Source organism: Chelon labrosus (genome assembly GCF_963514085.1).
Source record: "Chelon labrosus genome assembly, chromosome: 10".
NCBI lineage: Eukaryota > Metazoa > Chordata > Actinopteri > Mugiliformes > Mugilidae > Chelon > Chelon labrosus.
The window spans coordinates 28,011,526-28,075,267 of record NC_140360.1 but is presented as its reverse complement, the minus strand read 5'-3'; the positions used below and the strand labels follow the sequence as shown (position 1 = coordinate 28,075,267).

Below are 63,742 nucleotides of genomic sequence, written 5' to 3'. Positions count from 1 at the left end.
CCACCAAGTGCAGGCAGCGAGGTGACCCCAACACAGGCCTGTAAATCTCTGAGCAAGGCCGTTTGACACGCAGCATGCTTACTGAGGATTAATAGCGTCCTCCCACCCGCGTATCATCCCTCTCTCTGGCTCATTATGGGAAACAGCACTGACTGGGGGATAACAGAGGGTTACGAGGGAGCCAATCATTCTCAATGAAACTGTAGCCTTCACTAGTGGGATCAGCATCAATCTCTGTGAGAAATGAAACAAGAATTCTACATGGAGTCTTTCCTCTCAGTCAAACAGTAAATTTGTATATATGTTATCAAGATAAAGTTAACTTAAGGGAAAAGTACAAATTGTTTTAGTTTGCTTGTCAAAACTCTTCAATAATTCTTAAGATTCTTCGTAAGATAATATGCAGAGGACTCAGAAAGCCATGGTAGATGTTGAAGACTTAACTTTAACATTAATAAACAATCAATGTTAAACCAAACTAAAAACACTGAATATTTATTTATTTATTTCTTAATATTCTAAATATGAATTTAAGACACAGGGAAAAATTTAAAGGAATTACCAAGGAATAGAACATATCGTCATTTATCAACAAAAAATAAAAATGCAACTTGGGTCTATATTATGAGTGTTTTCTGTGGATTATCCAGACTTACAAGGACACAGATTGTGGAAAAATTATGTCAACCTTTCTTTGTGTCTTCTCTTTTTCTTTTGTGAGCACCACAGATCTTCTCCTGGGAAAGAAGAAGATGTCCTGGATACTTTAAAGCTAAAATAGCATGCATGCATGGAGAGATGAGATGTGAAATACGTAACAACGTGAGAAGTGAGAAACATTTGACTTGTTGTTTTCAGTCAAAATATGCATAAATATGAAAAAAAGAAGCAGTTTGAGAATAAAAGTCTCCATTAGCAGTTTCCTAATAATCTTACTTACTAGGAGAGTGTCATCTGCGTAGAGTGTAACATGTAAAATGCCTCTATGATAGATGGGGATATAGATTCTGGTACAAATCCAATGCCAGATAAAAGGTTGGTTTATAGTTTTATCTCTGTCACATCCCAACATACAGAATGTGGCAAAACAAGCCATAATAACAATGAGCCATCCCTTTAAGTGCCTCTGACCTCATGACAAATGGAAGGAGAACAGAGAGCAGGCAGCAGCGCAGTGAGTGACTCTAAATGATGGGGACAATGTCGAAGAGCATGCAAATGTCACCATGGATCTTCTAGAAGTGTCACACTGCTGGACACATTGTTGAACGCCGGCCTAACTATAAGGGCTCGTCCCATGGGAGATGAGTGTCATAGAAAATCATGAATAAGTGAGGGAGGGAGGGAGGGAAAGACTTTCAGGGCACGTTCACATCAAACTTGGTTAGTTCAGTTAACTGCGCCTCATCGCAGAAGAAAAAGGATTAGAGATAAAACGAGGCAAAACTGAAAAGAAACTGATGGCATGTTCAAACGCTCAGACTCATTAGTCCCGAATCACTCACAGCATAAGCCCAGAGATAAGTTCAACACATCATAAATCGTGTTCTCTCGTCCCCTCCATATGATCAGCTCCCGTCTTTTATCAGGCAGCTGCTGGCTGGTAGCTGCAGCCCGATAACGTCCTGGACTGTTTACTGATCCTCGCAGGAAGCTCACGCTCACATTAAAGTGGCCCCGGGATTTTGTGAGTAAAGTCCATAGCTTATGTCTGAGCAAATGCGAGCGAATGCAGTTGGAGGGGGGTTATTTGCCTATCATGTGGAGGAATGTAAATTGTCAAATGTAAGTTATGTCTACTTAAAGCATTTGTTTGGAAGCACTTCCTATGTTCTGTTATCATGAGACTGGACTTACACCACTCTTGTTTGCTCGTTTTCTCCCCTCTGTCCTAGTTTTGTACAGAGGTTATTTAAGCTTGATTTGATAAATTAGACTGTATTCCTTATAAAACAGTACACTATTCAGCCATAATGCAGCAAACAGTATGAAAACATCCTATTAAAACCTGGAACTTTCATCAAATTTCAACGTGACGTTTTTTAGATATTAGCTAGAATGATTATTCTTTTAACATTGTGTTTGGACTTGTATGTATACTCACCAAAGCAAATTCTACACAAGCTTTTGGTCCTTCAGAAACACCTTGTTAGCATTTCATCTGTCTCTCCATTTCAGAAACTCTTACGGTTTACAGTGTCAATATTTCTCCAATGTGTGTTTTTATTTACAGATTACGTTCAAGTGAATTTAAGACTTATTCACACGTCCACATTCATTCAACTTGCCAGTTCTTGGATCTTCATCTTCCAAAAGTTTTTACTTACAGAAGCCAAGTTTCATTAAGATTGAGTTGTATCAAAGTATGGAATAGTTTGTTCCATTTGGCAAAAAAAATAAAAAGTTCCTCTTTGAAATGTTACAAAATATGCTTCAACAAAGGATTTAACTGCTTTTCCTTGTGAACTTGTCCATATATCCATGTCTTATTTGCTTAATATGTTACAGGTGGAATGACTAACAAGATGTGCACTTTATTCTTAGACAGCAATCAGTTTTGTGTAGTTATATTATTGTCTAGATTAATTCTGTGTTCAGAAGTTGCACATCTTTTTAATGGCTGTCAATATGCTGCATTGTGTTAGGTTTCAGTTAGAGGTTGTGGACTCACCGCTGGTGGTGGGAGTCTTCTTGTCGTACAGAGTGTCCCAGCGTCTTCTCGCTTTGTTCAGCTTTCACTTTTTGTAATGATGACAGCAGCCCACGCTCTAATCTAACGCACACACACACACACACATGCAAACTCTAGCACAAAGTAAACAGAACCTTTCAAATGTGTGTGTTCTAGCTGGACATGTGGGAACCCGACCGAGGACCCTCTCTTCCTGTAAATCTAAAAACAAAACTGACAGCGAGGAGAAGATTCATGGACATTTTATCAGGAAGAATTGGAGAAATAGGAAAATAAACCAGGGAGACATGAGGATTTGAAGGTGACGTGTGTCTGTGTGCATCATAATTTGTAGAAAAATTTCCTTGTAATCTCCCATATGGGAGTTTTTTGGTTGCACTGGGGATTTGAACTGGCAACCAGAGTCACAAAGGGCCCCCCTCCCCTGCTCGTACAGAACTGGAATCATCTCATTAAGACATTCCCAGTATATAGTGTTTATAAACAGCCTCTTGTTCGTCCCTGGTGATGGATGGAGGCACCCTATCGCTGGCGCTTCCTGCTGACTCCCCAACCCTTAAGCTTAACAATCTCTCTGCCACTGTTTCACAACCACACACAGTAACACCCCCCAATACACACGCACACTTACTGGACCCTTGATATTTTTTGCTCTGACCTTACTCCCTCGGTGGGTGGGCCCTTACTGTTTTCAGTGTGCGTGACTGCGTTAGGTTTAATGGGGAGGGTGCGTGGGTGTTATGAGGGGAGGACGGTGCGACTGAGAGGCCAGTGTGAATCTGCTAATGAAGAAAAACAACATGGCTGTCAAGGCCTCCCAGGAGCAGGTCAAACGCAGTCCCTGCATGGTGAGGTCAGTGAAGGCAAAGGGTCAAAGGTCAGCATCAAGGCCAAGAACGGGCTGCAAAAAGTGGGAGGTGAAGAGAGTACACTGTTAGAGAGGGAGAGCTCGCAGGGAGGTTTTCTTGTCAAAAGGAGCAGTTCCAATAAAAATAATAAATTAGAGCAAGAAAAAAATATATATATTTACAGTATGAAATAAGTGAGATAATCCAGAGAACACTTTAATCTTTACAGAACACTGACCCACCACATATAGTTAACATTTCTACAGTACAAAACTTTGCATTAAAATGTGCAAAAACAACAAAGATGAAAATGAAAATGTGTGAATTAAACCAAGCTGTGAGTGTCTTTTATCACCAGTGCAATAGAAATTGGTCAATATGTACTGTAAAAAAACAGAATAAAACAATAAGACTACAATTAAAAAGATACCTAACATGCACAAAAAAGATACACGCAAATATTATTTGCTGATTATGGCACTGTGTGTAACTGTCAATTAAAAGAGACTAAATACAAATTTCGTCTTTTCCGAGGAGACACGTCATTTATGTATCAAAGAGCCCGAAGACAAAAGATTTGAGATACAGGACAAAATCCGAGACACTGCAATGAGATCAGACAGGGCTCTGTGCAGTGGTTAGCCAACAGACAAAGGGTTTGGCAACTTAAAATCATGGGAATACATTTGGAGGGAACTCTGTGTGGAATGATCACTCTCACTAGTCTGTACATAGATTGATATTAAACCGAGAGTCCAGGTAGACAGGAGCAGTTTCTACCCATGTTTGAAAAAAATAACTACAAACTGTCCCTTTAAAACTTCAAATTAAAAGCACTATAAATCAGCTGACCCAAAGAACTTCAACTTCATCTCTGTAATTTGCAGATAAACTGTAAACATTAATGTGGACAAGAGCACAATAAATAAAAAAAAACATAAAATTAAACTAACGTGTACAGCTTTTTCTTTTTATATCCTGATGTTGTGTTGGAAATGTGATTCGGAGCATTTCACATTAGGTGAGTGCTTCATTGAATCCCACCACTAGCAGACACTGTTGGTTTAGCTCCCCATCAACGGCGTTGCCTCGTCTCCGGTGCCAACGTCCAGCCGGATCGGAGCGTTACGGTATATGAGGAATTGCATTGAGATCTGACCCACAGTGTTAAGGTAAACTAAAAATATCCTGGAAAAGAGACCGTTTAAAGCAGAAGAACAAGACATTTGGTACTAGCTTTTTCAATTCTGAGTGCTTATGTAACGAAAATGTGGGAAACAGCTTGCTAGCATTGTACTTTATGGCCTAAACATGTGCATTTTACTGAGCAGCTGACAGGGACTCCTTTATATCTGCTGTACAACTGGAACCATAGAAACAGCATAAGTTCAGTGTAAGGCAATAGTATCAGTTCAAACTGAAATACAATGTCAGCTAAGGCTCATCCTGTACAACTGTCTACTCTTAGCCTGGTTAATGGGAAAGAAACCTGCATTTATTCAAGCTGCCAAAGCCATACTGTGCTGTCCATAGAAAATTTAAAAACCTTGAACACACTCTGTAATCTGCAAAGAAGTAAATATGAAACCCAGGTCAGGAAATAGTTATCTTAGCTTGAGGTGAAAACTGGGAAGCTAGTCCCTTCACCTCTTTTCTCATTTCTCTCTATACAAAAACAACACATTGTAGTTGTAAACTGTGAGTGTGTGTATTTGGTGTATTAGCATGTTTGGATGTAATCGACATGTTAATCAGTGGAGGCTGGTGGCTATGAAGAGGGCACTGATCAATATATTGGCTTCACTTCCTCTTTGGAAAAGGCTGACAGCAAGGTGCTGTGCACTGATAATATTCTAAATATAGCAAACACTTTAACATAGGTGACATAGCAGTTCTTTGCTTGACTTCCTGGTCTGTACTCCTGTCAGTCTGGTTTCTAAAGAGAAACCAAACCGTAGTATCTAACTTAGTTAGCTGTAGCTTCATATTTACTGTAGAGATATGACAGTGGAATCAATCTCCTCATTGAACTCTGCAAGAAAGCAAATTAGAGATTTTCCCAAAACACTGAGCTTTTTTTTTTGGAGGTGACAAGGTATGATACACTGACAGTAGGAGGAAATTTTCCCCCTGTGACCACATCTTAGGTTAATGTAAATATTTGCTAGTGCTGACTTCCAGTGACTGAGTTTGCCACATTTACAGTAGCAAACTGATCGTGTCATTTGTTCAGTAAAAGCGCTGTTCAGGCACTTTTGCAAGATAGCCTGGTGAAAAACTGCAACCCAACAGCGTCGTTTAGCCTCATGCTTCAACATTGTCCATATATTAATTAAAAGCAAAGCAGCATGCCACTTGATATGTTAGTCTAACACGTTTGCACAGTGCAAAGAACCTGGGAAGCTTTACAGCCCTGTATTTTTGGCAGCCAACTAATTCCCCTGTCAGTGCTTGGACCTTTGATACTGTATATCATGTTTCCACACACACACACACGCAGTAATTAGAGTCATAAGACCTAAACCCGTGAAGTGTTTTTTTTTTTTTCTTTCAGCTCAGCATTTTCTAAAATGTAGCACGTACATTAGATCACGGACAGTCCTGAGGCCCAGCAGCAGCTACCAGGTTTCTCTTTTAAAGGATACAATGAGGTCCAAGGTGAGGGTGCCGAGGCTGCCAATGAGCCAGGGCAGGTGATGGATCAGGTAGCTCCTCTCACCCTCATCCTTGTCAGGGTTCTTCAGTAGGACACTCGTCCCATAAAAAGTGTTTCCCACAATGATGAGTGCAAAAAGGAAGTAAGACACTCCCTGGGTGGACTTCCTCTTGAACTGCAGTGAGAAATTAGACAACAGGAGAAGAAGAGCGTAAAATTAAAATCTCCTTTAAAAAGAATGGACAGTGTTTTACACAGCTTCCACTTCTATCCTCTACATTGGTGTGATATGAGCACACTTAAGAAGAGAAAGAACACTTCGCTGAGTTATATTCACTTCCACTTTTTGTTAGCTCAGTTCTCAGGCACACTGAATCCTGCTTCTTTCACCCTGCTATACATTTCTTATCTTCATCTTATACAGAAAATTGAAAACACATAAGACGCTTGAAGACAGAGCTTTCACTGGGTTCATTTTCAATCTTTCATGAATGAACTTCTTTAAGATAATTTCCAAACCCCATTTGGATCTGCACGATTTCTATTCCCACCGACTATTAGGGTTTGTTAACTTGTTAACAACACAGACAGTAATATCCTCATTTGTTTCATATTATTTGACTCTCGTGTGATTTATTATTTTTCCCTAACTTTACTTTTTGTAGGTTACACCCTTAAAATTATTTCAACAAGGTCAAAGTTAAAAACAACAACTATACAACTCTGAAAGTCTGAATTATACCTTGATGCTTATTATCCATTATCATATGGATTAGTAACAACTGATGCGCAGCATAGAAATCTAAATGTGTTTTCTCATACTCACATTAGTGTACATCTGTGGAAGTCTGGAACAGAGGTAGAGCACCGATGACACTGACCCGATGGAGAAACCAATAATCTCTTTAGGGGTAAAAGGCTGAAGCGACATAGGGGCAGACGCAGCGTTAGAGTAGGATAAGATAAACAGACGTACATGGTTCACTTCCTTCAGATCAATAACAAATCAACAGGACTCACCTTGATATGATCAGAGGAGGCAAGCAACGAGCGACTTCTGAACCCTAAGGAAATAGTTTCCTGTTGGGTGTCCATGCTGGGGAGGTGGCAAAAGCTTGTGGTAAAGCCCAGGACGCAGACTACACCCAACACATGTAAAGCTCTCCTTCCTGGTGAAGAGACAACACATGGCTCCATCATCAATACAACGAAAGACACCTCTCCACATTCCATCGGGCAAAGGTTACCATGTCAAATGTCATCAATAAGGAGATAAAAACTACAGCAATAGGAAGGATGTGATGACGTCTTTTACTGAGAACACGCAATACCCTGTTCCTTTGAATACATTTATAGAACTGAAACTCCCTGCACAAAGCAAGACTTTTAGTTCTTTTAGAGGGGGTGTAATGAGTACTACAATGAAAATAAGACAAACCAGGAGCACTCACTTTCAGCCATTTTGTTCTGTAACTTGTAGTAAATGTACATGCCCAGCATCACCAAGTCAGCCAAAACATAATAAATTGCTGTGTATGTCTGGATGACAAGGAGAGAAAGACAAAAAACAAGACAGAGAATTAATGGAAAAATTTGATTTTCTTCTCACAAACCAAGTCATTATCATGTCTTTGATGACAGACAGGCGATCAATAAGAATCTGAATAGTCAGCCATCTCCTTGATCAAGAAACAAACAACAATGAGCTGCTAACAGCTTTAATAAACTTTAGAGATAACATCTGGTTCTTTCAAGTACTAATGAGCATTTAGCATTGATCTTCACATTTTGTAGGTCAAACATTAATCTAAAAAACACACAAAGACTAATAGATTCATTGATTTTAGCAATCATTATATCCATTTAGTCACCTGAAGAGGAAGCTGGTCTGCTAAAAAGGAGCCCACCAGATTGCACGAGTCCCCTCCCAACCACAGCAGCAGAAACCAAATAGAGAGGGCGCTGTCCATATTCCCTGTTTTACATGAACTGTAGTACTGCCTGTAATCAAAAAGAACTCACAGAATTGGACATGAAATTTAAGCACAATTGGCTTTTCCTCTAAGAGGCACAGAGGCACACACTTACGGAAGTGAAGACACCATGAAACAGAGGATGGACAGGAGGCCCAGGTAGACACTGGCCATGTCCCTCGCATCCTGAGCACATTCCCCGAGCCCGTCCCAGACCCATTTAGACCCATTAGGACACAAAGAAGTGAAATTTCCTTCAGTGGTCAATCCAACCGTTGTGCGAGTGAGGACTCCGTCTGTCCACATGTTCTGCACGAGAGAGAGAGAAAAAAGACTGTAAATACTGACTAACATCAAAATACACTGCATCCTCATTCGTTTCATCTAGATCCTTTCTGTCTCTACCTGGCCAGCTTCAAACTATCCTATCTTCTCACTATATCACCAGCTTCCAAGAGTTTCCAGACATCCATCGCCCATTCAAAAACAGGCATATAAATAATAATATTAAAAAACAAACAAAAAAAACATCACATCTAAATCAGAGATCTTAAAATACCTCAGAGGTTGCTAACAAGTTAAACCCATCATAGAAACATGATGTTTAGATCCTGCTGTTGTTCCGATGATTAGATCAAGGCAGCGGGGATTAAATGAAAAGTGACTATATGTGTAATTACATTCATACATGGCAGAAAACCAGGAAACATGTTTTGTTCACACAAAGCACTTAGCAGAAAAATTACCCAAACGACGCGGTAGCTACTGAGCAACAACAGCTACAGAATAAATGGCTGCTGGATCCTGTGTTTAGCTTGTACACGTAAAACGTCAATAAATCACCTCCAGAAGTAAATATTGAAAGATAATAATCTTGCCTGTGAGCCCATCGCAGAACAACAACCACTCAGAAACTGAGGAGATGACACAAAAGCAGGCGACAAACTGGTAAACAAGTTAGAACTGTGCCCGACTGATTGGTGGGTTAACGTCTAACGTCATCAGAATGCGCATCACGTGACTCGCTGCCAAAACAAACCGGAGGGCCTTCAAAATAAAAGTTTCATTTGTGTATGTGTACATTTAATCAGTGTATCAGTTTATGAAGGTAAAAATGTATATTATACATTGTGTAGACAATTAATTCATTTATATTTTAGACATTTACTTATTTTAGCACAATTTCGAGAGTAGATAGAAATCATTCTGATTCACAGATCAAGATTTACTTTATAACAGTATAATTCTCTGGTGGAGACTGTACAACTGTCAAACGTTTATTAAGACTGTGAAACAAGCCACTGGTATTTCTTCTTCATGTCTGTAGAAGAGGGGCGACTCGGCGATGCTCACAAATTTCACATACTCTCATCACATATCAACAAGCCTTGTTAAACTGGATTATTTCTCCCCACACGCTAATTCACTTATTAGTCCTGAGCCGTCTTTAGTAGCTACTGCGGCCCCCTGCATTCTTCAAGCCAACTTTGCATTTTAGTATGCAGTCGTGAGAAAATAAACTGCTGGTAGGCCTAAATTTACTCGAGTAATGTATGAGAACTTTGAGTTTTTCTTCATTTTAAACTACTTTCTACGCTAATATATTTCAAAGGGAGATATGCTCTACAAAAGTTGTTACAGAAAATTATACATACAGCATCACATTATAATGAATGACTTAAAAATAATGTGAACTCTTACAGTAATCTAAACCACTCAAGAGTACACAAAAAAAATTTGCTCCATCTCAGTAAACCAGTCACATCTGAAAACTGTTTGCAACAATACAACACTAAAAGACATGGATAGCTGTTTTACTGATGATACATTATTTTACTAAAGTACGATTACATAACTTAAAACTTAATGTAACCTATCGTTTTAAATTTGTGTATTGTCTCTGACTTGTATGCAAATAATCTGTGTTAACTTTGCGGCAGTAAGTTAGTAGAGGACGTACTTCTCGTTTCTTATATTGGACATGATGACATGAGACTGTCAGTTGTCGCTGTCACACTAAAACAAAGCTGGTCTCTTTATTTCTCGTTATGCGACTTATAGTTTTATCTTCATCTATGTTTGGCAATAGAATGTTCACTTTGCTGAAAGCGACACAACAATGTTTATATGAAAGGATCTCAAAGAGAAAACCCTACCGTGAAAAAGACCATTCAGTCCGACTCAGCAGGAAAAGAGAAGAATTGACATGCTAGTTCCGAATTTCTGAGGTGATGTAAAATAAACGTGTCAGCTGACGCTTAGTCAGACTGACGACTCAGCACCTCTCTTAACTTCCTGTCAGCTCGTGCGGTTTTATTTTCAGGATCAGAGATCACGTGATTCCCGTAGACGACCTGTTACCTCCAGAGTCTGATAAGCAGAATAAAGAGACAGAATTGAAGCATGCTTTAACCGTTCAGATGTTTATGTTGCTCACTTGGAACAAAGGGAAACTTTTTCGCATAATACACCTGGCATCTTTTCTGTCCAGTTTATTTAAGGTCATCTGTATTTCAGACATACAATATGGATGATGGTTGTTCAACATGTAGTTAAAAGCTTTATTTATTCACTGTGCAGTACCATGTCAGCTAAAATATCACTGCACCAATTACTGACACCTTCGCAACCGGCCTGTGACTTCACACCTTTCTTCACGGGAGATATTTTGAAAGTGTAAAAAATGACTTCCATTTAGCTGCTTCACCTGTGCTTTTCTCCCGACATCTTGGATGTTTTCCATTTTTATTGTTTTTAAAAATGCAATGCAACAGGTTAATATAATTTGACTTTTTTTGGCATGAATATCCAAAATAAATAAATAAATAAAATCTTTATTGTCAAAGTAAAAACAGATTTCTACAAATGAATGTCAATTTAAAAAAAAAAATAATATATATATATGATGTAAAGTAGTGATTTAGTATTTAGTAGATGCACTATTGGCTGCAGTCACAGGGCTGTATCTCAATTTTTTTCTTAATTATTTATATAAATACCCTACTCCTACCCTATCTGTGTGGATATGTGTCAATCAAACTTGCACATCTGGACACTGACATTTTACTCCACCCTTCTTTGCAAAATTGCTCAAGCTCTCTCAGCACAGGGAAGGAGTGTGAACAGGCCTTTTCAAGTTCAACCACAAATTCTCTTCGGGACTGAAGTCTGACTTGACTTGGTCACATGCCATTAAACCATGTCTGTGTAGGTCTGTGGACTGTCACAGGGAAGGGGACGCTATTTTTATAAAAAGAATTATATGACTATGAATGAAGAAATATTGTTTTATGAAACATCTTATAAAATTAACAATAATTATGCACATAGTGACATACCATCATGGGTATTTGAGAACATGTTTTTGTGTGTGTAGTTAACCATACAACATATTTTCTTTGCTATATTTCAACAGCATGTTTATTGATGACGCACATCTATACTGTAGGAATACCTTCATTGGCCTAGATTCTCTTCTTATTTACATGTTTCCACAAAGTCATACAAATACTCGATAGGCTTCATGTCAAAAAACAGATATAATACAATAAACAGAATGGAGGATATAATGTTTTAGAAAGCATTGTCACAACCAGTCTACAAATGAAAATGAATGATAGAAAAGAAATGACGAGTTGCTAGCTACTGCAAAACAAGTCCAACTTCAAAATCTGTACACGTCCATGAATGTCCATAAAATAAGGAGGGAATTCCGCTCTTCTCTCTGTCCTTGATTCTCAGGAAAGCAGACGTCTTGTGTAGTTGACAGCAATTTTTTCAAAGGCAAGGATGAAATAAACCAAGCAGTTCTTACAGAAAATCTCATCCTTTTTGATTGCGTCACAAAAAAAAAAATAATAATAATAATAATAAGTGTGGGATGTGTGGAAGACAGTTTTTCCCACTTCTTTCTTTTTGTATGTTCTCACTTGATGTGCACTGTTTTCTCATCTGTTTTCAACCGTTTCCGTCTGGGCTGTATGAAGTCCTCCTCAGAGTCTTCTGTGTCATTTTCCTCTTTTGCGTTTTCATCCAGGGACTCGGGTTCAGGTGTTTCAGGGAAGCTTTGGCCTGGAAACATCTCCTGCAGCTTCTCCTCAAAGTATAGGCTCACTGCCTTGCCAGATATCGCCATCTCTGACCCCACCTGTCAGAGGAGGAAGGGGTAGGAGAAGAAGGGTGTGAGGAGTGATATGGAGGAAGAAGGTGCGATTTAGCAGGAAGAAGGAATGGATAAAAGCGGGGAGAAGGAAGAGGAGATGAGGAGACAAATTAGATCTGGTTAAGACTCCTGGTGGCAGGGTGGCCCCGGCTCAACCTTGCTGTACAGAGCAGGGATATCCTACCGCCCTGTCCCACTTTGGCTCCATGAAGCATTTCCACAATTCAGATAAGTGTCAGCATCAATACATAGGGCTGGTTTCAAATACTTCTGATCAATGAATTAACCAATATGGCTGAAAGACAGTATCTGCATTTTCAAAGAATGTTGAAAACCTTTAATATCAACATGAACAGTCCTGAGTAGGTCGCCCAAGAACTACATACTGTCAAGGGCTTTGTTTTTTGTTTGCATCCGCTCCGACAATAGGATGACTACAACTTTACCTAGTCCTGTGTAACATACAACACCTCATAGAGGCTCAATAAAAGATGGACTTCACTGCCATTTCTTTGTTTTGTTCCAGTTTTCAAGGGCTCCTATTTGAAGGGAATACTTTTATTTTAATTATTTAATAGTGGTTTCCAATGCTGCATTTATGCTTTTGACCAATAATCTGTCAGCATACTCTAGGTCACTCCTGTATTAAGATCTACCCAGAAGAAGGAACTCCAACAGAACCTGAAAACTGAGTTCCAACAACTACAATTGTTCTCAGTTCCTGCAGTGTGGACACAAAGAAGGAAGTACATTTTCCAGCAGTTAAACAAGCTATGAAAACAGTTCTTCTGGTCTGAAACCACCTGTTGCTTGCTTGTTTTATGGTCGCTTTCAACTCTTGAAAATAAATCCTGAAGCAGATACAGGGCAGAAGTCTTATGTCCACAAGTTCCCTCAAATTAAGCTAGCAGTCCCCGGATTTTAGAAGGCTTCCAATATTAAACAGAAGTCCAACTCTAAAATGAACATATAAGCAATACTATGAGGGGCTGTGCAAGCCATAATTCAGTTTGTGCCTCCGACATGCATATACCATAATGTATGAGCGCTTACTTTCCTACACATGTACTTTCATTGTATTTGTTAACAAGTGAATAGTCCTGAAAGTGAAAACAGATGCATGTGAAATTGAAAGAGCATGCATTTTCACTTAAAATATAAAAAATGACAGCGAAAATAAATGAAAATGAAAGCAGATCAAATGTTTTACAGAACTGACTATGGTTTGTATAGCCCATTTTAAAACACTTCTATATTACATCGGGTTTTGCTGAATCAACTGTGGTGGCACCCAAACACTAAAAGGACTGATCTTTCAAGAACTCCTGGCACCCGGTTTCTTTAGATTAAAGGCAGAAAAATTTATTTCCATCCTTATCCATCCTGTAATTTAAAACCACATGAGTACCCAAAAACAAAAAAAACATCAACCATTTTGTAAATACTGTTAATAGTTCAAAACTATGCAAAACTGTCCCAAGTTTTCTACACAAGACTTTGCTGTAATAAGATGAAGGGTAAAAACACTTCTTGGAGCCTCAGTGGGAGGAGACAGGATTATCTGTGCTCTACTTAAAACGGCTTACCTGGTTATTAATCTGTTTCTCCTCATCATAAACCTGGATTATTCGAGACATCTAAAAGGGGCAATAACATTACAACAGTGAAGCAGCAGGGGGGGAAGAAAAGAGTTCACAGCACAGGCAGGTTAGATAATAACAGATCAGAAATCTGTTTATGGCCCACTGTGCTCCAATATAATGTGTGCATCACCAAGACGTTGCTGCAGAAATTAACAGCAAGTGAAGGTCACAGTTGGGGGACAACATATGATACGTTTATAAATCTGTCTTGTTTACTTTTCTGTGGTACTTTTTTTGTCACCATGCCTGTGTGCTGGTACGTACAGTATAAATAACAATCACATTTCACGTTTTACCAAATTTCTTCTCTCACAAGCCAATGTTTTATGTTTGTTTGCAACTAACTGAGGCTAATTCAAAGATTGCCAAAAGTGCGTAAAACTGTCATCAAAGCAAAAGGTGTAAAATATAAAAACATATTTTGGTTTCACACTTTCTGGTTACTATATAATTCCATATGTGTTCATACATAGTTTTGATATCTTAATCTACAATGTAAACAACACATTTAAGTAGTAAATTTCTGAAGTATTACTGTATTTTTAATCAGCATTTTACAGGACTAACATCTAGAAACAATGGGCTGTATAAAAAGTGGATGTAGCAACAGTGATGTCAAAAATTTGTTTGCTAGTTACTGTTCACATGCCTCGAGTTTGTCATTTTGGCTGTCTTCATGTTTTGGAGTCAGAAGTGATCATATTTAAATAAGAGGGGGGAGGAGGAGGAGGAAGGGGGAAGTGAATGTAGCATCACGTCAATCACAAGGCATAACAGACTGAGTTTTACAAAATGAACATGACGATTATATCATGAACACACTTTAAACTAGTCACTGAGACCATAAACTCAATTAGGACAATGAGATAACACATCTAGTGACAAGTCAGGTCATAGATTTTCATACAGGACATTAGGGAAGAAAAAATACAAGTTGACTATTCAGACTCAGAGGCTTTTTCCACTTATTTCATACAGTCTATAACAGAAAATTAGATTGGGATTTGGGGTGTGTATACAGTATGTCTTGGGAATGACTTTAACAAAAAGGTTGTCGTCCTGACACTGCTAAATTACACAGCCGACTCAGCTGTTTCAGGAATATGTTTGAGGACACTTCTAGCTGATTAATTAATTAACCTCTTTCACAGGTTTGTCACAGGGTTTCAGTCTATCTTGAATAGCTCAACCTCTACCTGTATGGCCATTGATGGTGTGCAGTGTTACCACCTTATCAAGCACTTACTAATGACTTTCAGTTGAGTTGTTTCACTATATTACAATAAAAAATAAATTCAAATTAGACTAACAATCACATGTATGTGTGTATGTATCATGTTATTGATAGGGCTGGTATCCTGATTCAGATTGATTCAATACTATTTCTATTAGTTATTCATAGATATGTCAGTTTTGAAACAATTTTACTGAAAACTAAAACTAATGTTGTCATTGTTTTCAGGGATCTGTGATATTTCCAAAATATTTTAGCTCTAGTTTCACATCTTGCACATGATTTTGCTTTTGTGCAGCTCTTCTCTGTTGTCATACTTTTTAAATCCAATCAGCTTTCCGGCTTAACAGTGTTCTCAGGGTTGTAGCTTCTGTCATGTTTTGAATTACCATCACACTAGGACAAATTTCGTTGCATCTTGCAATTGAAGATATTGGATCCTTAAAGTTTTAATCTGAAAAACTTTTTTTAGTCCTAGTTATTAGCAACATGAATTCCAAGTGAAGACCTTACTTGCTGTTAATTTAAGATGTATTATAATATGTGTGGTAAGGTTGTCTTGCTATACCAAGAGCCTCTACAATCGGCGTTACCCTAAGAAGTGATGCATTGTGGTGGCCCAGACTTTGCTCCCATGTGCTGCTGGAAGACACATCGTGCACTGTGTTGTAGAGCCAAATCAATAGTAAGTGAGGTGTATGTAACTGCGTTCCAGTACAGAACATAAGCCGTTTTACCCACACCAATGTGAAGATGTAACAAAAATAAATACATCAATTTTAATGCAAAATACATTCTAGCCACCAAAAAGACATCCATTAAAAACACACTTTAAGTTCATTATTGTGGTGCAGACAGTGTTAATAGGGTTCAGACAGGGTTCCTGCAGCCAGTGTGAAGAGAGCACAGTGACACCTTTATACTCCATCTTCCAACAGCCATTGTTAGTACAAGACTTTGCACACATTTCAGTGACCAAGTACCCCTTCCTTATCAGGATGTCTTAAGTATGAGGTTAGACTAATGGTTGGCCTTTTGTAGTCTGAGCACAGATATTGTCAAATTAAGTTTTTGAATCAGCTGCTGGCTCTTAAAACGTCAAATCACATCAGTCTACCCTGTGTCTGCATGCACACACACAAGCAGATGCCATTCCCTGAAGCAGACTCAGGACTCATGCTGCTCACCTCATTGTACTTTGCACAGTTTTTGAAGACCAGACGCATATCGGACACAAACTCCTGGGTGGACTGGTAGTACTGGGAGCTCCGTAACTGCAGCTTCTTCTTCACCTTCTTCAGGTCCATGGGCTGCTTGATAATCTTGTAGTAGTTGGGCACCTAGGTTTAACAAACGAGGTTAAAACAATATCTTGAAATATTTCCGAAGATTGCAAAATACTTTTTTTCTTCATTCAGTTCAGTTCATAGTGTGTCAGAGCAATTACGGTACTCTGAAATTAACTCCAAAGGCAGAGGGAAGGCTTTCCCAAAGGATTTTGGAAACTTGATTGCCATATGCTAGTATGAATTAGGCAGTAAGCATGACAAGGATTCTAGTACTCAGAGATTGACTGGTGACTAGTCAGACCAAAATGAGTAGCAGCTTATAAGAAAAACTCTTTCAAGCAACAACATGCCCCATCAACATCCACAATGAAAAGTCACTGAGTTGATTGTTCTGTCTGGTCAGTCAGATCAGGAGTTGTAGTTGTGGGGTACTTTACATCATTATACAACTGTGGACCACAATGAGTGACCCGTCTTGCAGTTCAATGTACACCAATCAGACACAGCATGAAAACCACCGACAGGTGCAGTAAATAACATGGATGATGTCGTTGCAATGCAATGTTCTGCTGGGAAACCTTGGTCCTGTCATTTGACACGTAGCACCCGCCTAAAGTTGTTGCTAACCTAGCAACCCCACCACATCATAGCAGCCGCCCCCAGCAGGACAATGCAACCTTACACACCACAGAAACTTCTTTCAGGAACCGTTTAAATACATGAAAAATACCCTAAGGTACTGACCAAACCACCAAACTCTCCACATACCAAACTGATCATCAGTTTGATCAATCCTGTGGGTTAAATTGTTTGTAGTGGGTGATCTCTTCCTAATGTAGCAGTGAAGCAGAGTAAGAACGTTTTAAGAAGGCTTTAAACATCTGCAGAAGGTGACAGCAAAGGCAAAGCTATTTTTGAATGCCTTTAATCAACGCTCTTATGGACAGACAGGAAATGTAGGTAGAGAGGGAGGAGGAAGATGAAGAAAAAGGATCCCATTTGTAACCAAACTGTGCATGCTATGGTTACAACCAACAGGACTAAAAATGTGCAGCAGGTATTTGTAAATGCATTGTAATTAATATATTATTATAATATTATATTATAATTAATTATATGCATTATAAATTATAATGCACATAATTAGAATGCATTATAATTGTCAGCTGCTTATACTGCATATTCATTTGATATTCATTTGTAGAGCTCTTCATCAAGTCTGTCTCAAGAGAGTCTATGAGTGACGAAACACTGGACATAAACTATTTTTTATCTTCCTTTATTAATCCCTCTTGGGGAATTTTGTTCTCTGCATTTAACCCACCCATTCCTAGAGTGTTTTCTGACATGCTCTCAACAGTGTGCGATTCAAACTGTTTTGTGGTTGTAATTTTTCAAGCAAGTGTGTGGACTGGCATTTATTGCTGTTCAATGTTCACATACCATTGATCTGTGTATGAACAGCATGTTCACTTTAATCGATATATATATATACACAGTGTTTCCAACAAGATTATGTTAGACAATGGCATTTATTTTGCATACGGTCTGTTAAATGTCTTTACATCATGGATGTAAACGTGGATGTTAGATTTAGCAACAAACAGTAGCAGCCTGTGGAGTTCATATACATGAATACAAAACATAAGCCATTGAGACGTGGCATACCATGGGCAAATGTCAGCGAATCGTGAATAAAACAAATTTATAGTAAACAGATGACTTTCAATTTAACTTTGCTAGCTAGTGCTAGCTAGTTAAGTTAAGCTAGTTAACATTACGTCTGCAATCATTTAAAAAATATATGCGATTCGTTATTAGACCATTGTGGAGCAAATTAGATCCTGGCGGGCCGCCATAGTATTAACTGTATGGGAAACACTGATATATGATGAAATGATGAGCTGCTATAACCACCCACATCCGTTGGATGTGCACTCTTTCAAAAGTAAATTTCTTGGTTATATAATTATAATGGATTATGGCCCGTGAACATGTTTTACAATCTTCATGGGTCATCACATAGATTAACTGATCTGTGAGTGTTTGTGTGCGTCTTATGCAGTTACTTACAGAGCTTGGGACAGGTTCCCTAAAGCCCATGCTGAGCTCATGACAGAAGACGTACAGCAGGAGGCGTTCACATTTCTGCAGACAGATAAAATAGAGAGAGTTAGGTGCCTCGCACTAATCATGAAGCCGTTCTCCAAGGATGTGGTGACTGAACTGACCCTTTGGTCCTCGGGACTTAGACTCTGCTCCCCTTTAATTTTCCTGCTGTCATCACAGTACTCTATTTCAGGGTTGGTTAGACTCCGACAAAATGTGCAGAGAAAATCACCCCTGCGACACAAAAATCATAAAGAGGAATTTCAGAATGTTAAGAACAATATATAGTTTCTAGTGCAGACAAATCTGTCTGTTAATGTGGGGCTTTCAACAAAACAAATACCAACTTTTTGAATGTCTAAAACATGTTTAGCTAACACTATAGCAACTGTCCAACCCTGACATCGAAACATGTGGCCATTGATCAAAATGGCGATAATCATACTTTAACTAACTTTGGGGGCATGCAAGCTTTATTAGAATGCCAGAGCTCTATGCAACAGCTGTTCACTTACTTTGGGAAGATTTTTATGGTGGGTACATGACATTTCATGTGGAACACTTTTGGACACCGATCACAGCACAGCAGGTCACCACCGTTAATACAAACAGCGCACCAGTCTTCGTTGGGGTCATCCTCTTTCCCACCCAGAGTCCCTGCAGCAGCAGACGCCCCACTCCCTGTGGTCTCTGTCCATTTGCCTAAGTTTCCATTAGTGAGTGGAGTGCCTGCTGTGATGTTGCTGTTCTCGGTGGATGATGAGGTAGTGGAGGTCATGGTGTTAGTGGAAGAAGATGACATGGTTACACTGGATCCATTTAGTCCAGAACAGGTTGTCTCCGACTGGGGTTCTGTTTTGATGCGCTCCCCTGGAGCCTTGAGAGCGTCTGCAGATCCGACTCCCAGTACAGGGAGGGGGCTGTTCTCTGGGCTGCTCATCTGGGGGAAAACACACATGTAAATGTTAGACAATATGATAATGTAGTGTCTATTTCCAATGTTCTGTGTAACTTCTATATTCATAAGAAGTATTAATACATGAGTAAGATCTTAAATAACCAAATATTTTGTATCAGAAGTCTTATTATATTTTGTTGAATTTACACTTGCTGATGTGGTAAAACTCTCTCATACTGCACTCCTTTTTTCTATGATGTTCATAGAACTGAATGGAGCTTCCCTGTGACAATGTTTGCAATATCATGATGTCTGCCAACATCATCAAGATGACCAGCTACCAGCCAGTACAGCACCCCAGCGCAGTATGGTGTTAACGCATTCCCAATCCCTGGTTTGTTGTGTTCATACCATGCAGGCACTTCTCCCAGCATCTTTGCCCCGCTCTGTCTTTAGAGAGGATGCTGGACAGCTGTAGCTGTCGTCTGTACCAGGCTCCTGCTTCACCTTCACCTGTTCCACCGCAGCTCCACCTCCTGGCCCCGCTCTCCCTGCAGAGCTACAGCTGAAACACACCCAAAACCCAACCAGGCACAAATTCTTATTGTAATTGCTTGGATTCAATGATATTTATAACTTATGATTACAATTATTTAATTTGGAGACACGGCACAGGGGTTTCTTCACCCACAACACTAAGTTATATCTTCTGCCATTTTTAATTCAGTATGAAAGACCTTGTAAGAACTGTTAAAAAACCTTTTTAAACAAAGTTTCCATCAGTAGTTTCAACTCTAAGGGAAATGGCCAATGCTTGTGAATAAGGGTTGGAATAAAAGAGAGAGCGAGAGAGAGAGACAAAGCAGACGCATCTGCCAGCCTTTGACAGCTGACAACTTGAGCTCTATTTTGTTGTGACGTCTCTCTTCCTATTCTTTGGTTTTCAGTACAGCACAGCAGCTCAGTCGAATCAGAACAAGTGACTGATTCTGCTATATGTCTGTAAGCACATATAGTGACGTTCAGCAAGTCATGACATGTTTAATGACTTCCCACCAACCACTTGCTGTAGTTGTGTAAAATGACTTTTGAACTCCTAAGTCTTGGGCACAATGTGTATGCATTGTACTCACACAATTCATTCTTACTGATCTCAAATTAAAAATGTAGTCTCCATTATTTTATGCCAGATTTAATCTTCTGACTCCTAAGGCACACACCTTGAATTATAAACATTGTTTAACTGTCCAAATATTTCAGGCTTGACATGAGAATCACATCCTGGTTTCGATTATACGTTTGTAGCTGCAGATGAAAAAATTCTGACCATACTCAAAAACAATCCCACGCTTGTGTCTACATTTGCATAAACAGACAACATTTACAGTACGTCAGTTAATATTTTAATGGCATAAACAAATTGTATAAACTTGTAAAAGAGCAGCACCATTACTTTTTATTGTTGGTCAGACATAAGAAAATGCTTTCTTTGTCTTAAGGGCTCTGTTATGTTACTAATTTCTTAGTATTTAATAGAAAATAGAGACGCTTTGCTTTTGAAATAGCTTCATACTTTCTTACCTGCCTCTGCTGCCTGTGCTAGATGTGCTAGATGGTCGTGCTGGTGTGTGGGCATTGGACAGACCTGCAGACAGAAATTAAACAGTTGAATTTGAAATCTGTTAAACCTGGACACAATATATAAACAACACAGACATTTAGTGAAAGAAATATAATTAAGGAGCTGCTAATGTGGCTCCAAATTTACAATATGTATCATTTTAAAATGGTTCACACATTATTTGCAAGAAATTTAATTCAGGAAAGGCTTATATATTCAATAATGCTATTTTAACTTTCAACTTTAGAAAGGAGGAAATTAAGCACTAAATGACACTAGATGAGAATGGGGTCCCTCTTTGCAAAAATGGGGATACCTGAAGATCCGGGAGAGTGTGTCGACAGTCCAGGTGAAGGGTTCATGTCCACTGTGCCAAGCTGTTGCTGTGTGCTGGCTGTAATGTAACGAGAAAGGAGGTGTCCAAGGTTGCTGGAACCTGCGTCCTCCAACTGGAAATGCCAGAGAAGTACAGTGGTAGGGGAGATATAAAAAGAGAATCAAGGTACTGAAGAGCTCAACAGAGTTTTGGAAAAACCACACCCGTGGCTGTTGTTTTGAATGTCATACTACAGAATTCCCTGTCATGTGGCCTTCTTTTAATAAATTTAATTTAATGGCAAAATATGGTTACCTGAATGGGCGGGATCTCAGGTAGACAGGGCAGATTCTCTGGATTGGTGACGGAGGGGATGAGCTCGATGGGACCTATGATGGGGCTGGCAGGGCCGCGGTGAGCATGGGCCCCGGCCATACTGGCACTGGTGGGACTTGTGGGGTTGGCGTTATGCAGGGACGCCACTGGAAAAGGGCCTGCATGCCCTGGATTGGAATGCTATGCAGAAAAAAGAGAGCGGCGAGGATGGTGGGAAAGGAGACAATGGAAAGAATTGAAGGGCAGGCAATGTCAGAAAAGAATAAAGAGAAATGAAAGAAAGGATGAATAAAAAAAAAACAATGAGGGAGGTCACTCAGTGAGGTAGATAAAACAATGGTATGGGACATGGTTGCATCATCATGCATTTGAGAGACCACGCATGCTGCACAAGACACATAAATGACAAAGTAGGAAAAAGGTGCCAAACCCCTGATTGTAGTAAGAAACGAAACCTTTGGTGGCTCATCTCAGATTCTATAGACATCTGGACACAAAGAAAGAGGGGGCTGGATATAGTGGGGGTTTTCTTACCTAGTGTGACATGCAGGCAGTAAATGCACATTTGCATACGATACTTGAGCAAATCGTCAGCTATGCACAGATACACTGGTGAGGCCGAGCTAAGCAGAACTGAAAGTAGTTTCACCTGGAGGCCAGGTATGCCTTTATTTAAACAGAACAACTTATCAAATAAGAATTGAATTTCTTATGTGTGCACAAAATTAATATCTACTTGACAAAACTCAAGCATGACTTTTTACTCGACAATTTTCAGTGTACTTTATCAAGCAAACCTCTCATAATTGCATTGAAACTGAATGTGAAATGGGTTATGCATTCTAATTTATTTAATTTGCATATGATATGCCAAACTTAAAAATGCAAACTGCTGCATCAGAAGTCCAGTTTGCATTTTCATTAGAATAATGGCAGTTTTCTCCCAGGCTTTTTCTTAGGAAATCTGTTATCTTTGCAAACTAGGCCAACTGCAGGCACTTACTGATGTGTACCTTGTTGCTGCATTTATTTGGATTGTTTGATCCATTGTTTCGTTCATGACTGGCTATTGAATGAATTCAGTGTTGACAATAAAATTAGGAGAAAAACCTCTGCTCCACAGCGGGCAGAACCACTTTCAGTATGAAAGTTATATTCTGCTTGATGTATTGTGGAATGCAAACACATATCAGATGAGATCTTTTTTTTAGTGTTCATGTTAACAGTTAAGTTTGAAGTTCCTGGAACAAAATTCCAGCCTTGCTTATACTATATTAAAGTTCCAGGTACTATCAGGGATTGCCTTTTGCGCCAACCTGTCGTGACTTATCAAGGTGATGTGTTGTCACATTAAAACTAAACACTGACAAATCATGTCTGGCACAAATAAAACTAAACAGTTACAGAAGCCTGGTTGTAGGGTGGCTTTGTTTTTCTGCCTTGCTATATAATGCAAATGAAAAAGCAACATCTTTTCCACATTGAATTTCATTGCAAATATAGTAAATACTTGAAAGTAACCTTAAAGCTGGGGGTTTCAATGTAATTTGATCAACACAGTTTTAAGTGCAGTGAGATGTGTGTGTAATTATGTATTTTCAAACAGGAAAATGGAAGTTAGATTGTCCCATTTAAAATGTTGATACCACGAACACACAGCTCATGAAATTTCATTTTGATTAATACTTAGGAAAGTAAAGATGGATAACAGTGCCATTAGCTTTCCCTAGAATATACATTTGCAGATTTCATACATGGTCTGCCATCAACAATCAGCCTTACCTCACAATCTAACTTCTAAAGTGCTGCCTGAACAATAGACCCTTTATACAGAAGACATCTTGATTTGTCACAGCAGGGAAAGATGTGCATCTTTAGGATAGCAACATTACACTTTGGGGAGGTGCTGCTTCAGTGGATTTTGGTTCACTTCATGAAACTGAGCCATCATTAACAAATCTGCACTTTCCCTGCTGCCACTTTCTCTGTTGTGGAACAAGCTAATAAAATAACTAGGGCCGGGACTCGATTAAAAAAATTAATCTAATTAATTAGAGGCTTTGTAATTAATTAATCGAAATTAATCGCATTTTAATCGCATATAAATATTTTACCTGAGAACAGTGAGAAGTAATTTTTTTCATATGGATTTTTAGTATACCATTGAATAATGACTAAATTTCCCATCCACGGGGCCAACCAAAGCGGTCTCATCAGCTTCTTCGTTCATGTTCACTGTGGTTTGTTGTTGTCTGAAGTAATGAACAGTGTTGCCAACTCCTCAGGAAAGGAAAGTAGCTATTGGCTGTCGTAAAAGTCGCTAGAAGTCGCTAAATGACGTCATCGGCTAATTTGCATAATTTACCTTTTGGATGTAATTGTGATGGACGCTGTATTATTAACGCGCCTCCTTTATCCGGGCTTGGTATTGGCAAAATGACTCTAAAGAGACACTCTGGCACCGTAACTTAAGTTTTTTTTTTTTTTTTTTAGTTTTCTTAAGTTTGGTTTAGTTTCTAGCCTACAAGTCACAGGCACAGAAGAACATGAGCATTTTTTGCCATAACTAGAATATTTTTAACATTTTTTGTACAAACGGTTTTTACTTGACAAAATTAACAATCTAAATGGATTATTATTTTATTATTTATTTTAGTGTGACAGTGAAGATACATTTACATCCCGCTCTGTAAACCAGGGCGCGATCAGCGGCAGCTTTGCGCATGCGTCATTCGTTTGCAGTCTGGACGCGGTGGCGTGGTTCTCCCTCTCTGCTCTGACTGCTGCTGCGCGGGGCTACTGTGAGACTGACCGCCTGTGAGTGCTTTGGGACGGGAGAGGGGCTCACGGCAGCACCCGCTGCTTGTTGAGGACACTGGTAATGAACGCTAGTTGGTGCTCCAGTATAATCGGTCCGCCGAAACTCATCCAGTGAGAAACGTTCCGCGGTGCAAAAATAAGTGTGATTAAAATGCGTTAAAAAAAATTAACGCGTTATTTTTGTGTAATTAATTAATCTTAATTAACGCGTTAAAGTCCCGGCCCTAAAATAACACAACAATTTTGACATAATATTATGTGAAAATGTGTAAAACATCAAAATACTTCATTTTGGAGCCTCACATTTCTATACTGACATTTCTTATAATCATAAACATATATTGTAAGCTGAGACTGACATATTGTAACCACAGTCACAGATCAATAATGGAGCCTACTCCTGAAGACTCAGATTAGCCTCACACTGTATAGCTATACATTTATAGATTGGTTCACTGTAAAATACCAAAGATACAACTGTATTTCCGTTTTCATATAGTGGAACCTGAGTGTATTCGTACTGACCTGTCTCTGTAGCTGAGACTGCATCATGGGGGAATACTGCTGTCCGTTATGCCTTGGCTGAGCTGACGGCATTCGGCCTTGTGATGGACCAGGGAGACGCATGTGGTGAGAAGAAGGGTACATGGGGGGACCTGGCCCACCGTTCATACCCCCAGGCCCTCTTGGTAGCTGCTGCATGCTGATAAGTCTAGGAGGCTTGTTAAAATCACAGACAAATCGTGCATAAAAATCATTGTAACTAAATACAAACAGCAGTGGCAAAATATATGAGCAGCAAGCATCCTTCAGAGCCATGCAATTACAGGCGCAAAATAATTTACGTGTAATAATTAGTGCCACCACTATTATCAATCTGCAGTATGTAAAATGAAGATTCGAATTGTTAGCATTTTTTTTTTTCCCCCAAAAGAAATCCTACACTGGTTACAGCTTCTGACAGGGAACATGGCACTAAATATTTTTTTAGGTTACTGTCATTGGCTCTTTTTCTTAAGGAAGTATCAGGAAATGTATTTTCCCAGTATACTGAATGACTTGAAAAATAACTGACAACGATATTAAGCAAGTCATTTGTGGTTATTATTACATTTACATTTATTATATTTACATTTTGCTCTACACTGATGCCCTGTTTTGTGAATGTTCTCCATACCTGCTGTTGAACCAAGGGTGGGCCGCCCTGCCTGGCATGCTGCTGAGACATTTGGGAGGCGATGCGCATCTGTTGCTGGATTTGCTGCTGGTGCTGCTGTTGGTGTTGCTGCTTCTGCTGCGCATAGGCTGCCTGCTGCATGTGTTGCAGCCGAAGCTGGGCCAAATTGATCTGTCCTGGGTGTTTTCCCATGTGTCCAGGGTGACTTTGTCCAGGTGAAATGGGTGGGCCTCCTACCATCATATTGGCTGGCTGTGCAGGTGGAGGGGGTTTTTCAATTACCAAATTACCTAAAACAGAAGAAGATGGATTTAAGCGAGTTAAATTTAAAATGGTACACAGCTGGGAAATGTCCCTTTATGTTATTTACACTCTAAGGACATGGTTATGTATGAATAAACATGCCAAAACTAGTATCAGATGTCCTAAACATGCCTAGAATAAATCAATAAGAGCTTAAAGTAAATATTTAACACAAGAAATCGATGATAAAAGGGACAGTAAGAAAATAAATGTCTCTGACCTAGATTTACTACATTTTTGGCCCAGAAGGTGGGGTCACAGAAGAAACGCACGACTCCGTTGGCCTGAGGTGCTGGCTCCAGACGAGCCTTGAATAGCTGGCGAAGCTGGAACAGGATCTACATGCATGTGCACAAAGAGAAAAATGTTCTTTGGTTATTGAGCCTGGCTATATGAGAGCAACAAATAGTCCATTTTTGTAGGTGCCCTTTGGGAGCATTACTCTGCAATCTCACAATAAAGTTATCTCAACTATCTCATTTGCTGACTGTCTTGTGGTAAGTAAGTCAAATCCGTTGGGCAAGTCTTGTTTGAGCCAAATCTATTTAGTGATTTAGTGTAGGTGACAAGCAACTTCACCAGTGTATGTAGAAAAAGCCAAAAGTTTCATGAGACCCTGGCGTTCAATCTAACTTTGCTAGAAAACGCTTATAAAACTTAGCTAGTAGAGTTGTTTCCTTCGGGTTCTGACCTACTCTCTTAAAATTATTTTCTCCATGGTCTAAAAATCAGGAGCACAAACATCGGGTTTTAAAAAGTGGCAGTAACGTAAATTTCTATTGGTGAACAAGACATGCTACGTGAGTAAACCATGCCATTTTCTCTGTCAGGTTAAATTCAGTACAGGACAGGTGAGTGACAGGTGTATGTGTGTGTAGGGGCTTTGGGGAGGATAGGGAGGGAGGGATGCTTTCAGGAACAATAGGAAAAGAAATGCAAGCTGTTTGAGACATGCAAAAATATTTCCGATTTATTATGAGACCATGGCGGATCAAATTAGACCCTGGCGGGCCACCATGATATTAATATTGTATGGGAAACCCTGTTGCTTTTTATTCTTAGACTGTTCCTCAGATTGCAAGGACCACACATTTGGTCATTTCAGTCATGTTCAGATGAGATGATAATTACTAGGTCAAAGGCTCAAATAATCCTCAAACACTAATTTTTTTCACAAAACTTTGGGATCCTTTTGGATCAAAACTGACAAACTAGTCAATGACGATATTTACATGGACAATATTTCTTCAGCACGACTGAAATTACACTGATTAAACATTCATGTTTACTGTTCCTGACAACTATTTACTCTGACGTTATATAAATGTATCTGGTAAGATAAATGTGTTTACATGCCCTAAACATCAATCAGAGTATTAATAATTAATCCCCAAGTGGGACAAACATGCGCAGAAAAAACATAATTATTCCACCCAGAGAGAAGCAGATCAAGCATATACATGGTTATTAGACACTATGTTGAACATTATCAAAAAGGTTTACACGATCCCTCTAAATCTGAATGAAAAATCCTTCTAGCCATGCCAGCCTGTTCTGATTGGGGTAGTTACATGTGGCATTTAGTCTATCGTTCTGATGATTAGTGGAATACTGGTGTCCATGTACGGTAAATCCAGCAATTCTTTGCAATGGAAATTCACTTTTGTTCAGAACATCTGGGGCTCACAAGAAACATACCAGCTTCTTGCTGTAGAGCAGCGCTGTGCTGCTGCCAGCAGCGATGGCCCAGTGGCAGAAGTTGAGCACATGGTGGATTTGTTGGGCCAACTGAGTGATGTCCTTATGTTGAGCCACAAGCCTCATACTGCGCTCTTTGGTCACACTCTAGACAGAAAGTGAGATTATTCTGGTTAAGGACGTGCTACTCAGAGTCCAAACAACACCCCTGAGTGAGTCTCAACCAAGTAAAATGTTGGTCCAAGCACCAAGAAAGAAAGAAAAAAAAAACACAACAGAGAAAATATATTGTGGGAGAAATTACAGAAGGGAGGATTGTAGAAGAAATGAATGAAAGTTATGAGTGAGACATAGTGTCCAAGTATATACAATATGTGTTAAACATAATCCCTTACTGTACAGATATATTTAAGAGCCATAATAAATGAGTATGTATATACAAGGTTGGATGTCTTTGTATATTATTATGAGGGGCCAGACTCTTAACTAAAATACATGCCTGCCCTGTTTAGAATTCATTCCAAAAAAGTTACTATCTTTTTTGATTTTGCAGCACATTGTGAAGTTCTTGGCTAGAGTGTGTTCCATAATATTAGCTTACCTCCAACTGCTGCAGCAAAGACTTCCCCTTTTTGTTGATTTCATTTATAAGAGTAAATACTGCGATTTTGATCTCATGCTCCACCTTCTTATGGGTCTCATTCAGCTCTTTTAACCTGGAGTTTTAAAAGAAGGCTCATTTAGAAATGCCATCTTTAATCACAAATATTAAGAAACGGTGTCCACAGAGGAATCTGGTCATGAAAGAAGACAAAAGGAAAATCGCACCTGCTTTGCACCTGGGACACAGAGTAATGGACATAGTTCTTCTTTTCTTGCAGTTTGGCCATTGTGGTCTCAATGATGCCTTTGTGGTTCTGGAAAGCCTCTTCCAGAAACTGGTACCTAGAAGGCAAGTTCAGTGTCAAAAAGAAACGTTTTCTATAGGGGAAAAATGAATGCAATATGTAAACCAGTATTTTAGGAACTTCAGACTGTTATTTGGATGTGTTTTCAGTGATCTGATCACAAGCAATCAACTGAGATCACATCACTCAAATTAATCAGGTCTGAACAGGGCCTTTGATTTGAGAACTACAATGACAAAACAGCATGGCACCAGATTCAAATAATAACAATTACAAAGACCTGTTAACACCGAACAATAGCACTGAAAGCACACTTTCCTGCGTTATAAGAAACCGGCTTATATATAACAGCTTGAAGGGGTTTGATGATTTGATACCTAATGAACTAGTGGACAAAGGCAGAAATAACATTTACCAAAGAAAATGTTCTTCATATAATTTTTTTTATTAGTAGCACTAAGCAGATTATGATTCCATTATCAAATTTTAGTCTCATTTTGTATTTGGTAGTTCCTGTAACTGAGTCTCTGTTTGAACTTCCATCCTTGTGTTCTTGGGTTTTGTCAGCCCATTGAGATACTGCACATGATGATGAACTAAATAAACAAACATGAGCTGATAATCTCTGTTAACGAAGTGACTAATGTTTGTTTGTGCCTGACACATTAACCTGGTGGTTAGACTGACATACATTTGGAGTACATATTCACACATGCAGTGTTACCACTATCAATCATATTTCAGATCTTTGCAGCTGATTTTAAACAATTAGATGAGTTGAAACCCATATTTCCCTGCAAGGGTACCCATTCTAGGGCGATGAAGCAATAACGATATCTATCGCGATAGATACGTGATCAATATCAATAGAAAATACGTTTGATAGAATGTTCGATAATTTCCCTTGAACTCCGTTAGAGAAAAATAGGAAGAAAATCCAGAGCCAGAACTGCAAGTCATTCTGGGGGATGTAGGCAGAGGCAGGGCTTTAGCCTCTCGACCTATCACAGCCCAGCTAAGCCAGGTTGGTGGCATCAACAACAACAACAAAAAAAAAAGAACGGCGTGGAGTGAAAGGAGAATATGAGTGCGACAGCGCAAGAGGAAATTGTAGATAAAAAGGGAAAGGTCACGTCACCAGTTTGGCAATATTTTGGTTATTTTAAGTCAGAGAAGAGTCAGACCGATGTTGTCTGCAAACTTTGTGGCGAGTGAGCATATTAATTGGCTCTTGTCTGTCTTGATTAGTAGTATAAGAGTCGGTTAAGTTTCGTTTATCTGCCGGCCAGGTGACTGGCTGCTGACCCTCGGTTAAGCAGGGATCCACGGGCAGCGGTTAAGAGTCGGTTAAGTTTCGTTTCTCTGCATATTGTGCGAAAGTGAGTTAGTGGCAGAGTGTCTTAGTTTGCTAGTGGTCAAGTCAGGTAGTACGTTTTGTTTCTCTGCCGAGTGAGATGTAAGATGTTTAAATGGTGCCATTTATTGATTATATATCAATCAAACGTGGTAAGACTCAACTGAACCGGTTAAATAGACTCTAGATTCATGATTCTTGAGTCATCTTCGATGGCCGGTTATATGAGCCGAATCTTTTTTTCCACCGCTACTGAATATTAATTAAAAATGATTAAAAAAAATTAAAGTGACGGGTAAATATGGGTTATGACGGGATTTTTATGACCCTGTCAGTCAAAATGACAGACAACGAAAAAGTCTAGTGCAACCTCTGATCAAGAGGTACACGGCAGCAGTGCCATACAACAAAACATCAAAGCGATACAAAGAAATAACGGATGCAGTGGCGTATCATTTAGCGAAGGACATGCTCCCGCTCAGCACAGTTGAGAAGTCTGGGTAGAATAGGTTAAAAAAACGAATCAATAATTATCGATATCGACTGATACGAAACACTTATATCGTGATACATTTTTCAGCCATATCGCCCAGCCCTAACTCATTCAATCAAAGTCTTACTGTTTGCTGCGAGAAACAGCAGCAGTAATTTAAAGAAATTATTATAAATACGGGTGCAACAAACTGGCTGCTGGGAGAATTAGTCGACAAATGCTGCTACCTCAGAAGATAAAGACGCTGAAAGCCAGGACACTGTCTGTTAGTAATGAAATAAACATATGTGCAAGCTGGCCTACCTGTGTTCCTTGTGTTCCAGCAACTGGCAGTCCCTACAAGTCAAAGTGTCACAAGTCTCACAGAAAAGTTTCAGCGGCTCCTGCTTGTGATTGGGACAGAAAACTGGCCTCTGTCCTGACGTGCCGACAGACTCTGTAGAAACAGAGAAGAAAAGACAGCATTGATCCTCAGGAGAAGAGAGATATATAAAGAAAGGCACATTGCCTGAAGAGCAAATAATGGCAAATATAAACAGCAGTAAAAGTTGTGTCAAAGCCTGCTACAACCAGGAAAAAAAACAATTTAAATACTCTCTGTTTAAGAGATTCAGGATCTATAGTCTCCCAAACTAGAGGCACCACCTAACCAACAACATTTGCAGCAGCATTACCATGGCAACAGCCAATAAGCAGCACCACATTCACTGGGCTTCTCTAAGGTTTGTCTCATTTATGCTTTTGCAGTTTTAGCTTCACTAAACATTGATCGATCCTTCACTGTGTGGGTCAGCCATCTTACCAGAGACAGCATCAGCGTCCTCCTTTGTACGAATTTTGTGGTCCTTGGTGATTTTGACCCTCTGGTGGGCCTCCACACAGGTCTTACACAGCCACTCGCCGCACTCCACACAAAAGCCTATGGTCCCTGCATTGTCTTCACAACTTGTGCAGACCTTGAAAAGATGACACCAGTAAGTACCTAGTTGAATTCAACAATCAGAAATGAACAGAGTCTCTTTAGAACCAGTACTAGTTTATATGGCTCCTATATGCTCTGTGTGTTCATATCAGATCAACAAAATATACTGACAATGACATGGTGCTTTCATACCACACAGGGGCAGAAAGGGTCTGAGAACAAAATGCATTTATTGTTTATAAAACATATTCTAACATATCCAAACCTAAACTAAATGGTATTCCAGATCCATCTTATATATTTCCTACATCCCATTTCCCACCCAACTAGGTCTACAGGGACAGGTTGGTGACTGTAGGGGAGTGTCAGCCTCTTTAAAGCATTGTGAAGAAGTGGGCTTCTAAACTTCAAATGTGGCAGAGACTGTCCCAGAAGGCCAGCCAAGTCACCACACAGGAGGTCCATGACATAATTGTGATCACTAAATAACCCAATGACACATTGCCATAAAGCTTAGTATCTACTGGGAATTAAATGTAGTATTCCACAATTAACTCCAAACGACCAAGCTGTCAGCTTGCTGGGTCCCTCAACTCATCGGGCCATGAGATGTGGACACTGCTCAAGGGACATATGGGCATTGACAAGGGATAATTTTGTCATTTTTAGGGCAGCTCTTGGAAGATTTCTCCAGCAACTTGTAACCAAGTCTGGTTGGAATAGGACTTCCAACCAGAGATGACAGAACAACCACACCAGTGAAAAATTGGTTTCTAGAAGTCCAAGATGACAACTTCTGTGTGTCTAGACTGTTTTAGACTATGCTGAAAAATAAATACAATTGGTTTTCCAAAATTAACTCCTTCTACCTTAGGCCATAAACTTATCAATCACCCCTCATATACGGCATTTGTAGGAGACAGCAATGAAGTGAAACTGGAACTGCTGGCCCCAAAGACCAATCAAAGAGATGTTAAATTGGAACCAGAAAGCATCCAAAGACAAATGCTCAAGATTAAGTTCTCTAAATAGAAGTTAATTAGGTTCTGCAAGTTTGATTAAGTCCTCTCAACTTATACAGTACTTCCATAAAGTCCTTGACAAACCACAAGATGAGCAAGACAATTACCATAGGTATTGCCTCCTATCAGGACTGACTGAAAATAATTAATAACTGTATACCTATATGACTGATGTTTTAAAACAACATAAGCATTTCTAAAGGTATGCCTGTGAGAAGTGCAATCACTGTACCTGCAATACAGGTAGTGTATTACTCATGAAGTTTATAATCTGATTTACAATATTTATCTGATCAAGACTAATTGGTGTGTTTGTAGGCAAATGGTCGGAATCATGGTCCACTGATTATGTTCAGACTAGGCTACAAGCACTGATAGTAGAACATACTCTTGTCCTGAGACCTATACTCAAGCCAAATATTTCAACATACCTGTGCAGCTTTTTCATCTGATGTGCTGGTGGCCTCTGTGGTATCTTTGACAAAGTAGTTGTCAATAATGTCACTTTGTTTGTAGTCCTGGTAGCAAACTGAACACCGCATAACATTTACTGGAAAAAGCAGAGATGAGATGAAAGAGAGAGAGGTCAAACAAAGTCAATAGATCACACAAAAGCCTACACATTTGAGCCTTAATGATGTTTAATTGATGGCTGATCTTTGAAGAAAAAGGGAAATAAAGCAAAAGAAGCTGCCACTAGCTAAGACAAGTTGTATAAGCAATTACCTGAGATATGAAACCCCTTAACTCTCAAATAAGAATAAACAAAAGAGGATTAATAAAAGCCTCCAGCAGACTTTCTTCTAATTTCCTTTAGGTAAATTCCTGTTGTTATTAAAGTTTCTTGGCACAGTGAGACGTCTGTGCTTATTTATGGAGGCTAATTGATTTAGCGCTCGTCTCCAGAAGATTCAATCTCATCATCCTTGGCATCTTTATAAGAATATTAAATCACATGTCCAAACAATGAGGACTGCTCTTCTTAATCACTTTATTTGGTTGTGTTAATGGAATTAGTCAAATTACTGCTATTAACATAGACGGCAAAAAATAATTAGTTCAGGGCATTAACTTTGCAACTTATTTTCTAAAGTCTAATATTAGTCACAAATTATACTTCACATAAACGTTATAAATTAAGTCAGCGTGATATGTTGCTCCTCCTAATCCACATAAACCAATAAATCCTCCACCCCACCCCCAGTCAGCTGAGGTAAAAACTGGTTTGAGCCGGTTTGAGCCAGTCTAGGCTGACTTGAGCAGCACACAGCCGGTTTGTGTAAGCTCCAGCTGCACAGGTCCCCATGTTAATTGGTGGTAAAAGCAGCTGGACTGAGATTGTTTTGAGGAACCCACACAGTGCTAATGCACACACATATAGATAAATAAAAATACCACACAGCCGTCTATTTGCTTAAGAAAATATTAAATGGAAAAAAAGAAGTGGTTAGACTGAATAAGGTGACTGCTTAGTCAAATACCAACCTAGTTGTTATGTATGAAGCCACTAGTGTGATTCATAGACCAGAACAAGGTGCCCACAAAACCTAAACGATTCTTACACCAAGATAAGATCAAACCAATTTAGCACAAGTGACACATATTAGTGGTCACTTTCACTTAATGATATTGCCACAACAAGAAAGATTTTAACATTTGAATTTGATGAAGCATGCTACTGTTTATTTAGATTTCAATCTATAATAAAAAATCATTTTGGTACGGCAGCAAATAATTTGTATCCCTGTGAAAAATCAAAACAACAGTACCAAACAGCCTAGTGAACATATAACTTTGTGCATCAGATTTACGTGTTCTTCAGACAGACAGACCTGAGAGATATATTTCTGGATATTTTCAGTCAATATCAATTAGAAGCAAATCAGTGGTGGCATATTACATGCTATGTTTTACGAAGAAGAAGTAGGGAGTGAGAGAGTGAATGATGAATTCATCAGCTCAGGTACTAAACGATGTAGCTGTATATTAACTCATACTTTTACATTTCCTCATTTATTAAACTCAACTTCGGGAATAAAAGAAAATGTAAAGTTGTAGGAATGTTTTTTGTTTCTTCTTTTAGCCTACTGAAATATATTTTTGTAGCTTCAGTGTAATTTAATTTATTTTCAACCCTGGTGCTCTACGCACATTTATTTTTTTTCTATTTTGTAATTTATAAAAAAAATATTGATTTTATTCCAAAGGAAAGCAAGGCTGCATCTGTTATTCTTTCATGTATTACAAATGTAGGGACACTGCTGTGCCAGTTATTCTTTTGACCCATTTTTGGAAACATACTCTGTGCATTGTAATGGAACAAATTTTTATTTCATTTTTTTTTTTAAAGCTGCTTCAGAAGGATCCTGTGATCTGTAACTGGTATCAGCCGATAGCGCTTCTTGTGATCAACAGTGATCAGCTGCAAAATGCTCAAAGAAATGTATTACATATCTTTCTACCTGCATGAAGTATATGGAAGTGTCATCATATGTGAAATCTAGAGTAAAGGTGTGTCTGCGTCTTTGTTGAGGGTGTTTTGGGAGCATGGGGTGAGGGGGCAGTGGTATTTATGTATTCAGCTGTAGAAAACAAGCTCTTTGCCATTTATCATGTGGGAGTTTTGGCATATAGCCTAATGTTTGCTTCTTTCACCAGTCAAATCACATGGTTTAACACAACAATAAGTAGCCAGGCTATGTGCTGTGTCATAATTAGTAATCTTTTATATGAAGTCATGTTAATCAGTGCCTTAAATCTGGTAACTAATAAACTTTTTTCTAGAAAACTGTCATTGGAGATCAGTTAACATTTTCTAAGATGTTCTGACTGTAGCTAACTCATTACACAATACAGTGTATTATTATTATTATTATGTGGTCAGAGAAGGAGATCTTTAAAAGTCTGCTTTCCAAACCTCCTACAGAGGTATAAATGAGTCCGGCAGTGACTGTGGCCAAAGAGAAAACATTTTTGTCACTTTCAAATTGTCCCAAGTCATATCGTATTTATCCAATTGTCACCAAAAGTTTATACAAAAATCTGCCTAAAAATCTAATTATCTGATTTGATACTAGAAGCAATCCTTTGTGATGGTGCCCATTTCTGCAAAAACAATTCAAACCATGTGATACTGGATCTCTCCTGAAACTAATACTAATGTAATTTCTGGAAACAGAATTTAGACCACGTGATATTCAAACAATCCACTGAGGCTGAGACTGAGATAAAATTATTTAAAGCTGGGCAGGTAGTATAAGAAGGTAAAACTGTACACTGTACACACACAGTTACATTTAAAAAAAGAGTAATATAAGATGTCACCATCCTTCATTAAACTTAGAATACAATGCTTATTTAATGTAGACTCCCACTCTACAGATTAGTTTTCACATGAATGTCGTGGTTATATTTTCCGGTTGTATAAAAATGATTCTCATGTAGAGAACCAAATGGCTTAATGGCGAAATCAGCCCAGACAGCACAGCTGACAACTGAGCTGCTCTGCAAAATGGCAGTAAAGGTTGTGGTTTAATTTACTGGAAATGTCTACATTCAAGAGAAAGGCTACATGGGGATCATCTTTGACAGAAGAGTGCAAAATGATATAAAATGTAACCTCACTTGCCTTCCATTCTATTATAACAGTCCTGGACTAACTCTTAGCTTCATAAAGGTTATGGTATTTGGCGTTTGTTAAAATTAATAGAGCTGTCGATTCAACCGTGTTTTTAATTTTGGAGGCTATCGACACATGTTTTCTATTATTTTGAAAACCACATTTTAGTCAGCGGGCTAGGCTAAGTAAGAGAAACACTTTAGTGTTTCATTCAATCCAGTCTGACAGTACCACAAACTACACTGTCCTTTCTGACACTGTTTCAACATATACTGAACAACAACAGTCATGAGGGAGGATTTAGTGCAAAACTTTGCATTTGTTTTCACTAGCTTACCTAATGTTTTTGTCAAATGAGTGCATCATTTTTGTCTGATTTGATTTCCCTGAGCAGAAGTGATAAACAGAGTCAAAGCTGTAGTTTTGCTTCTAGTACACCAGCTGTACTACTGTCCACTGAGTCTGGGGGCTTTTGACAGCTAGTTGACAATCAACCTTTCTAAAAATACATTAGCATCATGGGGTGTACTATGTAGACAATGTATATTTTAAAGTAACAACATACTGAAGAAGCATATTTGTAAATATACATTGTAAATGACACTGTATTCAGCAAAAAGGGAAGAAAACTGGAGACGTTTTCTTGCAATGATGACTTTCCTAACTCATGCTTTGTGACATCAAATGTCACATCAACAATTAGGAAACCTGGACCTGCTAATTACACGTAGCAATCTTATAAATATCCAGATACTGTAATTCTGAGCAAGAAAAATATTACAGACACAGCCCACCGTTACATGTGCCACTTATCAACAAGAGATTGTCTCCAATATTAGATGAATATTAATGAATATGCAGTGGTACATTATCACTATGACTAATAGCCTGACTAGTAGTAATCAGCATACACTTATGTTTTAATATCAAGCTAGTGTAAACTGAATGGGAGCAAAAGTCACTGCAAAAAATATCATCTGGGGGAAAAGTGTGCTGCTATTGATTGTGGCTAGTATGAAAGAATATAAGTCTGATCTGTCTTTTTATTTTAGCAACATTGATTCGGTATTTCTACGATTCCCAATCTTTTATTCAAATCAGTATTGATTGCTTTCGTTCACATCTGCCTGTTTATATCCGTTATGGCGGAAGAATTGACTGACCATCTTCTCCAGGGAGATCGGGTCTTAATCTAACCACAAACAAACCAGCTACCTTCTCTGTAACATAATAGCTTGAAATGTTACTCCCTGACCGGTAAACACGAGTGTTACAGGGTGTTAAGTCTCAGATAACACACACCTTACACGTGGTTTACCTATTCAAACCACAACTTTTGACAGAAGAGTTCATTTTAAACAACAACAGATGTCAAAACGGAGCCCTGATCACAGATAACTAAAACTCACCTATGTGCGTGTCAGTCTGTCCGTGTGGTCCAGGCACCTGTACGCTTATCTGTCGCTCTGGTTGCGGGATACATTTCAGGCAAAATGAGTGCAGACAAGGCAGAAGTTTTGGTTCACAGTCTCGGCTCTGAAGACTTTGTTTACACACGGCGCACGTATCCAGTAAATTAATGGGAGTGGATACCGGTGTGGCCGTCGGAGCCGTAGGAGGGGGGGACATTTCGGTAGTGAGTCCGCTAACAGCAGCATCCGTGGCTGTGGGGGTCTCGGCTGCAGTTGGCTCAGCATTGGTGATGTTGGTCGCTGGCGGGTTAACGGCGTTGCTAGCGCTACCATCGGCTTCCCCTGCCGCACCAGAAGCTCCGCCGCTGCTAACGTCCCCGCCTTCACTGGTGGGTGTAGGTGCCTCTATGGCATTTTCGCGGGACTTGGTTTCTCCATCTTCCTTTATATTTGCTTCTAATACTATAACTGCATTCTCGATTTTCGTCTCTGACTGCTCGTTATCTTGTGCTGAAGGCACTGAGTCCGAATTAGTGGACGGTTCCATATCCTCCTCGCCTTTGTTATCCGCCATCTTCCTTCCTCTATGAACCACCGCACGTCCTGCGTAACTTCTCGAACCAGGAACGTATGGTTACGTCATGACGTAGAGCAAGATCTATGATATTTACTTATTATCGCAATCTATTTATCTATCTCTCTATCTATCTATCTATCTATAAAAGCAACACAAATACATTTATTTTTTTACTGTGAGTACCATTGATAGATCAAAAGTCAAAAAGTCTAGATAGATAGATAGAAAGATAGATAGATAGATAGATAGATAGACGGATGGATGGAAGGATGGAAGGATGGATACTTTACTTATCCTGAGGGAAATTCGGTGGCCAGTAAAGTTATATAATCAAATATATGTATATATATGTATGTATGTATATATATGTATGTATGTATATATATGTATGTATGTGTATATATATGTATGTGTATGTGTATGTATGTATGTATGTATGCATGTATGTATGTATATATATGTATATACATACGTATATATATACATACATACCGCACCCTCGATGTGTGAAGGAAAGATACAGAAGGTCTTTCCTTCCTGCTGCTGTTAGGCTCCACAACGAGCACTCCTAATATGTGCAATATATCTATTATTTATTATTTATTACATCTCTGTCATTTCTGCATGCTGTTGCAAACTGCAATTTCCCCATTGTGGGACAAATAAAGGTTTTTCTTATTCTTATTCTTATATATGTATTGCTGATACTGTGTGTGTGTATATATATACACACACACAGTATCAGCAATGACCACAGTAATTTCCTCACAAGGAAAGGCTAAAATCCAAAGCTTTTGGGTTAAGTTTGCACAGAGAACCGAGCTGGGTCAGACCAGTCTCATCAGCAAACCTGCTGAGTTTTTCAAGTTTCTCTTTTCAGAGCAGTACGTTGTCAGGTATTTGCCTTTCTGAATGATGAGGTGGCGAACCGAACCATTTGGTTGTTAAAAAAAAAAGTCAAACCCTGTAGGAGAGGAGATTGAATTTTACCCCAGATTGCAGTTTTAATCTCATTGTACATGTGTATAGTGACAATAAAGGCATTCTATTCTATTCTATTCAGTTGCCTTTTTCATGTCTGGTTGTGAGGCCCAGCAGATGTGGAAACACTGTTTTCGTAAAAAATGTTTTGGAAAACTGTGAACATGTCATGAATGATGTAGCTGACAATATTGTGTGGATTTATGCTTCGTTTCAACCTTTGTATGTGGAACTGAAGAAGAAAAATAAAAAGATAAGATCTGTTAAGGGATTACCTGATTCTTTTGAAGATGAAACTCTTTTTCCAGATGATCAAACACACTTGGTTATTTTAGACAACGTCATCTTTCAAGCTTCTGATCATCCGGAGGTGGTGAGAATTTTTACCCAATACCGGCATCACAGAAATATGAGCGTCATTATGCTCACTCAGAATGTTTTTCATCAAAGTAAATTCAGCCGAACCATCGGTCTAAACACAAATTATTTAGTGCTATTCAAAAAACCCCGAGATAAACTGCTGATGAATATATTAGCTCAACAGAAGAGGCTTCTTTCACCACGATGATGATGATGATGATGATGATGATGATGATGATGACAACCAGGGCATCTTAAGTAAGACAATCATTTGATTCAAATTAAACTATATATTTTAAAAAAAAACTGCTGCGTTACGCAGCAGTTTTTTTTTCTAGCAATACACCCCTGAAGTAGTGCCAGCTACACCCTCCATAACAGTGCAGAATGGTTAGTTAAACTATCTTATCCTACTTTACCTTTAAAAATTGCATGTGTGTAAATAAAAGGTCTCACTTTATTTTTCTGTTTTTAGCATTTCCTTCTCAGACCTTAGCCTGGCCAGCCTGACTTTGCTGAAGGTAAACTATGACTCTCTGTCACACTCTTCTCAGAAAAGCACGCACACAAAGGTCATGCTCTCTCTCTCTCTCTCTCTCTCTCTCTCTCTCTCTCTCTCTCTCTCTCTCTCTCTCTTTAGAATTTATCCTAGGGTATGTGGTGGTTTCTATTTATTTGTATTATACTTTGACAGATTTTGAAGCTACAATAGAAGGCGAACTGGGATTCAATGAACAGAATGAGGAGTGATCTTTAGAAATAAATAATTAATAAATAAATGACATCCGGTTATATTTAAAATCTCTTTCCGGTCAGCTAGAAGGAGAACAAAGAGAGGAAGATTCGCTTCTGGACATCTGCACCAACCAAAAGGAAAGGTTCTCAAGGAATTCTGGAAGATAGTTTCTTCAGGTTGGAAACTGGTCGCAGCGCCGGCTAGATAGAGTTGTATGTTTTAATTATGAACATAAACGACCAAGGGGAAGATTTGGTTTTGCAGTCAGTTCTACAGTTATTTCATTCAGAGATTGAAGCTTTAAGACAAATCCCTCACCAACATCTCGATCACCCACACCCGCAAACTTTACCTCCATCAAACGATTTCCTGTACTTAGAGAATTTAAACAAGGCCCTTGCTCACCTTGAACCTTCTGATTTACAGCATCTTGAGAATGTGAATGGAGCCCTCGAACCAATTCCTGGTAATGGCCTTCTTATTAGCCACAATCATTATTTTGAAGAGGTACCTGTCCTCTATCATAATTAACCCTTCTGGGGTCAGTCCCAGAGGTCCTTAGGTACCTTGTACTGTAAAATGCCCACCAGAAGTCCAATAATGCAATCACAAAAAGGTTACAATTTGGCACAATACCAGAAAATATGACTGTGGTTGGCATTAATGTGTCCACACTGTCTCCAACGTTGTTGTATTCCAATCTGTTTACTTTTAATTTGGGGTGTAATAAAGAAACTTATTAGATTTTTCCAGCCAAATTCTTTCCATCGTCTGGAGCTTGTAGAGCTGTGCTGTATTTTGCACAATAAATGCCAGTCACACTCTGAAGACTCAGTTTCCAATTTTCCCATTTATGTTTTATATACAATACAAGTATTTCCATTGCAGTTCTGTAGACATCTATAACATTTAGAGACAGTCTTAGAAGGAAACTGTTCCTTCGACAGCATCCTTATCAGCAAATTGCATTCTGTTGATGTACATGCTTTTACCTGTGTATTTTAAAATTTCTTAGTTGTAAATAACTGAAAAAGTCTTTATTTTATAGCTTAAATTCGTTTTTAACTTTTTCAAATGTTTTAAAGACGTTCCCCTCTGCCAGTGTGCATATGGCTGTAATACTTTTATCTAGCCCCTTTGTAAAAACATCATCAGTCTGTGCTGGTTTGAAGAGAGATGTCTGTGAAGTACGGTGACCCTGAAGGTCAAAACACAATGATATTTCACAAAACACAACGTCATTTCACAAAACACAACATTTCACAAAACAAAATGACATTTCACAAAATTGGTTGGTTGGTTGTTTCGCTGCCAGTCAAGAAATGACGCTTTGTGAATGGTCAGCTCAGCGGGAGTGTAGACACTGTGATGCACTTTGAAAGCAGACAACATGTACTGCACATTGTGGAAAGAAGAAGGAGTCGTTGCCAAATTTCTGCATGTCTTGCGGAAAGACACTGGCATTATTTAAAGAGGCCGATGGGACGTAGTTGCCCTGTCTCCTCAGTACTGACTCCTTCAACCGTGCTTTCAGGGTTACTAGGGACATGTTAATGTCATGATGGGTTGAAAGCATATCAAGAATGCCATTATATGTATGTCCTCTTTCAAAATATTCCTCAGGTGAACTCTCCATACCCACCCCCAGACGGCTACAGAGTAGACAGAATGTCGGCGGACACAATGAAAAAATTTATATCCTGGTACTCCACCAAGGATGGTTGTCCATTTGATTTCAAAAAAGAGGCTGTGCTTTATTGCGACAAAGACACAGAAATCCTAGGAACATCTTGTTTAAAGATTCAAGAAGAATTCATCAAAGAGACATGCGTCGATGCTTGTACATGCATTACAATCACTTCCGCATGAATGAAAGTTTTTAAAACAAACTTCCTTCCTCCCAACACTCTGGCTCTCCTGCCCACCGATAAGTACAAAAGCCAATTCAAAAACTACTTGTACGTGGGGATTCAGTGGTTAGAATGGATCTTGCACAGTGAAAACGTCGCTATTCAACACACTCTAAACAGAGATGAGAAAAGGCTGGGGAAGTACGTCATAGCCAGCTATGCGGAAATTGAAAAAGGCGTGGGAGTTTATCCGCTGTTTCTTTCACAGGTGTCCCAAGTGTTTCTTGCCCCACAAAGTTAAACCCCTGACAATGATTCCCTTTGAGCGACTCCACTCAGCCTGGCTAGAAAAGCTGCTAAACCTGCAGTTGATGCTAAACGTCTCAGTAGAGTACTGGGAGCATGACTGGACCCAAATGACAAATTCTCATGATGAAGTGAAACAGTTTCCTCGCGATGCGCTGTTGGGAGGTAAAACTTGTCCCACCCGTCTGAGGCCACCCCGAAATTATCCGTCAGCATTTTAAAGATCCGCATATGTACTTTGGTCTGATCAAAGCTGTCGTGTATCTCCCTTGAGGGTTATTTCCACCCATTATGTCTTACAAAACCGAGCGAGGTAAACTGGTGTTTACTCTCTGCCTTGTGTGCGCTGAAATAAACAATCAAACTGGCTCTTGCACGCATTGCGAGAATGAAAGAGCTTTATCTGGCACCTGGACAACCCCCAAATTCACAAAAGCCTTAGACACTGGATATTGTGTCACTAAGATAACCGAAGTCTGGCATTTTGACAAAAGGAGCGACTTTTTAGGGCACAGGTCTCAAACTGATCCGTGAAAGGGCCACTGTGGCTGCAGGTTTTCATTCCAGCCATGCAGCAGCACACCTGACTTGGCTTAATCAATCAACTGAACTGCCTTCACGCAGTCATTTCAAGTGTCCTCTTGCTTGATTGGAACAAAAACTTGCCAGCCACACCCACTGCATGGGTGCTGCATGGTTGCTGCATGGTTGGAATGAAAACCTCACAGTGGCCCTTTCACGGATCAGTTTGAGACCCCTGCTTTAGGGGCTACATCAACACCTTTTTGAAAAGGAAACAGGAGGCTTCAGGCAACCCCCCTGAAGCATCGGATGAGGCTAGCAGAGACAGGTACATCAGAGAATACGTGGCTAACCAGGGTATTGAGTTAGATCAAGCTAAAATCAATCCTAACCCCACTAAAAGATAGATAGCCCAATTGTGTCTCAACAGCTTTTGGGATAAGTTTGCACAGAGAACCGAGCTGGGTCAGACCAGTCTCATCAGCAAACCTGCTGAGTTTTTCAAGTTTCTCTTTTCAGAGCAGTACGTTGTCAGGTATTTTGCCTTTCTGAACGATGAGGTGGCTATGGTGCAGTGGTGACCGGTACATTCTCCCTCCCGGGAAAAGCAACAACATTTTAATCACCGCAATTACCACAACCTATGCTTGTTTGTCTCTGTGCAGTTTCATGGAGAAGGTACAGAATCCCAAGAGGTTTCTGTACTACAATACAGAGAGTTTAAACTACACCGTCAGAGAGAGAGAGAGAGACTCCGCTTTCAATGGGTAACTACTACAAGCTGGGTGGGGATAGCATTCAAGAGTTTGTGGTGGCGGGCCCTAAAAGTTATCCCTATTAGATCAGAGCTTTAAACTTCTGTCAGAAAATTTCCTCATTCCAAAAGAGGTTCAGGGTAGTGTATGACAAAAGGCGTCTTTTTGCTGGCGGGCGAACCGAACCATTTGGTTGTTAAAAAAAAAAAGTCAAACCCTGTAGGAGAGGAGATTGAATTTGACCCCAGATTGCAGTTGCCTTTTTCATGTCTGGTTGTGAGGCCCAGTGGATGTGGAAACACTGTTTTTGTAAAAAATGTTTTGGAAAACTGTGAACATGTCATGAATGATGTAGCTGACAATATTGTGTGGATTTATGCTTCGTTTCAACCTTTGTATGTGGAACTGAAGAAGAAAAATAAAAAGATAAGATCTGTTAAGGGATTACCTGATTCCTTTGAAGATGAAACTCTTTTTCCAGATGATCAAACACACTTGGTTATTTTAGACAACGTCATCTTTCAAGCTTCTGATCATCCGGAGGTGGTGAGAATTTTTACCCAATACCGGCATCACAGAAATATGAGCGTCATTATCCTCACTCAGAATGTTTTTCATCAAAGTAAATTCAGCCGAACCATCGGTCTAAACACAAATTATTTAGTGCTATTCAAAAAACCCCGAGATAAACTGCTGATGAATATATTAGCTCAACAGATGTTTCCCTCCAGAAAAAGCTTTAGTCTCGAATACTTTTCAGAAAGTTTATTACTGGATTTAACTCACTGTTACCCAGACCCCAGCACCATCAGACAAATGCCCTAGCAAGATTTGGATGAATAGATGAAAGAGATATTAGAGGAAAGAGGACTGAATCCTTTTGAAAAAATTGAGAAGTGCAAAGCTCTGCTCCAGCGCTATCTAGCCTCAGAGCTTAATATTCCTGAGACCTCTGTGTCTAACCCGCGAGCCGCTGAAAAAAGAGAAAATTCTCGACTGTGGAGTGGGCAGAGTTTACTTCTTAATATCATCTTACACCGTGTATGACAGGCAGCTTCCTCTCTGGCACAAGTAATACGCGCAGTATTGACTGCGAACATCCGATAATCCAATAAAAGAGTCAAAGAATGAGGCCTTCCCATCTTTTTCCAGAGTGAGGGCCCCCCAGTGCTCTCCTGGCTGATGGCAAGGGTGGGTGTTCACGACATAGTAGACGGGTAGCGAGAGTTGTAGAGAGGGTAATTCGTCTGAAGCCCGGACACTGAGGAATACACCGCCTAGTAATCCACTCAGGAGTGTTTCCAGCTCCCTAGAATTCATGTCGTTTTAGTTGATCTCCAGAATGGAATCGTAACTGGCGTAGACGACGAGAATGCGGTAAGGTGACTCAAAATCTCATTTCCAGCCTCAAACTACCGCTGGATACTGGGGAAAGAGCCCCGGCGTCCTCGTCGGCATGCAGATGGAAAACAAATTTCTTAACCTCTTTCAAAATCTTCGCGGCTGATAGACAGGTAAATCCTTCAGATGTCTCCCGGTGGCAGTAAACAGATTATAAAATTCTCTCACGGAAATGCAGCTGTTAAATTGTGGTTGGAAAGCTTTGGATGGGACCTGCCTGCTGTTATGACACAGAGCCTGGTACTCCACATCGTTGTGGGCAAAGTTGAAAGGTGAGAGCTCTCTTCTTCTGGTGAATACTTTCACCGGAGAATGTGGTTCACCATGCCTAAAACAACCTTTTTAGGCATGTAGCCCAGAAACAGATTCTCCTGATTGCATAGTCTGGAGTTTTGAGGAATGGAGTAGGTTTTCACATTAATTCTTGACAAGGGGTAGAGGGCGTTGCCTTTTACGCTGTTCAAAAGAAGTCTCTCGCAGAAGAAGTCCGCCTGCAGGGGACCCAACAATTAAAACTGGCTTGAGGACAGCGCTAAACTGGACCGTTTTAACCAGACCCCTATTTGAACCATTGGATGCCACCACAGTTGAATCCATAAAATCGGCTGTGTCTGACTTTTCAGTGAATCGTCTGAAAAGTTTAGTAGAGTTTCGGTCATAGCTCTGTAGGGGTGTGTGGTGCTGGATTGGGAGATCAATGTATCTCCCAGGGTCACATCGACCCTTGAGAAAATGATATTGACAGGATAGTTGATCATGCCCACACGGAGGCTTCAGCGCCGCCTTGAACTCTGGATTTATCAATGGAGATACAAAGATCAGCAGCTGCTGAAGGGCCGGTATAAAGTGTGGTGTCCAGAGTCTCCTCATCAGCTGTGAATCTTGTGGAAGAAGGTGGGGGCCTCAAACAAACACTCATGATTTGTCTGGCTGGGGTGGTTAACCCAACAGCTGAAGCAGATCTCACGACCATGCAGAGTGATATTCAGCAGATGGATGATGGCGGCTTTAACATTTTCTTGGGAAACGATAGACAGCAAAACTGTGTGGTTGGTCTCCAGTCGTCGGTTTGGAGAGGCCCCCCACATGGCTCTCTTCTTCTGCGGCCGGTGCAGGAGATGGAGGCGGTGTGGACGCCTGGTTTTCCTCTTCTTCTGTGATAAGAGATGATGGAGGAGATGAAGGCGGAGTCCAAGGTGAATCAAATGCAAGAGACATGATGCTCAGACTTGAAGTTGCTGTCTTCTTCAGGCTAGGGGTAAGGGCGAGCAATTTTATGCTGCGGGTAGGGAAGTGGGCAAGGGGATGGGAGTGGCCTTGTATGCTAGCGTTTCAGCTTTTCAACATACCAACAAATCTAAAACAAGTGAGAAAGGATTTTATAATCATTGTAACGTCTTTCCAGCAGCCACTGTCGTGGAATAGAGCGGTAATGCGATCGACTGATTTGTCCAGCATCTTCATCTGCTCTGTCACCGGCACGCACAAGGTCCTGAAAAATACTCAGTTTTCAGAGTTGAAGCCCTCCACCACCAGATGATCAGTGGGGGTTCTCTTCCCATGCATCTCAAAACTTACTCAGTAACCATTTGCTGGAGTTGTCAGATTTTGTATCCCATATTATATTATTATTAACAGACTTCGGCATATGTGCGTGTGTGTGTGTGTGTGTGTGTGTGTGTTTCTGAGAAGAGTGTGTTTCTGAGAAGAGTGTGTGTCTGCGTGTGGGTGTGTGTGGGTGCTTGTGCTTGCGTGTGTGACACACACAACAGAGTTTCATCTTTCACCTCATAAATAATTAACTGAGCCTCAAGGGAGTTTTACATGGGCTCTTATTAGTCTCATATGTGACCTTTGACCTCAATGTTATCATCCATTTAGGGTTATTCCTATAAGCCCCCCCCCCCCCCCCCCCCCCCCCATCGACCTAGGTCATTAGGGTCATCCATCAAACTTTTTGTGTAAATATTGTGTATAGATTTTTGTTCTTTTTTAGTTCTCTATTTTTTATTGTTGAGTTTAGCTTTTTGTTATATTTATGTATGATGTTGAATACCTGTACATTGCTGCTGCAACAGTGAAATTTCCAAGTTTGTGATTGATAAAGAAACTATCTATCTATCTATCTAAAAACTTACCTTTACCTAGGAAGTAGAGTTAGAAAGTTAGAAAGTTCTTACCTTTATTTTTTTGTATTGACCATGTGTAGCACATGAGTTCCAAGGAATGTATAGATTTAAAGTTTAGTCTTGGGACTTCTTGGGACTTTACTTCTTCTTGGTTCTTCCACATCTAAATGTCATTGTCAATACATATTCTACAGAGTCCATTAAAAGACTCTCTGTCTACAGTTTAGCATTGATACATGTTATCTGTCTGCAAGAATGCATGGGGAAGACGACTCGTCTTAATATCTGTCCCCAAAAATTTCACTCAATTCACATCTTGTTTCTGGCCATTAATGGACCATTAGGGTACCACTAACTGTGGAAATGAGTGATCTGGTCCTTAACAGACCCTCGTTATGTGAGTCTCTGGTGGGCACCACCCGAAAATGTTGTACAAGTCATTTAGAACTGAAGCAACTAATTGGATGACTCAAGTCAATTTGCCTTTGTTTTAATTATTCATTTAGATAGCACTTCTAAAACAATAAGTTACAAAATGCTTTACATAAAAATACCAGAAACAAATAAAATGAAATAAAAGAGAAACCAAAGTATAAATGGAGCATAGAATGGAAAGAAGGCCAAGAGAAGTTTTTCTGCTATTTTCTGCAAGTTTTTTTTTTTTTTTTTCAAATTCAAATTTTATTGTCACTGAAACTGATGGTGGTATGTTGGCAGGATAATGTTGAATGTGCAACATGTACCAAACAACCGACCAAACAAGCAAAGTAGGATAGGTTAATCTGTTTTCTTTAGACTTGATGACATGGTATCATTAACAGCATATCCTTACAGTAAGTTTGGCAGTACATCTCTGTCAGCTGGATGGCGATGTTATCTGGGCTCCAACAATAAATAAATAGACATAAAATAAAGAAATGAATGCAACTGTATTACTTCTATCCGAGTAATGTTTCAACTTTACACCTCTCACACAGAGCCTGGCTTCATCAAGCAGCAGTTCCATTCCACTCCACTAGATGCCGCAACAAAAAAAAAAAAGACTCACTGCCAACAGCCACGCTTTAAATTAAGGATTTTATTTTGAAGTTCACCACCGGAAACGGTTGCCATTAGCAAGCGGCTAGCCGGTTAATGTGTTTAGGAGATAAATCGTCAAACTTAACATTACAGAGACTGATTGGAAATGGCAGGAACGGCTTCGGTAGCTGGGGAAGTGTTCGTCGATGCGTTACCATATTTTGACCAAGGTTACGATGCAGCAGGTGTCAGAGAAGCTGTGAGTAAACCTTCAATGAAAGAGTTAGCTTAACGCAGCGTGTTAGCTAACAATGCTACACGGAAATGGAGCACAGGACTGTTTTAGTGGAGACATTTACTAGTTAAAAACGACATAAAAAAAGTTCTACAAATATTTAGCGTCCTAAGATGTTGATTGAGTTATGTAGCTAAGTAGTATATTTACATTACATCTCGTTGGAAGCCTATTCTTGTTTGGAAAGCTTGTAGAACCTGTAATAACAAGCATGACTATGCTAACATGCTAAATATTGGTTCCTCCATAGAGCACTATAGTACCACTGTTATACAAGTGACACAGTGTGACCATTTTTCCTGGTTAGTTATCCAGACTTGCCCTGTCTCATTGTTTTATTTGCCCACATCCATAAATGTCATGTTTGTGCTCTGTTAGGGGCAAATGTTCACACTTACAGACCAGATTCACAGAGGACAGCCTAATCATTAGTCTGGTGGACAACTAACATTAGGGATTAAAATTGATCTTGATTTAAAAAGATGCGATAGGCATTCATAAAGTCCTTGGATCGATAGAATGCATGCCATTTCGTGCATCCTTTAGAAATCTTGCGAGATTGGTGTTGCATGACAAATCTCGCAAGACCGTGAGGGAGATCCTACAGAAACCGTCTGAAAACTGATAAGATGTAAAAAAGTATAACAACAGAGAGGACCTGGACAAGCCATATCTAAAATATCTCTAATTGAACTGATGTTAAAACAAATCGTTTTGGGAAAGTAGATTCAGTAGATACCCGCACAAATAACATCTCATGGAACGTTTAGTTCGTTGAAGAAAAGTCCCTGTGACATGTGTGAAAGCCAAGACCACGATGGCACTAGATGCCACATAAGCCCTGGCGTCTCTACTGTACAGTATTGTGGTACACAGGCATATAGAGCCACTTGTCACTACTTCATCTGCTTGAAATGAATTCACTCATAAAGGTTAATGGGTGGGCCCAGACCTGACTCCTTAAACAGACATCAAGACGTCATTCTACTCTGATACTTTCTGAATATTGTATACAGTTATGTTTGTTAGTCTTTCACCAATGAATAAGAAGTCCTCCCACCAACAGACCTCCCTAGATTCACTAGGCATTTGATGATTAACAGACGGGATCTTTAAAGAAAATAACGCCCGTAAACTTTCAGCAGTCTGTCTTCAAACATGTTTTTTTGATCCACTCTGTGAATATTAAGACAGTTTAAAATACAACATCTAAGCTATCAATAGCTTATTTCAACTTGGTATAAATACGAAATTTTCATATCTTGTAGTCCAAGTCAACTATGAGACACTATTTAAATGTGACACGAAACTACTGAGTATATCTGTTACGAGAGAGAATGAACTAACCAGGTTTATGTAGTCCTCAAAATTGCAGACCTCTTTGACACATTATTTTCCCAGCTAGGTCAAGAATATCTGCTCTGCAAGTTCAGCTCAGAAATCACCTGTAAATGTTTAAAATGTAGCACAAGGCCAAACCCATTCATTTCCAAGCTGCTGCAGAGCTTTTCTTGCGCGAAACTTTGACAGTTCAGTTTCATCCTGTAGGCTGCAGCGCTGGTTGAAGAGGAGACCAGGAGGTACCGACCTACGAAGAACTACCTGAGCTATCTGCCCACGCCTGACTTCACTACTTTCGAGGTGATATACTCATCAGACCTCTGAATCCTTCTTTAAGGTTTCAGCTAATGACACAAAATTAGCAGCGCTTCATTTTTTTCTTATCACCCCTCAGACAGAAATCATGAGGAATGAATTTGAGCGGTTGGCGTCTCGGCAGCCAATGGATCTCCTGAGCATGAAGAGGTAAATCTGGAGAATTGCAGGAGCAATATGCACTTAAAATAAGATGCTTAAGATACTATTTAGTCTAGTGTTAAAATGTATTGAAGTTGCCAGTTCACCGCGAATTTAGAAAATATGCTATTTGATATTTTTTCTACCGTTAGACAAAGGTAGTAATGGAGTGTCAAAGACCTTCATACCCAGTTATCTTGAAACATCATACAGCCTTATAAATGATGAATTAAATAAATGAATGAAAACTGCAACTACTGATTTACTTAATGCTACCAGCTATTTTCATAATTGTTTTATAATTTATTTGCTCCAAAAATTACTTTAATGAATAATAATCACAAAATTTGCTCACTAAGTTTTTGGTGATTGACATTTTTTTAACCAGCTGAATTGCTTTAGCTCTGAACTCTTGTCTTTTTGTGCTTGCAGTTATTAAAAGGTAACCTGTTTTGCTCGGTTAATTGAACTCTTAAGTTTTTTTTTTTTTTTTAATCTAAGATCCAAACAATTTGTTTCTCTCTGGCTCATTTTTTCCACCCTTTCTTTAGATATGAGCTGCCAGCGCCCTCGTCAGGACAGAAGAACGACATTACAGCATGGCAGGAGTGCGTGAACAACTCCATGGCCCAGCTGGAGCACCAGGCGGTCCGCATTGAAAACCTGGAGCTCATGTCCCATTATGGAACCAATGCATGGAAAGTCTACAACGAGTATGTGACCGCAGCCTTTTCTCGCAGATGTTAACCAGCATTTCTAACTAGTCTAAAGACGGCTAACACGTTTTCTTGGCTTCCTTCTTCAGTAACTTGGCCTTCATGATTGAGACGGCTCAAAAGGAGCTTCACAAAATCAGGTGATGATTACTGGAAAGTATTTGCTCACTGAAATTGCTGTTAAACTCATGTGCCCATGTATTTATTTTTTTATTCATATCGGTGACAGGAAGCAAATCCAGGATTTGAACTGGCAGCGTAAGAACGATCAGTTGGCAGCAGGAGCCAAACTACGAGAGCTGGAGTCGAAGTATGTCGTTTGAAGAGTTTACTTGTTCATATCTCTGTACATACTGTAGAGAATATGTAGATTATAGTCCCTTCTGTTTTAACATTTGTGTTTGTCCGTCAACAGCTGGGTGTCACTGGTCAGTAAGAACTATGAGATCGAGCGGGCCATCGTCCAGCTGGAAAATGAAACCACTCAGCTCAGACAGCAGCAGGGGGATGAGAACAAGGAGAACATCCGACAGGACTTCTAGATCAGCAACTACTTTCGCCTTCTCATCACTGATCCTCAAACTAACCATCCCTCAGTCAGACAGGCTTCATTTTGTTTCATAAGGCTGACTGCAGTGAGGAGCAGCCAGAGAAGGGGAAGTTACCTGTATGGAGGAGCTTCAAATGTCCAGTAACTTTGATATTAAAAAGTGAGAAATCTCAAATATATCTTGAATGTTAAACTGAAAGATAACCGCTGGGTGATACATTTTGCATCACTGTCTCTGCAAAACTTGGGATTTTGCATAGGAGTGTCTCCACAGAAGCCCACTTCACAACACAAAATGCTTTCATACAGTTTCACCAGCTGACAATGGGCTCAGTCATCATTTTGTGAGACATAACATGACTTTACAGACATGTATTGCAGTGAAACTCTTTGCCATTTTAACAGGACATACTGTGGGACATTTCTGGGAATTTTTTTTAAGGGTAACATTTTCAAAGCAGGACTATGATGGAACGTATTCATCATATATGCAACACACCCTTGCTCACTTTAATGCACTCGCAGGTTTTTCAGCTGTATCCTATGTTGGAAAGCTTTAGACAGATACTGCTGTGTACCTGAATCAGTCTGATATCACTGAGTCAGTTCTCTTCTTGTGCTACTGATGTACTGGCATTAGCATTCAAGATTATTCTGCAGATGCCTCATTAAGTCGTGCAGTCTTGCTTTAAAATCAAATGTTTCAGTCTCTGAGGCTGCTCTCTAACAGGAGCTCCGTTTAGAGTAAGTGTACATAATTTGTAATAACTCGTGAAATTTGCCTACAATTCATGTCATTTTTAAACTGTTTTAATAAAATGACCTTTTGTTATATTTCCTAGTGTCTGTTTTATATCTGCTTCGTGGAACCAATTCATTCATTGCATTCAGGTATGTTCTGTTTGACATCCCACTTGGTTAAGTGTAATAATTACAGTTCTACAACATATTCAACTAAAAGGTTCAGTGGAAGGCTTCATGAAGATGTCACATCACGGATTTAGTCTAGTGGAATTATACATCTGAAATCCTAATAACAAATGCAGTAAAATACATGGTGTGCTAAATCACCACTGGCATCCACTGATAGTATTCCCAACAAGAGAGGATTTCTGTTGTTCATCTGCTTTAGTTCAATAATTTCACATTTACAATAGTTTAACCACACTAGGTCAAGTTCCAGATTTCACAGATGTGTCATTCGACTAAAGATGCAAAGCATGAAAGGATTATGGGCAATTACAGGACATATTGGTGATGAGGCCAGTCATTGTCTACCATGTGTACATCCTGCTTCTTAGATCAGTCTATTGTCGGTCACTGCGAGGTAACTGATCACACTTCAGTCGCACAAATACAGTGATGGGAATTATCTCATCATTCATGTGGAATTATAAACCTGCTAGAGCAAGGAAAAGATAAGATTTCCAATCTTATTACTGGGCCTGTAACATTTGACCCATATTGTATGAAGCCCCGGTGCAGATCCACTTTTTTGGCAGTCAGTTGAGGCTAATTCATGTAAAAAATCTTCATTGGCAGCTCTTGTATATTCACCTCTCCCCTCATCATACTCAGCCCACACAACAAATCTGTTGTGACATCTCTAAAAATATGGACTCGGATAAGAAAACTATGTTAATCTATGTTCACCCCCATCATTATTTCAAACCATCCCAAATGGATAGAGCTTTTGTTGAGAAATTTCAGATGTGGTTTGATGTGATTTAAGGTCGATGTGTAGCCTAGAGTTTATACTATTAGAGAGCGCAGTAGTAAGATTTGAACATGTACCTCTATGTATGTAATGAGGGGATGGACACAGCCAGCCAACATGTAATCAACAGCTGAGTAAACATTCAACCAGCTGCTGGGAGAGTGTGTTCATGAGTTGTGTGTTTCCATTACTACTGGCTATATAAATGATAGTTGTCACTCAGTCACCGTCTTTAAACATTTATCACTATGGTGCACATTCCTCTCTCCTTCAATCACAATCACATGATCACTGATCTTGACACATTTGATTAAAACGTTGTCTTTTTGACTTGCACAGATTTTCTGTGAGTCTTGTATTGTCTGGGCTACCTGTCACTGTGAAATAAGTGTATATCTTAAATGAGTTGTTGGATTTTCTGCTGCACTGTCATTTGCTTCACTAAATACTGTGTGCGCGCCTACATGTGTTTTGATTATTGCCTTTAGAAAGGGCACATTTAAATAACGGACAGAGGATTGATACCACCTGGTTCCACGTGGCACTCTTTCCAGAGAACTTCCCTGATTTGGCTACAGAAGCCAGGTGTTAAAGGGTACTGGAAGATAGCAAACAGGTTAGGTCTGTTTTTTTTTTTTTTTTTTTGGAAGGTAAATGTTTTAGAAGATTTTTTCACTCTAAATTGAAATTCAAGTTCTATTTTTATGACTCATCTAAGTAAGTGCTTGTTTTCTGCAAATACAACGCCTGCATGCTGGTCCTGCCTTCCTTCCACACAAGCTCCCATTGGTTGTGTGACAGCTGCTGTCTGCCATTACTGCAATGTCCATTTGGTCATCCATCACCAGCTGGTCAACCTGTATCCGGACGTCAGGATCTTGGCTGAGCCATTCTCCACTATCATCGGAGGTGTCTGACATTTTGACCTTGGTACTTCCAGTCCATACTCTGCACAGATGTTCCAGTACACTATGCCAGTAACTTGGTTATGCTGCTGTATGTATGCCCTGCCTCCTAGCATCTTACACACTGATGTCATGTGCAGCCTGCTCCTATTCCTGTGTGGCCATGATTAATGCCTCTTTGCTGTCTTTCAGTCCAAACCTTTTTGGACAGCATATAGTCGTTGCAATAAATAGGTCTTGACCCTTGACAGTAACACAGGGTTGGGGTTAGTGCAGAGAAACTATATTATATATAGTGACACCTCAGTATGCCGTGCTTTATGTCTTTTAATGCTCATTAGGTTTTATTTTACCATTTTCTCCCAACAAAAAAGGAAAAATAAATTCTCTAATATCCTTGAACACAACATGAAAATATCAGACTTACTCAGATGAATGTACCTCTAACAGAAAGAAAAACATACAGTAAGTCCATAAACATCCTGGATAATATGTAATATATGACGGTGCACAGAGATACAATAAGTTATCACTATTATTATTTATTGCCACATTTCTTACACAGTGTGCGTAACAATCATTTATCTGCCGCTCTTCCTCACTTCCCTCTTTGATCACAAACAGAAAGACAATCTGAAAATCTTTATAAACATTAACTCATTAATCTGTGGCAAATCAAAAAGCCTGGCTGCACAGGAGTATCTGCATGGTTGCCATGGAAAGCCTGATGTCCAATGTGGGAAGGTAGCGCAGTAGGTGGACCGGGCCCAAGGAGATTATACATACACCAACACCAACCAGGGATCGAACTAATTCCAAAAATCCAAGAAAAATACTGATAGTCACGCTTCGTTTTTTTCCACACATCTCACACACACACACACACACTCACTCACACACAGGTTTGCAGGCACCGTTATGCTGTTGGCAAAGAAACTACAGGTTCTCTTTAGGAAAAGTTATCCACTGTGACTGAATCACATTTGACTATGTGCAAAACTTTGTGGACAGCCACTGGTAGCTAGAGAAGCAGTAGGTATTTTTTTGGCCATGCTCCAGTCTATATACTGAGAGTGTTGAGAGCTGGTACTAAAGTAACAGCCTCAGGCAGGTTCTGGTTCTGGTCCTGACTTCCTTTGCTCTGGAGAAACTTCTGCCGGTGCCTCTCCTCCTGACGCTTCTTCTTCTCTTGCCGCATTTGTTCTTTCCTCTGCTTGTTAGATACCTAGGGGATGACCAAAATAAATATATCTCTGTAAGTATCTCTCTCAGTATTTGCTTCCCACAGATCAGTTAAGGAATTGAAATGTTACTATAGCAAATAAATAAATGATTAAGATATTAGCAAAATTCCTAAAAACTGTCAGCTAGAAAATTCATGCTTGGTTTCCACCTTAAGTTTTTGTACGTTGCTGCTCTCTGCTGGCTGCTTGTTCTCACTGCAGTCTGTAGCTGCAGCCCTGCAGGCTGAGCAGGATCCTGAGGCGCACTGGCCCTGGCAGGACTGACACAGCGCAGAACCGACAAGCCACTCAGCATTGATCGTGGCAGCACTCAGCTGGAGCAGGTTCTCCTCGTCGCCTGAAACACAAACACACAATCAACATGAACAGAATCCACCAGCGTTAATCTGTTAATCTCAGTCAAACAAATCTACTCACAGGCTCACAAATAATACATCTGGCTGAATAGAAAAGCTTCAACGTACAGAGGTTATTAGGTCTGAAATTAAGCAGATTCGTAACTATCTGATTCTCCCAGCAGCTAAAGAGTTAACTGCATCTTCTGACCCTGGATTCCTCGATTCTTGATGGAGCTCAGGATCACGTTGTCATCCTCAGACACGGTAGGAGAAGGGTTTTTCCGTCTGTCCCTCTGACCGTCTCCGAACTCACGCTGCTGTCCGTGAGAATTCTGCAGATTCTGGAAACAGCAATAATGTGATAAGAGGATGCCTCAATAGATGCACTGTTACAACACTAATTGTACTAAATTCAAGATTTCAAGATTCAAGATTTCTTTATTGTCAATTTCTCAATACGTTTGCAACATACAGAAAAATCGAAACAACGTTTCTCTCTCTTCCTCACTTTCGGTTAGTGTCTGATGACAGTGTTCCTGAATGCTGTATATTATTTACCTCTATACGGAGCTGAGCGGGACTCTCAGAGTTGTCTCCAGTCCGCCTCACGCTGTCATAATGGTCTCCATAGCGGTACGCGATGTGAAGCTCTCTGCACACCTGCTTCTCTGCGCCATTTATCTGCCGTGCAAACCCAACATTTAAACTATATGGTGTCCCATGAGATGTTACATATCACACAGTAACGACACACTAGATCATGTGATGTTATTTAAAAGCCTCTGTGCGTACCTCCCACAGCGGTGTGTTCAGCTGATGGATGACCACTTTCACCTGCTGACTGCGAGCAAAAGCCACAATAGCATCATTGCCAGCAAACGTACCGGGCTGAGAAAGGTTGGACACTGGGTGAAGAGAAACGAAAAGCATAATGGAGTGATTTCTTATTCTTCCTACAGTTCAGTTCCATGTATCTCCTAAAACACCATTATGATCAGAAACTGACATTTTACTTTCTTTCTTTTTTACATTTCCAAAATTGGACAGATACATGTCTTTGCGATCGAATATAATATCTGAACTGACTGACAGTCTGACAGACAGCACAGTTTTCCAGGCTTGTAGGCCTGTGAAACCTTCAAAAAAAAATCCTGGTTTTGTTTACACGTTTAAGAGCCTGAAAAGATTGATTTATATACAGTAGGTTTAAAACAAAGATACATAAAACATAAATAGTGTGCAACAGAAATATGTTTTTGCTTCAGTCCTTGTTATCATGCCTCAGATTTACAATGCACCTCCTGTGGCTGGTGGATCCCAGGTTAACAAACATGTCACTTGCAAGAAGAAGCAATGACCACCAGGGGTCCCTGCATAGTTGCTGGTCAAAATTTCATCCCACTGAAATGAACGCTGTGCTCATGTATGGCAACATCATAGTTGTTGGGAATAATGTGTCAGTAAATCTCCTCTTTTATGGATTTAGTCATACACTGGGTCTTTTTCTTACAGTGCTGTGCAAAGGGGACGTCATCCTCAACGAAGGGTTCAAAGTCCTGTCGATGGGACGTCATATACTGGACGGTCTCCTGGCGAAGCCGCAAGTGACCCCGGGAGTGACCTTCTAATTGGTCTCCTAGAGCCCTGAACAAGCAGTTCCTGCAAGGGACAAAGTCAGGTAATTGTAGAACACATAGCTGCCTATGGTTAAGGGCCTCAATGTCCTAGTACACACAACATAAGTTTCTCTCTGGTAAAGTTGTCAGAATCTTAAAAGTATTTGCTTACACTATACTGGTATTTGTTAAAGGTGACAATAGCTCACATATTTCCAGATTTTGAATTACACCCTACAAAACACAAACTGTACAAGTAAACTTGATGGATGGATAAATTACAACAGTACTGACATTTCTGTACAAACTGAACTGTGATGCGGTTAAAAGGACTGCAGTTTAATTAACAGTATAATGGCAGAAATGAACGTCCATGAGAAATATCATTACCACACACAGATCACGTGAATAACACTTTTCTCATGACAATGTCACATGTCAAGGTCTGAGATATATTAGAGCGCAAGTGAACAGACCGTTTTGTGGCAAACATGTTAGATGTGGCAGAAATGGGTAAAGATAATAACATAAAAGGGACACAGATGGGAGGATCAGACATGCGAAAGGACAGCACAGAGGCTAAAGGAGTCTAAAGGAGTCTAAAGGAGTCTAAAGGAGTGCAGTTTTCTGGCTCTCACCCATCTCCAGGGACTTCTCTCAGCTTGAGCCCCAGCGCTTGGAGCTGATTGGAGAAGCTGACAAACTCTGCACCTTCATCGGCATCCTGAGGCCGGTTCTTGCGGTCTTTCACGATGGCTCGGCGAGCTGCCCGCTCATCCCTCTTGCGTTCCAGTTCACTCTTTTTATTGCTCCGCACGGGTTTGGATGTCTGTTTTCTCGACATGCTGGTTGCAAATGCTACTATGGGCCTGCAACACCAAAATATGTCTACTTACGGTAACGAGCTGGTACTTCATTAAAGACTGCCACACATCTGCAGCCTGTTTGAAAAGACACAGAAACAGTTGTGGTTGGTGGGATGACATGATGAGTAAGATATGATAGGATAATCCTTTATTTATTCCACAGTGGGGAAATAATAATAACAATAAATAATAATAAAACATTTCATTCAGAGTCATTTTAATCAGCTGTAATTTGCCAGAGATAAACAACCAACTAGCCAAATTCCATCTGAGTATGAACAACCTTTTTGTCTGTTTTTCCCAAACATAACAAAACATAAACAACGCAATATCCAAAAAGTTGTTTCAGTATAATCAGGATTTATCAGTCAACCAAAAAAAAAAAAAGATTTAATCACGTTTAAAAATAAATTAATTCATTTATTAATAAATAAATAAAATAAAAAATGTCGGCTTCTTAGACATAAATATATGCTATGAAGCAACACCAACTCTGTTCTCGCCTAATTTCTCTTTTCGTGTAACGCAGGTACCGAAGTTAAATGACAATTTGATTCGTTTTGATATAGAATGTATGTAACGTTAGGTGGTAAATACGTACAATCTAGTTACTTGTTAGCTAACGTATTCATATGAAGTGTTCTCTCGACGTCCGGCTAGATGAAGTTCGACAGCTAACAGCTAGCTCCAGACCGTTCAACTGCAGGATATTACATAACAAATCCTATCTCCACGCTTGTAGCGCTAATTACTCAATACATAGTTTAATGCAGTTAACATTTTGATACTAACCTTTAAGAAATTGTGGTCGACAAGCTATGTGTATGTTCCGTTTTGTTTTTTTGGCTCAGAAAAGGAATGTAATGATTGTCCGTTTTGTTTACAACTGTAATTCCGCATACGCATATCCGTATGCGTCACGACGTACGGAAGAGGGTATGGGCCAAAATTGAAAACACGATTAAATATTGCCTCAGGTTTATGGCAGAAACAAAGGTTTAAGCACATAGAAGCAGTCTCTATTGGATAAATACTATGTACTATACTACTATTTACTATATAATGATATAATACTATATTACTCTATCTATCTATCTTTCTATCTATCTGTCTGCTTTGTCTAGTCTAGTCATTTTATACTGCACTGTGACTCATGACAAAGTAGGAGGTTGACTTACAATTGTGAAAGGAATCTTCCTCCTGAAAATCCCTCCACCTTCTGCTCTGCCAAACTCTTGTAAATCTACTCACCACCAACTCCTTCTGATGACTCCACGCAGTTGGTGAATAAAATGTGGGGGAGGAGTGGGCTGAGAAGCAATAAACAGGATGTTTGCTATGTAAGAACACCAGCAGACACACTGGGACAAAAGAATATATATACAGCCTCAAGACATAAAACTGCACCACAGGGGCAGGAAGAAACACTATTTAATATCCCTGAAAGAAAATAAAATAAATAAATTTGCACCAAACCACCTGGCCAAGAAAAAAGGCCCATACCTCCGTTGATGTAAGTTGGTGTACGGTTTATTATAGATCTTAGCAAGTGATGAACAGATGCACTGGCCTGAAGGCTATCCATGCATTTGTGCATGGATAACAGTCAGCCCCATGAATGGAACAGAGGAGCAGTCAGCCAAGTGTGACGAAAGGATAATACATCATGTAGATTGTATTTATAATAATATACAGTATGCTTAAATATTTGTGTGTATCAGATAATAGAGCACATCAAATCATTATGCTATAAGAATTCCATGTTTTTGACCTGATCTTGGGCTAAGACAGAACATCTTGAATTTCTTGTTTTATTTATGACTGATGCTCTCACACTCTCAGCTTCAGTGGCTCTCTCAAAGTCTTTTTGCCACGGCACAAGATTATTTATATGTGTGAGGCCACCTGCAAAACTCTGGTTATGAACCAGAGGCCACCTCTTCTTAGTAGTAGAAGCGGTGGTGGTAGCAGTAGCAGTGAGTCTGGTAGAATTACTGGTTCTATCTGTCCCTACCACAGCCCATTTTCTGTATCAGTTTGTCCAGCCGCGAGGTGCCCTTCTTCTTAGTGCTGCCTCACCACCACACCACAGCGCAGAAGAGGGCACTAGCAACGATAGTCTTGGACATGCAGTTCCCCAACCTGACATACTTAGGTCTCCCAGTGAGATAGTCCGCTATCCAGGAAGTGAGGTGTAAGTCCACTGCCATCTCTATTAGCTTGTGTCTCAGGAACAGGGGCTGGATGATGTCAAATGTGCTGGAGAAGTCAAAAAACATGATCCTCATAGCAGCATTCCCCCTGTCCAAGTGTGAGAGAGCCCTATGGAGCAGGTCGAGGATGGTGTCCTCCACCCCCACCTTTTCCTGGTATGCAAACTGCAGTGGAATGAGAGCATGGGTGACCTCGGGCCTGATGTGATGGAGCCCCAGCCGCTCCGTGGTCTTCATGATGCTGGATGTCAGGGCGACCAGTCAGTAGTTGTTCATCTCCCTCGGGTGTAGCTTCTTGGGAACAGGGATGATGTAGGATGTCTTCCACTGCAGGGGGACCCTCCTGAGGTGTAGGCTCAAGTTAAATACATGCTGAAGGGGCTCCCCCAGATCAGAAGCACAGGCCGTAAGTAATCATGGGGACACTCCTTCTGGGTCGGCTGTTTTGCTGGGACAGAGCCTCCTTAGTTGTCCGCTCACCTGACCCGAAGTGATGGTAGTGGTGGTAGTAGTAGTAGTGGTAGTAATAGATACACTACTACTAGTTTTAGTGGTAGTAGTAGTTGTAGTAATAGAGACACTAGTAATAGCAGCAGTAGTAGTTTTTGTGGTAGGAGTAGTAGTAATAGAGACAGTAACAGTAGTTGTTTTAGAGGTCGTAGAAGTAGTAAAATGCACAGTAGTAGTAGTAGTTTAAGAAGTAGTAACAGTAATCATCCCTGTGTTTTTAAGCTGTTTTCATGATCATGGTTGCTCCTGTTTCAAGTCCCTTTACTGTTAAATGTTTACATTAGCCCTTTCTCCCCCCTGTAGATTTTAATTAGAGGCTGCTACACTGCTGCCCAGCTTGGCTGTGCTTCTTCACGGGGGGAGGCCAATATGAAGTAACACTAGCAGTGTGTCTGTATGGTGACAACAGCAGATGTTTTGAATTCTGCTCCACCAAAGAGGAAGAGGGCAACTTAAAAAAAAACCAAAACAAACAACACTGTTGGATGTTTTTTTTATTGTATGTTTCAATTTTAGTAATTAGTTTATAAAATTCTACAATTAATGAAATAACCCAGAATGTCATATTGTATCGTAAGAGAGAGAAGGCTGTGTTTATGCTGCCGGAGGAATGCAGCCTATTGGATGGTTGCTGTCCGTGGTGCTGAAACTATGTCCACTGTTGAAGTAATGACAGCAGTACTAGTAGTTGTATGCAGTAGTAATAGTGCTAGTGGTGGCGGTGGTAGCAGTAGTAGTATTAGTACTAGTGGTACGTGTAGTAGTAGTAGTGGAGAAGTGATAGTAGTAGTTTTTGTCGTATAGTAGTAGTAGTGCAGAACTATCCAGTAGTTTCACTATAACGTTATTATTATAAGCTTGTGTGTCAAGATGTTTTTTTCTTGAACTGAGTAACAGTGATAGTGATAGTATTAGCACAAGTTTTAGTGCTACTGGTAGTAGTAGTTACATTAGTGGCAAGACTGGTAGTAGTAGCAGTAGTTGTAACAATAGCAGTACTGACAGTAATGTTAGTAGTAATACTAGTTGTACTGGTAGTCGTAGTAGTAAGCCAAGCTAAGCGAAGATAAGCTAAGCTAAGCTAAGCTAATCCTTTATTCATTCAAAAGTGGGGAAATTTGCATCATTGCAGCAGTAGACAGTTAAGGGGTAGTTGTACTTGTTTTACTGGCCTTGCCTGGCATTTTAAATAGTAGTGGTGGTAGTTGTTGTGATTACACAAATTAATGTGACACAGTTCTCAGTTAGCTTCTTGTTCTTACATTATATGGCAGCTTGAACAAATTCCTGGCTGACCTGAAGCTGTTGACCGTAGGTAAGGACTGTACCTTGTCATCTGTTATCAGTTCCACGAGGTTTGTAATGTGCAAAAGTTTGCACATTACAAAATAGCATTATGGCATTATTGTTACTGGTGTTGCCATATTACATTATTATCTCTTGTGTTATGTTTACAAGGTTTGACATTATGTAAGACAATGAAATTTGAGGATTTCCACCCTAATATCTGGCAGTTAATGGAGCTGAGTTTTCAGTTCAGATGATTTCTCTCCTTCTTCTTCTTCTTCTTTTTTTTTTAAATTCTAGGACTCAGTTCGTGTATGAAACATGAAACATGATGGATAATATGAGCACAAGCAACAGAAATGCTTAACAGAAGGAAGAGCAACACTGTCTGGAAGAGGAAAAAGAAAGCAAAGTAGCGTTTTCTTGTGGGTCTACGTGTACTCGAGAGTAAAAGGTCTCTGGAGTAAATGAAGTTAACTCATCATGACCAGATTTCTTTTCGGTTCTTGAAGCTCAACATCTGCAGGTATCCACTACAGGCCTGTGCCAAGAAGGCAGTTTGCAGTTCTTCCCTCTCACACCGCCCACCACACACACAAACGCGCATGCACGGGCACACGCACTAGAGGTGGGAGTGGATGCTCGTGTAGCTGCTGGAAGCCAGGATGGGATAATCATGCGTGTCTGGCTCCGGGCGTTGATGCAGCTGCCGTTGCTGGATACGGACTGGACTCAGGGCGCAGGGTGGGTCTAGTTCCCGACTGGAGCTAGCCTATCTGGACCTCATGTCGATGCTATCAAGCATTCCGAGAACGACGAGGGCGATGGGTGTGAGAGGAGTTGGTGCAGCTCTTTGAAACGTCCAGGCGAGAGAAATCAGCCGTTTTCTCAGATGGAGGACAGGATTCACCGGCATTAAAGCGCACACCCGGCTTGGAATAACTTGGAAAGGAGGAGAGAGGATACCGAGGCATATCGTTCGAGGATATCAAGGAAACCCTTCTTTCGTTTCTTTGTCTTTTTTTTATTTTAACTGGGATAGCGACGGATCACTTTTGCATTGGTAATTAGAAGACTGCCTCTTTGGAGCGAGCGGCAGCCGCATCCGACCCGACCAAGCGGTGTTTGTGTGGAGGGGGGGTGTGGATTATTTGGATGGTGAGGGCGCAGTGAGGGCTGAGAGAGCGGCTTGCCGTGTGTAGGAGGAGACGGAGGGAGACCGGGCAGTTTGAAGGGACGGGGAGCCAGGAGCGGCGCGGCGGCTCCATGAGCGGCTCCTGCCGGGACAGAGCGCCCAGAGCCCTGCCGGAGCGTCTCCACCGCCGCGGGTAGAATCCCGGGCTACAGGACGGTGGCCAGTTTGGAAGTTTTGATGCATATGATCACAACCACCATGATTTTTATGATTCTTGGTGCTTCAGTTGTAATGGTAAGACACCTTCACCTCCCTCAGCCACAATAGCATTTTGTAATTCCCCCACTGAGGCTATAACAGCTATTCAATGAGTCAATTATAATACAAAATGTCTCGTGATTGATCCCATTT

At 39.9% G+C, this 63,742-nt stretch overlaps 5 protein-coding genes across 7 annotated transcripts in view; 2 read left to right on the top strand and 3 right to left on the bottom strand.

The window, feature by feature from the left end:
* Positions 1-3,713: 3,713 nt before the first annotated feature.
* On the bottom strand, positions 3,714-9,269 carry slc66a1 (solute carrier family 66 member 1). The gene is made up of 8 exons (XM_084552888.1): positions 9,013-9,269; positions 8,285-8,478; positions 8,068-8,197; positions 7,648-7,735; positions 7,217-7,365; positions 7,023-7,115; positions 6,186-6,371; positions 3,714-4,694 (listed from the first exon to the last, which is right to left on the bottom strand). The coding sequence occupies exons 2-8, from the start codon at positions 8,473-8,475 to the stop codon at positions 4,605-4,607; spliced, it is 927 nt and encodes a 308-aa protein (XP_084409014.1). The 5' UTR covers positions 8,476-8,478; positions 9,013-9,269; the 3' UTR covers positions 3,714-4,604.
* A 1,811-nt stretch (positions 9,270-11,080) lies between these two features.
* trim33 (tripartite motif containing 33) lies at positions 11,081-38,118 on the bottom strand. 3 transcript variants are annotated; one of them, XM_084553524.1, is made up of 21 exons: positions 37,503-38,118; positions 32,906-33,024; positions 31,333-31,486; positions 30,834-30,966; positions 28,604-28,720; positions 28,377-28,491; positions 27,776-27,922; positions 26,298-26,415; positions 25,775-26,064; positions 25,123-25,317; positions 22,208-22,264; positions 21,757-21,957; positions 21,442-21,574; positions 21,086-21,149; positions 19,916-20,069; positions 19,122-19,546; positions 18,729-18,840; positions 18,571-18,645; positions 16,396-16,548; positions 13,918-13,968; positions 11,081-12,316 (listed from the first exon to the last, which is right to left on the bottom strand). In XM_084553524.1, the coding sequence occupies exons 1-21, from the start codon at positions 38,077-38,079 to the stop codon at positions 12,095-12,097; spliced, it is 3,612 nt and encodes a 1,203-aa protein (XP_084409650.1). In that variant the 5' UTR covers positions 38,080-38,118; the 3' UTR covers positions 11,081-12,094. The 3 variants fall into 3 exon arrangements, with proteins under 3 accessions (XP_084409650.1, XP_084409648.1, XP_084409649.1); XM_084553522.1 differs by lacking the exon at positions 13,918-13,968 and having other exon boundaries at positions 37,503-38,116; XM_084553523.1 differs by lacking the exon at positions 22,208-22,264 and having other exon boundaries at positions 37,503-38,116.
* A 10,090-nt stretch (positions 38,119-48,208) lies between these two features.
* Positions 48,209-53,260, top strand: bcas2 (BCAS2 pre-mRNA processing factor). The gene is made up of 7 exons (XM_084553590.1): positions 48,209-48,401; positions 49,986-50,078; positions 50,173-50,243; positions 50,786-50,947; positions 51,040-51,090; positions 51,180-51,260; positions 51,366-53,260. Exons 1-7 carry the CDS (start codon positions 48,309-48,311, stop codon positions 51,490-51,492), a joined length of 678 nt encoding a protein of 225 aa, XP_084409716.1. The 5' UTR covers positions 48,209-48,308; the 3' UTR covers positions 51,493-53,260.
* A 1,171-nt stretch (positions 53,261-54,431) lies between these two features.
* otud3 (OTU deubiquitinase 3) lies at positions 54,432-59,217 on the bottom strand. The gene is made up of 8 exons (XM_084552639.1): positions 58,979-59,217; positions 57,959-58,261; positions 57,215-57,363; positions 56,497-56,609; positions 56,263-56,385; positions 55,913-56,045; positions 55,516-55,703; positions 54,432-55,347 (listed from the first exon to the last, which is right to left on the bottom strand). Exons 2-8 carry the CDS (start codon positions 58,162-58,164, stop codon positions 55,183-55,185), a joined length of 1,077 nt encoding a protein of 358 aa, XP_084408765.1. The 5' UTR covers positions 58,165-58,261; positions 58,979-59,217; the 3' UTR covers positions 54,432-55,182.
* A 4,351-nt stretch (positions 59,218-63,568) lies between these two features.
* tmem240a (transmembrane protein 240a) overlaps positions 63,569-63,742 on the top strand; it is a gene marked incomplete at both ends in the record, with an annotated part of 16,461 nt that continues 16,287 nt past the window's right edge. Inside the window, one exon of the mRNA XM_084553185.1 lies at positions 63,569-63,625. Within this exon, the coding sequence (XP_084409311.1) occupies positions 63,569-63,625 (57 nt within the window). The remainder of the gene's footprint in view (positions 63,626-63,742) is intronic.

Bases quoted from the DNA above. Each gene is read 5' to 3' on its own strand.
- slc66a1 (XM_084552888.1), bottom strand. From the start codon at position 8,475: ATGTGGACAGACGGAGTCCTCACTCGCACAACGGTTGGATTGACCACT. The intron at 7,366-7,647 runs GTGAGTGCTCCT...TCTCTTCACCAG, and splicing joins ACAGAACAAAATGGCTGAAA to GAAGGAGAGCTTTACATGTG. The intron at 4,695-6,185 runs GTATCCTTTAAA...ACTGTGGGTCAG, and splicing joins CCCTCACCTTGGACCTCATT to ATCTCAATGCAATTCCTCAT.
- trim33 (XM_084553524.1), bottom strand. From the start codon at position 38,079: ATGGCGGATAACAAAGGCGAGGAGGATATGGAACCGTCCACTAATTCG. The intron at 26,416-27,775 runs GTATGTTTCTTG...ACATGCATGTAG, and splicing joins TGCTCTACAGCAAGAAGCTG to ATCCTGTTCCAGCTTCGCCA. The intron at 13,969-16,395 runs GTGAGCAGCATG...TGCCCCTTTTAG, and splicing joins ACTGTGCAAAGTACAATGAG to ATGTCTCGAATAATCCAGGT.
- bcas2 (XM_084553590.1), top strand. From the start codon at position 48,309: ATGGCAGGAACGGCTTCGGTAGCTGGGGAAGTGTTCGTCGATGCGTTA. The intron at 50,079-50,172 runs GTGATATACTCA...ATCACCCCTCAG, and splicing joins CTGACTTCACTACTTTCGAG to ACAGAAATCATGAGGAATGA. The intron at 51,091-51,179 runs GTGATGATTACT...TATCGGTGACAG, and splicing joins AAGGAGCTTCACAAAATCAG to GAAGCAAATCCAGGATTTGA.
- otud3 (XM_084552639.1), bottom strand. From the start codon at position 58,164: ATGTCGAGAAAACAGACATCCAAACCCGTGCGGAGCAATAAAAAGAGT. The intron at 56,610-57,214 runs GTAAGAAAAAGA...CTCTTCACCCAG, and splicing joins CGTCCCCTTTGCACAGCACT to TGTCCAACCTTTCTCAGCCC. The intron at 55,704-55,912 runs GTCAGAAGATGC...TTTGTGTTTCAG, and splicing joins CAAGAATCGAGGAATCCAGG to GCGACGAGGAGAACCTGCTC.